This window comes from Melozone crissalis, unplaced genomic scaffold, assembly GCF_028551555.1.
Source record: "Melozone crissalis strain CALT ecotype California unplaced genomic scaffold, PUWL_Pcris_2 ptg000036l_1, whole genome shotgun sequence".
In the NCBI taxonomy this organism is placed as follows: domain Eukaryota; kingdom Metazoa; phylum Chordata; class Aves; order Passeriformes; family Passerellidae; genus Melozone; species Melozone crissalis.
In genome coordinates, this window is record NW_026535814.1 from 20,605,430 (window position 1) to 20,676,413 (window position 70,984).

Sequence of the window (70,984 nt, forward strand, 5' to 3'; positions counted from 1 at the left end):
CTGAACCCCAGGAGGCTGCAACAACCAGGGAGCCAAGCTGTGCTCTAAGGAGAGCATTTCTCTCAGCCCTGTGCTCCCTCACAGCGGTGATCTCCATTTTAATGTCCCTTGATGTGAACGGCAAACTGCACTCTGCTGCTTCTCAGGCACACCTCAGCTGTGTGGGCGAGCTGGATATGTCCAACAATGGAGTGAGATGGGCTGTGCTCATTGCTTTGGCTTGATTTGGCTTGTTTGGGGTGGGCTGTGGTTGGACCGGCATGGTTTGCGTTGGTTTGGCTTGTTCTGGGTAGTTTCGGATTGTTTAGGGCTCCGTCCCCTCAGCCGCAGCCCCCGCCTAACCGCCCTGCACCACACAGGGGAGCCCGGCGCCCATTGGCCAGCGCCGCCTTCCACCCACGCTCCTCTAATCGTGATTGGGCAGGTCTCCAGTCAATCTTTCACCTTCCGACGTTCCGATTGGCTGCGCTGGGGAGGCGGGGCGCGCCTGTCCCCCTCGGGGGTCGGCGCGGTGCGGGTCCGGGCGCTCGGTGCGCTATTCCCGGCGGCGTTCCCGGTAACATTCCCGGTGGCACCCCTTGCCGCCATGGAGCTCGCCTGCCAGGCGCTGAAAACCACCCACCAGGCGAGGGAAGCGGTGAGAACGGACGGGGTGCGCGGTTGCGCGTCGCTGTTGCCTTGTCAACGGGGAGCGGGCGCTCTGCGCATGCGCGGGGGGGGGGGGGGGTTGGTGTTGTCATGGCGGCGGGGATGGGGTTGGGCCCGAGGGGCCGTGGTTGGTGTGGATCCCTCACAGCCCCTCTCTACATGGTTTTGGAGCAATAGGCACGGCCAAAGGAGACAGTCCATACCCCTCCTCCATTCGTTATTTTTTTTCAAAAAGAAACGAGGAAAAAAGAAGTCACGGCTGTATTGCCCCATCCCCAGGTCGGGTTGGACGGGGCTTGGAGCAAGCTGGGATAACGGAATGTGCCCCTGGCCATGGCAGGGTTTGGAATTGGATGGTCTTCAGATCCCTTCCAATCCAAACCATCTTGTAATTCAATGATTCTATGCTTCTTGCTCTAGAAAGCCAAGAAACAGCAAGATAGCAAGATTTTTGCTGGATTTCATAACCTGTTCTTTTGCTTCCATCTGCTGGTTAAATTACACCAGAGGGAGAGAGACTGCTAAAAACCTTTCCCATACAGCTGTTGGATGCTGTGCATGCATACACCAGTCCCTCTTATTACTTAAGAATGAGAAGTACAGGATTTTTCACAAAAGAGGTGTTTTGGGAGGAGTCCTGAGACTGAGCTTTAGATGTTACATCAACTTCTTGTAGAATCATAGAATGTTCTGGGCTGGAAGGTACCCACAAGGATCATCACGTTCTTCCTCTTGGCCTTGCACAGCACAGCCCAAAACTCACACCATGTTCTTGAGAGCATTGTCAAAACACTCCTGGAGCTCTGGCAGCCTTGCACTACTCCTTGCCTGTTGAGTGCCTGACCACCCTCTGGGGGAAAAACCTTTTCTTGATATCCAGCCTAAAACTCCCCTGACCCAGTTCTGTGAAATTCCCTTGGATCATGTCACCAGTCACCAGAGAGAAGAGATTGGTGCCTGCCCCTCAATATCCTCTCTTCAGGCAATGTTATTAGGATAGATATGTTTACCTAGGGATGGGATCCTCTAGCATGGTCTCCTTCTGAGCCCTGAAGTGAATTCAGATCTGAACCACTGCAAATGGAGCCTGAAGGTGTTGGTATTGAAACAGCATCAACACGCAGGCGGAGAGGAGAAAAGGGGACCTGATTTTTAACTTCACCAGTGGGGATTTGCATGGGCTTCGTCCCAAAGATGGTGCTGGATACTAAATGCAGAAACATTTGTGGGATTGAGAACTGGAGCTCAAGAGCTCTGTTAGCTGTGCCACAGGATTTGGTTTGATTTGCTCTTGCTAAACTGGCTTCTCCATAGCCTTTTGAAGGTAACAGTCAATATTTTGGGTACAGAGATGAGGGAGTAGTTTGTGTTTCTCAGAAGAGCAGAAGTTTGGAGCCTCTTTTTTTAATTAGTGACATGAAGAGCCACCTGAAGCTGCCAAGTGGATTTTTTCCTTCTTGTTCCCAGTCATAAGTTCCATGGTGAGCTCGGTGTATGTCTTTAATTATGAAAGACCATTGTAATCCTTGAAAAACTTTGGCAACTCTATTGTTTGCAGCAGCCTCGTGTTATTTGGAGGAGAGAGGAGGGCAAAGCGCCCTTTCTTTGTCCTGGGAAATTGTATGCAATGGCAGCCAAGTTATACATTGTTTAAAACTCACCAGTTCCATTTTCTGCTTGTGTTTCTCAGAAAGTGCGGTCAGCAAGCCAGACAAGAACTGAACATTCAGCATTCTGAAAAGCCTGTCAAGGGTGCAGATATCCAAAGGGCTACGGGGAATGCAAAGCTGTGGGAATACAGGGTGGTGGAGGAAGGGAGGAGGAAAACTAGGGGAGCCCATCAGGCCATGGTGCTTGATTTTGAGGAACTCTGTACTTGTCAGCATCATGGGATCCCAAAGACAAAGCGGGAAGGGTGCATTACAGTTAGTGCTTTCCCTGTGTGATTGCACAGCCACCTGGCTGCCTCTTGTCTGAGTTCCTAATCAGAGATCTTTCTGAACACATCCTGACTGCCCCAGTTGTTTGCCCTTAGAGTGCATGCACTAAAGCAGAGCAGTTCTTATTCCCAGGCTTCCCAGATGATAACTTACTCTTGTAGCTCTTTGTTTTTCATCCCAACAAACATGCAAAATTCATGCAGAATATATAGGGTCAAATGATAATGAAATGTTAGAGTTAAATTAATCTTTTAGTAGGCCCATTAGTTTCAGGAAATTGCACAAGAGACTTGGTTCATTCATTTACTTGAATGTAAATGCATTTTAGTGAAAGGTGTGGAAATTACTAAACAAACAATTGCACCTAAGATGCACAACTCTATTAGAGTTTAATTCAAAATGACTCAAAAAAAGGAATGTATGCCACTCTTTTGTTAAGCTAGAAATAAAGAAAATAACACTATAATTCTTGAAGCTAATTAGTTAAGTGCTCAACTATTTAGTTTTTAAAACAAGATCACATTTAAGTGCCTTAAGGTTTTATTAATTTCATGGACACCAAAACCCTCTATAGTAATTGAAAATTTAATTACATATGTTTTTCTTTTCTTTTAAGAATGGAAGCTTATTAAACTTTAAACATTTAAACATCTATTGAAATACCAGTGGCTATAAGCAACATGCAATTCTAAATACTAATTAAACAGGAAGGCTAGATCACTATAAAGCTAAACTGAATTTTAAGTAACTTTGCACTCGTAAGTACTCCTGTTTTTTCATGCTGTGTAAGATTTGCCATTTCCTCCCTAAGCACAGTAGAAGCCTTGGGCAGTGTTAGTGTCTGCCTGGATTGTGGCAGGGAGGTTTTTTTGGACATAAGTGCAGTGGGTCAGTCCTAGAGGACAAACTGGGGCTCAGGACAGCAGACCAGGGCGGGCACAGAGCTCTTTTAAGGGGACAGATAAAGCTTCTGGTGGCACTGACACAGAGGCTCATCTGCCTTTTGGAAAGGGTGCATGCTAAAATAATGGTGAAATAATAATGTGCTAAAATAATGGTGAAATGCAGGAAAGGGATTGGTGGGACTGGTCAGGCAATAATCCATATGCCACTGGTTCACCAGATTAGTGACTTGGCAGCAGGTGCATGTTGAAAGATCCTTGGTTTTTCTTTGGTTTATAGAGCTCTCACAGAACTGAGTTACAAGAGATACCTCGGTTCTGTTTTTCAGTCCAACCTAATAAAAGTCATTGTCAGTTGATTAACTGATTAACAGCTTAGTTAATTTTCTTTGGACACATCTGATTCTCAAAATCAGCCATTGCTGTTTGCACTCTTCTTAAAAAAGGTTAAAGACAGAATTAACCTCTCAGTCTAAACTATCTTCTCATTTTTAGATGGGGCTCTTTTAGGATGTAAAGGTTCATTTTTCCTTCTGTTTGGTCAGCACAGCCAGAGGAACATTGCTGTGTCAAGGTTGAAGTAGGTGGCTCACACATAGACACAATGCTATCCTACCCCCAAAGCAAGCCTGTACTTAAATTATTTGAGATGCTGCCAATCACTATGTATACTAGAATTTAAAGTGCTTTTTAAAGAAGTAACAAAAGGGGATGAACAGCAGCAGATGACATGCCAGAACACAAATTCTTTTCAAGGGAAGTTCCAACCATGGATCATGCACCCTGTCAGTCCATCAGGCAGAGATAATTCCTCTCTTGTCAGAATATCCACGTTTATTCCACGAAACACTTGATGTGTTTGTCTTCTGTGGTGGCCAGGCTGTTTGCATACTGTATTTTAAATATTCAGAGGTAGCTGTGACCTTGCCCTTTGATACATTAGGAAACACAACAGTTAATCTTTTGCAGCATAAACCTTCAGGAGCAGTTGCATTTTAAAGGCTATACAGGTGGGATTCTCAGCAAGTGATGACTCCAGCTTCCTTCTTGCATCTCCAGATGTGTTTCAGAATTTCAGGTCATCCAGGAGAAATGGTAAAAAGGCAACAATTCAAAATGTTTTCCAAGCACCAATATCAAAAGATTTAGAAGGAAAAGACTCTTTCATCTCAGTGTGTGTGTGTTCTCTGTTTGCTCATGGCAATTCTCAGAATTGCTTCATTTCTTGTTGCAGCACCTCCCAGGAACCATTCTGCTTCATTCAAGAGTTACCAATCTACAAAACATTTACACAGCACTCCTTTCTCCCCAGAATGATTCAGAAAAATTATCTTTGTACCACCACTGAAGTGGTATTGTAACTTCTTTTGGAAACACGTTCTCAAGAGGATATCAAAGGTAGAAAGGGGTTATGTTTTTTTCCCTTTTCCCCAGCCAGTTTTAGCCTTCATTCTAGAAAACCAGAATGAACATTTTACAAATCTTATTTGCAATGTGTGAAATGCCAGTTCACTCTGACTGCAGGAAACGTTAAGAGCAAACCCCAGCTCTTCCTTAGTCGTGACACTAGATGGCCCCACGACTGAAGCAAACGTCCCAGGAAATATCTGCTGGACTGCAATACTTTTTCCCAGTTCTATCGAGTACATTTTACAGGCTGTCAGATTTTATTTTAAAATAAAACAGTAGCTGATGATGCTATCTCAAGTGTTGAAATTAGCAGTGGAATGCCATGTGATACCCAGTGCTGTGTGCAGAGCAGAGGGAGGTCTAACCTTGCAAAGGAGTGGCGTATAAAGAGGTAAATTGGTTTTGCACCACCCAAAAAACACCTTTGTTTTTTGTAATAAGTGATTCTCTCCTATCAGAAGTCTGCTATGGTTGCTCTCTCTTCCAAGAGACCAGAAAGAATAAAGTAATGGTCGTTATGTATAAATATTTCTTTTGGGGGGGTTCTCTTGGGGGATTTAAAAACAACAGCCTTGGTCAGTAGTAGTTCGTTGGCATCTTTGTGTGCCAAGCACGGGCAGAGAGCAGCCCAAGCCCTTGATGCAGGTGGTGGGGCTCTGTCTGCAGTATGAAGAGGACAGAAATCTGCGTTTGTCACCCGCAGGCAGTGGGTGACACTTGGGCTGGGCCTTTGCTTGTGATGGATGAGGATGCTGCTCATTTGGGATAGAAGAGAGGGAAACGGGGGCTGGAAGCAGGAGCCTGTGTAGCTTTACTGTGCAGTGTGATCAGGGATGTGTGTGTGCTGTGCAATCAACAGAAATCATTGTTCTTTCCCCGTCCATTAAGTGCCACTCCTTCCTGTTCACACTGGGTCCTCACAAGTAATCACCAAATCAGAGGAAGGACACAATACCTCAAGTTGGAGGGGACACATGAGAATCATCGAGTCCAACTCCCAATGCCTCCCAACCTAAAAGAGAAGGGAAGTCATTAATTTACCTAAATGTGGGTTTGGCCATACCTACTTCCCCTGTGGTCACAGTTTCAAGTCCCAGTGAAGCAGACCAAAGGCAATGTGCTGATTTCTAGAGCTTTCATTGTAGCACCTTCTGTTATGACCGAAGAATCTCAGAAGTTCTCTACAGACACTGAGCGTATGTGGCATGTTTCATCAGAGTAAGGCTTAATTCCATCATCCTCCATGATTCTGTTTCCACTGTGCTTTTTCCTCTCCCTGAAATTGCATCTGATACTCTCTCCGCTGAAGCTTCACTGGGTGAAGAAAAGGATGTTTTATGCTGCCTTATTTTTGTTGCTGAACCATTTGTGAATGACTTTGGGTTCTCCAGTCTGTGCCAAGACATCCATGGGACTGACTCTGTATTGAATTTCTTCATGTTGAGTCCTGATTTTGGTCAGTCCTGTGTGAAAATCGTGCAAGTTTCATGTTATCCCAATATACTAATTTTTCAAGTGACTGTGTTTCATTTGTTGTGTTTATACATCAAGGGCTATGAAATGAGAGGTGTCAGCAAGTGTTACAGCTGGTCCTTGTAGTAGAGTCATGCAGATCCCAGACCTGTTCACCAGCCCCCTTTTCCAGGCACTCAGAGAACAGGTTTCAGGTTGCAAGGGAAGGACACAGCCAGGATGGAGCACAAGGATTCCTTGCACAGTCCCTGAAGCATTCAGGTCTGCAAGAGTCCTGCCCTGAAATTCACAGCAGTCCGAACATGTTGTGAGCCATAGCCATAGTAAGGGAAGTAAGTTACTTGTTCAACCCTAAAATAATTTTCTCTTCTCTAGGAAAAGGTTTCTACCCATCCAGTAGCCCTGATAATGTGTAAGAAAAATTAGATTGAAAACCACTTTCCTTGTGTTTATTAACAGTGAGTTGTTTTACAGTTCTTACATGCTGTTGTGTTAATTTGTTTGTTTCCAGAGGCTACATTTAGATGTTGTTAACAGCAATAAAGAGAATATTACATTTGATCTAGAGTTCTGTCTTAATTCACAGGAGGAGATGCGAACAGAAGCTCGTCGGAAAAATCTCCTCATTCTAATTTTGCATTATTTAATGGAGAAAGGGTATGTTTTTTAAATAATAGTGTTCTACCCTTGTGGGATTGTGTGTGTCTGACCTGCTGTACTGCATCTCTCTGTCCTCTGTTGGCTGAATGGACAGTGGGTCTTGGGGTTAATGTGAGGAAGTGGCAAACTACTATGAGGTGTCCTCACAGGTTACTTTGCTAAATTGTTTCAATTTCTAAAACAAAAGATCTCTATATAATTTAAAATACTTTAGATCCACCAACAGAGCTTATTAAAATTAGAGTTTATACTTCTATAAAAGTAGGACTGTGGACAGGTTAAAGATACCATATGCTTACTAGTGCCATTGTTTGCTGCTTCTTTCAGAAATCAGAGTAAGATGATGACTCTCAGCTTTTTGATCCTTGTTTGTTTTGTTTTTAAATTGCCAGATATGTTGATGCTGCAAATGCTTTGGAACAAGAGACAAAATTAGGTTTACGTGGCTTTGAAGTTTGTGACAACATTGACCTTGAGACAATTTTGATGGAATATGAAAGCTACTATTTTGTAAAATTTCAAAAGTATCCTAAAATTACCAAAAAGGTCCTGGACACTGGTATGTGGCTCTGTTCCAAAAAGAAAGCTTTTGTTTCCAAAGTCTAAAATGTTTATTTCCCTGCTATGCTCACAGCCCTGACATGTATGTCAGCATTTAATGTTCATTTAATGTAATGTTCAATTTAATGTGCAGTTACACATCTGAAGTTCTAGCACACAAGACACCAGAATTAAAAGAGGTGGCTTTGAGCCCTTCTGTTTTTTCTTCTTTCTTTATATAGAGGAACTAGAAGACGGCATTTTTCTGTCTTTTGAAGGCTGCTTTGGTATTGGAAAATGTCAGCTAAGCACAAAGCATAATGGCAGAGATATATTTATTCACTTTCTTCTCATGGTTAGAGAATAGTGGATGAATGATACAGAATGAGGCAAATCAGAATATGAGCATTCTCTTATGACCCTGAATGGTTTTGCACTTGAGCACAAAATGTAACTTGGAGAAGCCATAATAACAACTGTATGAGAGTAAGTGATGAAGAGCTTGAAGGATCTAAGTTTGGATTAGACATTAGGAAAAATTTCCTCATGAAAAGGGTTGTCAAGCCCTGGCACGGGCTGCTCAAGGAAGTGATGGAGCAATATCCCTGAAGGATTCAAAACACGAGTAGATGTGGCACTTGGGGACATGGATCAATTGTGGCCACTTCAGGGATTGGGGAGTGATTGGACTGGGTGGTCTTAGAGGTGTTTTCCAAATTAAAGGGTTTAGTAATTGGAATTTTCCTGAAATTTGCTTGAAAAAGGCAAGTACATCTAGAAGCCTATTAATTGCTGTTAATACAAAGAGGAAGAACAGCCCTGCAGGATATAACAAAAAGGATTTGTTATGAGGCAAGAGTGAAAAAATATTATAAAGCATTTTTTCACATCATAGTCAGAGCAGTAGGCAAGACTGAATCCATGATCTAAGTAAAAAAGAATTCCCAAAAAGCCACTCTTGGACACTTAAAAGCTCTCATTATGCATTTTTTGGTCAGTAAAGCTTCTCAGGCATGGAGTAGTCTGCCATGACTAAGCTCAGATTTGTGACCATGCTGGCAGAGAGGCATCATCCTTTTTCCCTAAAGCACAAGCAGCCTCTTCTCCTGCACTACACGTAGTTTTCACCATGCTTTAATTGTGCCTGTTGCCAGACTTGGATATCTAAATAAAACCCTTGGTGTGGTGCTCCTTCCAGCTGAATTCTTTGCACCACTCTTGGCAAGTCCTACAGTAACAGGTTGGTCATTTCCATGCTCATTTCCAATGAGTTGGAAATGTTGTAGATACACCCACAAGATTACAGGTTGCTCCATGGGCTCTGCTGCCCCTAAACTCACCATATTCCCAAGCTCCTTCAGGGAAATAACTGTTTGGGAAGGATTATTTTATTGTGTGAGAATCATGAGTGCAAGAGCATTGTACTTACAGGAGAGGTGTTTTGGAGCAACCAGGGGCATGCTGGTAGCATCATACAAATCCTTGGCTTTATGAGTTCACATCTGGGCTTTGCAAGTTGGACATTTTGTGAAAAAAAGCTCTCCTTTGACAGAAGTTGTTTAAAATGATAATAATGCAAAAGATAACGTAGCTTGCTAACCACTATTGCAATGTGATATTTGTTCTGTCTTGTTATGTTGAACTTGATTCCGCTTCAGAGGAGTAAGGCAAATTCATATTTCCCAATTCAGCAATGAAAAAGTTATTAGCATTAAATAAGCATTCTGTGTGCTATATTAAATTATTGTACTTAATCTAATTTCTGGTGATGTCCATTTTACTGTGAACATGATACTGGTTTTAAAATGTGAGCAGAGAAACCAGACTGAATGAGCTAAAATGTAAAAAGCTTGAAGCAAAAGCACTCTCACCAACACCAGTTTGTTTTCAGTAAGTTTTTGCAAGCTTGCAGTGCTTATATGCTCTTCTTGTTTATGCATTATTATTTCCAAGGTCATTATTGTGTGTTTAAAAATATTTTTAAAGGGGAAAAAAGGTTCAAATTGCCCTTTTTAGATCCTTAATTATTTTCCATTTTAATATTAATTTTGCCTCAGCAGAAAATAAACAACAGCTGAGAAGTGGAGGAAGAGCAAGAAGGTGAGATATATGTGTGGGGTGTTTTTCTGGGCAGAAAATTTTCGCAGTAAAAGCAAATCTGCACTGTGGTTAAGATAATGCTGTGATACCAGAGGAGCACCAAAGCCTAGAGCCATGCTCCTGACTGTGTGGTGCATTTTTTCTGTATATGCTGGAGGAAATTAGAGACTTGTTTCCCAAATGGAGAGGCAGACAATTTACAGAGCTTCTGCAGTGTGGGTAAAGTGGGGGGGGAGGGTGTTTGAAAGAAGTAACCATTGAACTCTGCTGTGATTGAGATTACCCCTTAACTTCAGTGGAAGCAAAGTTAGCCTAAAGCTGCTTTATTTGGAAGCTTTGGGTCTTTTGGTATTTTGAAGAAAAAAAAAGTCATGGAAGTCTTGTTTTTTTTTTTCTTTATTCTAGGACAGCAGCTTCTTCTCAGAATGTACCAAGGGTCAAACAGCAGACAGTGCAACGATCAATATCAAAAACTTCAGCTGGGAGTACAGCAGAACCTAAATCCTCCACCAAGGAGAGCCCCAGACAGGTTTAAACATGCTCTATCTTGGCAGCAGTACAGTTGAAATTAATGAGATTTTGTCTGGGAAGTCTGTAGGCAACAAGAGGATGGGAGTTGTGCAATTAATAATTGTGCAACTAATGGGTTTTACTGATTTTGTCATTTAAGGATTATAGGTGCAAGACCTTGAGAGAATTTCTGGCCATGAGTTTGGAGGCAGTCACAGGCAAAAAATGGAGGAAAAGGAGCAATCAGAAATATACTGAAATATACTGAATATACTGAAAGCAATCAGAGGTTTTTTCCTATTAATACCAATATAGTCATTCTTGAGTGCCAGAAAACAGAACAAACAAATAAGGGATGAAGTGGTATCAGTTGTAAGCATCTTCACAGTGCACAAGTTGCTTGAGACTGGGGGAGTAATTTGGGTCTGTAATGTTTAGGTTTGAGAGTCTCATTTTGGTGAGATTACTGTGAAATCGACTTTATTATCATCCCTGTACAGAGGGTGGGCAGGAACAGCAGGTTGGTGGGCAAGCACTGTGTCTATTGCAGCCTTTTTTTAAGGGCCTGGCTGTATTTCTGCATCCAGAGGAACTCTTCTCTGACCTATTGCTACCCCTAAAAATACCCCAAAACTTTGGCTTTTGGATTTTACAGCAGTAACTGCTGTGAAGTTACTAAAATAGCTCCTAAAATAGCTCCCCATTTCTGAGGTGACATGCTGTGCCTTTTACTTGGCCTGTCATTTCCACTGTGCATAAGAACTACTTCTTATGTAAAATGCAGTTTTCTGTTCAGTACATGGAATAACTTCACTGCTGAGCTCCAGAGCCATGGCTTTCACTGCTGTCACCAGTTAGGTGAAGTCCAATTAAATCTACAGTGATGTTTAAATGATCATCATTCATCTGGGCCTGTGTGAAGAGAGGGAATTATACCTATCACGTAATACCTTCAATCCATTTACTTGGCAACACATCTGTTTTAAAAGTCATTTTTCTTTAGAATAGTGATGGTGCAGATACTCTGGATCAATCTGATTTTGGCTTAAGCATCTCAGGAATCAGCAAAACTGGAGGAGACAGCTCTCACCCAAGAAAGGTTGGTGGAAACCTGGTAGGTGGTTTCTCAGAGAAATATGTATGTGGGAAAAAAAAAAGCACAGAGGTTTTAAAAAATATCAAATGGTAGGGTTTTTTCTCCATTTTTATATAAAACTGTTTCTGTATAGTCAGCTGAAGAGTCCATTTTATAATTTTGTATAAAAAATTGTAATTCTTTGCACAGGAGGCACTTTTTGCATTAAATACTATTTCAAACATACTCAGAGAGGAATATTTTTTTTTTTTAAAGCCCAGTGGTAAATAACTAAGACTGAAGATAAATTTTGAATTCCTGAATGAGGTAATGAAAGGCTCTGCAGTTAAATTATTGAATTGACTGAGTTGTGTGTTCTATCCCCATTGACACCACAGTTTCTGGGGTAAATTTTTCCCATAACTAGGACTGTATGGAAACACACTGCTGTAATTGCAAGCAAAATTTGGTCCAGTGTATTTTTAAGAGTAGTGCTACCACCATGGTAAAGCCTACAGCAACATTTTTCTCCCTTAGGGCCAAATAATTGACTACCGCAAGATGATTCAGGATGCTGTCAGAGTGCCACCAGATGGAATTCCCTTGAACAGCCTTAATTGTGATCCAGATCCATCAGTAAGTGTTTCTGTTTGTATTTCCATCCAATCAATATGAACTTGAGTTTTGCACAACCAGCAGCAAAACAAAATACTGCAATAATGTTGGTTTTGTTCCCAAGTGCTAACAAGGGCCTTGGATTTCTGAGAGGTGTATTTCCTCCTTGAAGTGAGAGTCATACTTGAAAGTGGTTGTTTATTCTGAATATGAAAGGCAACAAATGAAAAGGAGGCCTTAATATGAAAAAAAAATTGCAGACACTTGCAGAACTTCTGGGGGTGAAATCCTGGTTCCTTTCAGCTCAGTATGTCTCTAGCATTCGCTTCAGCTGAGACAACAATAGAATTTTGATGGTTGAGATAAATTTTCTGTAAACACTCCACACACAAGCCAGAATTTTTCAGATAGTGCGTCCAGCTTTCATGATGCTTGTCTGCCTGGCAACTTGCTACACTGGAAGAAACTATCCAGAAAGAGAATGTGGCAAAACTGTGATCTACAGTTACATTTTTCACTCCTCTTAGTCTATGTAGGTCGTATTTAGGACTTTAAGTGCAATAAGAAAGCTGCTCATTTTAATGTTGATTAGGGTTAGATTCTGTCAGAGGAAAATGACACTGCAAATATGGTTTTCTTTAAAATTTGTATTATTACACATATTTCTGCAACCTTAAAAGTTGATATTACTACAACTAAAAAATTATATAATAGTTTGTCTAAAAATACTTGCAGTCTGACAATATGTTTTTCTCTTTTAGGAACGATTATTGAAACCTCTTAGTGCTTTTACTGGCATGACTGGTGAGATGAGAGAACTTGCAGTGGTTGTGAGCAAAGTAAGAGCAGATCTCCGTGTCAGTTGTAGAGAGATGTTGGTTATCTTTGTCATGTGGGAATGCTGTTTGCTTCTTTTTACTGTCACTGATAGTGCAAGTTATTTTTCCCTCCACATAGCTCCCCAGCAAGTCATCTCTTTACATGTAATGATGTTTCTTTCTGATGCACAGTGGAAGGAAATAGTTAAGTCCATTCATTTCTAATGGGGGACAGGTAATTTAATCATGCTGTGTGGACTGTCATGGATTTCCTTTTTGCTACACAAAAAAGTGCAATACTTCCCTGGAAAGAGATATTTAAATATATTAGCTAAAACTAACTATTATCTAATGTTTTATCTAGCTGTGATCAGATGGTGGGAGAAACCTTGATTCCACCCTTTGGGTGCAGTTCCATTCCAGGCACAGGGCTGTAGTCCTTGTGGGCAGTGTGCCAGTATCACAGCAATATCTCAATTCTGAATGTATCTACTAGATAGCATCTACCAAAATTACTATTAGACCCTGGTATTCCTGCATGGTTTAGAATCAGAGAATCATTTAGGTTGGAAAAGCCATCTAAGGTCATCAGGTCAGCACTGCCAAGGCCATCACTGACCCGTGTCCCCAAGTGCCACATCAACATGGCTTTTAAACTGCAGGGATGAGGATTCCACCACTGCCCTAGGCAGCCAAGGCTTGATAAACCTTTCCATGAAGGAATTGCTCCTGATGTCCACCCTGAGCCTCCCCATGCCCAGCCTGAGGCCGTTCCCTCTGCTCCTGTCCCTGTTCCCTGGAGCACAGCCCGAACCCCCCGGCTGTCCCCTCCTGTCAGGAGCTGTGCAGAGCCACAGGGGCCCCCCTGAGCCTCCTTTGCTCCAGGCTCAGCCCCTTCCCAGCTCCCTCAGCCTCTCCTGGGGCTCCAGCCCCTTCCCAGCTCCGTTCCCTGCCCTGGACACGCTCCAGCCCCTCGGTGTCTCTCTTGTGCTGAGGGCCCAGAGCTGTCCCCAGCACTGGAGCTGCCTCAGCAGTGCCGGCACAGGGACAGGCCCTGCCCTGGGGCTGTGTCACAGCCTGGCTGGGACAGCCCAGGGCCCATTGGGTTAGTACTTGCCCTGAGCCTTGCTTTGTGCATCCTGTGCACAAAGGATTTGCACTCCCTGTGCATTCTCAGTGGTGCAGTGGAGAGATGCTGTTACTGTGAGCTCTGCAAGCAGTACCCTCATCCCAGCACTGCCAGAGCAGCATCAATAATGCACCATGTCCCAGACTAGGGGATTCCTCCAGGATGGGCAGCTTGACCCCTGGAGGGAAGCACAGCCTTGTCAGCAGCATTCATTTCACTCCTGGGTTGAGGTGTAGCCTGACAAACAAGCCCTGGTCCACTGGGGATGTGTGGCTACAGGAAACACAAATGCTTAGCATCCACCACTTTTGGATGAGTCACTCATCAGAAAGGATTCTCAGCACCACAGTGTTTGGTAGTGTTGTGAGTTTCTGGATATAAATATCATGAGTGGTAACATCTTGGGCAAACCTGATTAAAATCATCTTTCTAGAAATCATGGAAGGCTTTTGCTGACTGATTTTTAAATCTGTGTATGGCCCAAATTCTTGGTCCACAAGTTTTGTATTTGACATTTAGTAGAACTTAATAAATGTCTTAGGAAATTTCCAACCTTAAAGTAAGAAAATTTTCACTTGTTTCAATTCCTGTCTGGTCTTTTATTTATGGTAGACCTTTAAAATAATGTTGTTCTTGCTGCTAGATTAACAGAAAAAGCAATAAAAAATTGCTTTCCATTTGCTATAGTGTGTTTTTTGAATTGTGCTCCATTATGGTATGTTTCTAGTTGCTATGGTGATCAACACTGTATAAATCAATACAAATAAATAGCATGTTATATCTATTTCATAACACAATCTAATTTAATTTGGAAACAGTTATGTAAGTCTCTACTTAATGGCAGAAATCTGATTCATCTTAATTCACTGTTAATAGACAGGGAAAGTGTAACCTATTCTATATAAATAATTTTTCCTAATTGTTTTAACTTTTCCCCTTGGATGCAACCACATAATTTCAGTCTATGTGGACTATTTTTATTGGAGAGCAGAATTTATCCTGAATATTTGTACTGAGGATGTGATATTTTTTGCAATTAGCCCCTGGAACACCAAGCCACAAAATATTATAAAGGCAAATGGAAAGATTCATAGAAGATTTGGGAAGTTGAATGAATTAAATGAAATTAATTTAGTGAGTGTTTCAGGGCATAGACTAATTACCATCTATCTTTTGATAGATTCTTAGGGGGGAAATTTCTTCCTGTTGCAGAGTTTTTCACAGCTTTTCTTGCAGCATATAAAATCTTGCATAGAGGGCAGTACATAGAATTTTTTCACTGTTACTTACAACACAAGAAATAACATAAATAATAGGTAATAACATTATAATAAGTAATAACGTAAGTAATAGGTGCAGCCATAAAGTTACTAAGCATCAAGTTTAAAAAAAAATAAAATATTTTCACATTGCACATGAGTGAGCTGTGGAACTTGTTACTATAAAATGAACATGTTTAAAATAGGGAAGAAAAATTCACTGAAGAGTGAGTCTCAGAAGGTGTTTCAGCTCAAAGATTCAGATGTAATTTGAATTACTGAAGTTCATTGGTGGTGTAAACTTGAACCAATGTGTCACTATGATTACTTTTGCTTCTTTTTTTAGACATCCAATACTTGCAGCAGTAGAGACAAAATATTAGGGCTGGTGAACCTTCTTATCCCAATTGCTCTTGATATGTTGGTTGGTTCCTAAATCAAACTAACAGAAAACAGATCTGAGAAAGATCTGCTCAGCATCTACATTTGCTAGGAATACATTAGGGAAACTGGGGCCTGGAGGGGAGTGATTGCTGTGTGTGCTTCCCTCCTGGGAGGTGCCTGGTACCTAGGGTTAAATAACACAGCCTGTATCACTTAACAGCACCACTATTTTATCCCTGAGTCGATCCTTTTACTTTGCCAGAGTCATTATCCGACTGTAGAAGGAGTTTTGCTAACAAGATGTGATGTGTGTTGCAGGACATTTATCTCCATAAGCCAAACGTGAAGTGGGATGATATTATAGGGCTGGATGCAGCTAAAAGGCTGGTCAAGGAAGCAGTTGTTTACCCCATAAAGGTAAGGTGCTAAATAGCTTTGACAAAACCAGCGTTGGGCTTGTTTCCTTGCAGTTACAGTGGTGTTTCAGAGTTCTCGGTATTGCTGTGCCTTTGGCAGGCCATTTGTGTTAGGGCTGTTTCATGCCAGAACTATTCCTGTTCCATCTGAAATGGCACCTGCATTCTTCTACAGGAAAATTACCTTTCAATATTAATACTGTATGAGTTAGGTCCAATTCTTTGGCACCTTTGGCATTGTAAGAAGAGCTGGGTTTGACCTATATTAATTCCATGAAAAATTATTTACCGAAGAGAATGTCACATCAATTGCACTTGAAAAAAAAACAACATTGAAAGCAGATTTCAAATAATAAACACAGCATTTTTCTCAGTACTCAGATCATACATGTCACATTGTTTTGGCATGGTTTTATGCCCCTCTTCAAACTTCTTATGTTTCTTGAATGTGCTAGGAGCAGTGAAGGTGAGGACTACAATCCCTTGCAGTTTGTTTTAGGTGATACATTTTTAATCCCTAAATTACTTTCCTTCAGTATCCAGAGCTGTTTACTGGCATTCTGTCCCCTTGGAAAGGATTGTTGCTCTATGGACCACCAGGTATGGAGAGCTTTTTACCACATCTCTGTGTTTGTCACTGCTTCTTATTTTGTCCTGTGGATAAATCATCAATGTTAATTAGATCAGATTGTTAAAAAATGGCATGTTCTGTACATAAATTAAAAGGAGAGAATGTTGGATGCTTATGTACATCTCTGACACTCAAACCTGCCCTTTCTTGTGAGTCTTGGCTATTTTTATAGTGGAATCTTCCAGAGACAGTACTTACACTAAGAATTCAGGGGAATGAAAACTCAGATCTCTGTTTTACTCAGCTTGGACCATTTTAATCAAGATTGGCATGATCCTATGATATGTCAATAAATCTGCCATGGGTTTACCTCCTTAGTAAAAAATGTCCTTCCTTTCTTCATTTCTGGGAATGAGGTGGAAGCTTTGCCTTCTTCTAGCTGGGTGTTTTACTTGTTAGTGCGGCTTCCCTGCTCCCATTGCCCCCCTTTGACACCAGGATGTGGCTGCAAGGGGGCAGAGGGCACAAGAACCACCCGAGTCAGGTTGCAAAGCCTCCCTCTGCAATGAAATCCATTTGTTCTGTGAATGTTTAGGTGTTCCTGCCACAGAAGGCATCTGACCATTTCAGCATGCACTACCTCAGGTTTGGAGAATCTGCATTTGCAGTTCTGTATTACCTGAGTCTCTCCAAACAATCCTGAAAGGGCCACAAAATATTCTGAGGGCTGGAGCCCCTCTGCTCTGGAGCCAGCCTGGCACAGCTGGGGCTGCTCAGCTGCACCAGAGAAGCTCCAGGGACACCTCAGAGCCCCTGCCAGGGCCTGCAGGGGCTCCAGGAGAGCTGCACAGCCCCTGGGGACAAGGCAGGCAGGGACAGCACCCAGGCAATGGCTCCCACTGCCAGAGGGCAGGCACAGATTTTGGCACATTGGGAATTAGGAATTGCTGGCTGGGAGGGTGGGCAGGCCCTGGCCCAGGGTGCCCAGAGCAGCTGTGGCTGCCCCTGGATCCCTGGCAGTGCCCCAGGCCAGGCTGGATGGGGCTTGGAGCAGCCTGGGACAGTGGGAGGTGTCTCTGGTCATTGCAAGGTGTTTCAATCCAAACCATCCCATGAGATTTTTACTGGTTTTACCTGACTGGTAGTAGGATGAGGGGAATTTATTCAAACATTCACATTTTATTCCTTTGCAGAATGATTTTCTCAAACACTGTTGTTTGTAGGTACTGGAAAAACTTTGCTTGCTAAGGCTGTTGCCACAGAATGCAATACAACCTTTTTCAACATATCAGCATCCACCATTGTCAGCAAATGGAGGGGCGATTCAGAAAAACTTGTCCGGGTAAGAATTCCTCTCTCATGCATTATACTTTAGCAAACATCACATTCCCCTTTGAAGAACTTGGGTTCAACACAGAAAGGGAGACAAGTGTTCCTCTGGTACTCATAATCTTTCCTGAATTTAGACAAAACATGACTTTGATTATATCTAGTTCTGAAAGCAGGAATAACATCACTTCTGTAGACATCTCGTAATGGATTCTTGCTGTGGGACTTCAGTTCTGTAATGTAAGATGGAGCAGATGTTCTGCAGGCAGCAAAGATCTTTGACTGCCTGATCAGGAGTCAGACCATCAGAGTTCCAAACTAGTGTATGCTTAGTGACCTCTTCAGAGCACTTCACATCCATTTTGCAGGGGTTGCCTCCTAGGCACCCTGCAAAATGTAATTTAGATCCCCAAATTCCTTATTGTTCATTGTGGCATGAAATGGGCAAAGAGCTCCCTTGTCACAAACATCTTCCAGTCAAGTGCAGATGTAATGTTGTTTCAAGGGAGGTAGTTTGCTGGCAAGTGGGTAAATGCATTTTTGTGTATAAACTAGCATGGCTCAGCTGTGGTACAAAAGGTTCAGGGGTTCATGTGCAGCATCTTTGCCCATCTGAATCTCTCCATAACATCCACTAGCTCAGTGGAAATCCACAAGCCCTTAACATGCCTTACCCTCATCTCTTGAGCTGCACTTCAGGTAAATGCAGAGTTCTTGGAAAAAAATAACCGCAGCAAACTATTCTCTGGAAACTGTATTGTTTGTCTCTCTTGAAATGTAGGCAATGGCTGCAGCACACTTACTCGTCCTGCCTCCTTTGTCCTTTAAAATTGCATATTTTTCTCCTGACATTCCCTTTCTCTCTTACTGATTCTCTTGACATCTGTCTCAGTAGCTTCCTGGAATTTTCTTTTCTGGCAGGAGTGTGTGGGGACAATCTGGTTTCTGCCACCATGATACAGAAGGCTTTTGTGAACATGCTGCAGCACATGCATTTATATTGAATTTGTGGCTTTTTACCCTTAATTAAAGTTACAGCAGAATCAAAAAATGAAGTAAGGTTGTCGATCAGGAGAGCTCTAAGAAAAGTATTGTGTGAATTTATATCCTAAATTCACATGTGCCTGATGAAGGGGATGTATATATGGGGTTTGTGGTCATTTGGAGGCACATCCTCTCATCCTGTTTTGCTTAGTTCTACATGGTAGTTCTGTATTTTATATATTATTTATTTTATGTATTTTATATATTATATTTCTAGTAAAATTGTATACTGGTCATGGTCTACTTCTTACTCTGGGCAAGTGGCTTAAACCCTGTGTTTCATGCTCAAAGTGATGAAAATAAAAGTATCTTTTAAAATTTGATTTTTTCAAGTGTTCAGATTTGAAAGTGCCGGACTAATATACTGTTACTGATACTTATCTAAAAACTCAAAAACCACTTTACTCAAGAAGAACTGACAGTGTTTTCTTACTCCTAACACAGGCCTCTCCATGTTTACGGAAAGTTAGATGAAGCTTCATTCTCCAAAGAGCAGATCCACATTTTTTGTTTCAGCTTTCAGTCCATTTTTTAAATTGTGATTATTCAAGGAATTTATGTTTGTTTTGATCATGAAAAAAAATGAGTGCTTGATTTTTATCAAAAGAATCAGTGCATTTTCTTTCATTATGCTTCAGCTGACCTGCATTTTTTTTCCTCAAATCCTTATTAAAAAAAAAAAAAAATGTACAAATGGAGCAACAACAAAAGGCACATGTTTAATCTCAGTAACAATTTAGGAGTTCCCAGAATCCTCTGATGGATCATTTTCTTCTATCCCATTATTCTCAGGGTACTCTGATAGGATTTAGACAGAAAGATTTACACATAAAGACAGGATTACAAGGCTGTGTTCTTTATATCTCCTTTGCAAACCTCTCAGATTTTGAGAGGATTCAGGGACCCTCAGCCTGGCCGGAGCTTTTTTCCAGCAGATATCCCCTGGGATGTGGGTGCTGTTAATTTGTCTTCCATGCCAGTTCACTTTAGTGCCTTCTTGTGTCAATTTCTCTTTCACATTTACTCTTCTCTCTGGCAGGTATTGTTTGAGCTCGCCCGGTACCACGCTCCTTCCACAATTTTCCTGGATGAGCTGGAGTCAGTTATGAGTCAGAGAGGCACTGTTCCTGGGTAACTGGTGGGACCACTTTGGGATTAAAGAGAGAGGTGCAGTGCTTGTGTCAGTCACAGCAGAGAAGCAAGAGAGCTTCTGTGAGAATTAGCAAGGGGCTACAAGGACTGCAAGAAGGAGAGAGGTGCAGGGCTTTATAAGCAGGTGTGCAGTACTTCAAAGGGATTTGAAATGGAAATAAAGGGCAGTTGTGAGGGAAACAACCCGTGAATTGTTAGAGGTAAGTAAGAAGCTGCTTATTTTGTGACACTTAGAACATAGGCATAGCAGACTAATAGGGAGTGTACACAGTGGAATGGCATTTCCATTAGTGACAGATTTTGGTGGCATTGTCAGGACTCCCCATTGCGGGACTGGGAGTATGTTGTTACTTGAATCCAAGGTTCAAGACAATTTTTAGTTAAAAACACATTAAAAAAAGGTTAGGGATGGGAAAGAAGCCAGAGAAATATAAAAATATTGTTACAACCATTAGGAACCTATTACAGGGGATTTTATTATCATTTATGTGCAGTGAATTACATGATCACTTTTTATGTATCATATTGTATGTCTATATTGTATGCTTACTATTTGTAAATAGAGTATGTCCTATTGTGATGGGACAAAGATGCTACTTCTAGTCATTCTCACTTAGATGCAAATGTTTAGCCAAATTTGTCCTTCATATGTACATTTAAAAGCTCTCATTAACATCACTGGGTTATATATTCTAATAAGGACTTTTATCCTCGATGCTGTACTTATTTTTACATGTACTTATTAAATACTGACTTGGCATTGATGTTTGAATGCCTTTGCAGAAATAAGTCATTAAACCTGAACTGCAGCCCTTACCATCTAAGATCCTGATGTTTTCCCTGGGCTTGATCCAGGAGTTTCCAAGAGCTTCACATCTGGAACCGAGAGTTCCAGCTGGTTTTCTGCAAAACAGATTACCTGTATTGGGGCCAGAGTTCTTAGCACTTTGCTTAAGTTCTCCTTTTTGGAAGAAGGATCCTTTCTGTGTGGTCTCTGCCACTTTCTAAATTCATATCAGTGTAGTGTATTTTTCTGTTTTCTTTTGATAGAACATTTTGCAAAATGTTGAATTCAGTAGTAGTTTTATTTTCTTGTGGCCACTTCAGATTCAGTCACAGCAAAATGCTACCCTGAAGAGATAGGTGTACCAGTTATTTAATGGCAACTATCACATTGTAAGAATTCCCTGCTGTAGATCAATCAATCAGTCAATCACTCAATTGAAGCCCTAGCTATTTTGCAGTAAATGTTGGTCTTGCATGGAGATTAACATGAAGAAAAAAACAAATAAATATTTTCTTTGGATTCAGTAATAGTGAATTCTCCTCACTTTAATGCACTGAAAAGAGTCCATTTAAGTAATCATTAGAAAGCTTGATTTTAATGCTTAGATGTTAGCTAATGGAGCTTAATCATGCTTTGAACTGGGGCAAAACTGTGACAAGGGCTCAGTTGCTGTGAATGACACTGTATAAATAAAGATGATTAATGCACTGAGCAAATACCATTTCTCTGAATCTTGGTAGTGGTGAACATGAAGGAAGTCGGCGGATGAAAACAGAATTACTGGTGCAGATGGATGGCTTGGCCCGATCTGATGATCTTGTATTTGTTTTAGCAGCTTCCAATCTGCCATGGTAAGAGATCCAGAGAGTACATTTTGAATACATTTTCATGAGCTTCTAAGCACAGATAAAGATTTTATTTAGACTTCTGCAGAAAAAGCCTTGATATTTGGTTAAAGCATTTAAAGATTAATTTTGAGCTTTTACTTTTAAACTCTTCAATTCTTGCTATTTGTGTCACATGAGAATAATCCATAATAAAGTCAACATATGCTGGTCGTACCAGCTGCTAATATTTAAAATGGAGTGTTTGACTTTATAGGCAAGTTATTTACTATGTTTAAGCTAAGAAGGGTTTTCAGCCTGGAACTGTAAGGTGCTTAAAACATCTGGTGCTTAGAAGGATACTCCATAAATAGGAATGTTGGATTTTATTAGTATCAAATGTGACTTTGAAAAGTTGAGGGACAAAATTCTCCAGTTTATTCAACAGAATTTAGTATAGAAGAAAAAACAGTTTAAGATTGGAACTGTGGAATTTCATCGAGCTGGGCAGGATGTGTATTGGGAACAAGACAAGTTGGAGAGGATAAGGAAGGGAGGTAACATTTGTAGTGCAAGAACTGTGGGTGCTCAGGAGAGGAGCTGCTGATCCTCACAGCACTGAAATCTTTGTGGATACCCTTGTCCCTAAGGGCCCATGGAGCTAAGTGGGTCTGTTCCTCTCTCACATGGAGAGCAGTGGGTCTGTTCCCCTCTGACATGGAGAGCAGTGGGTCTGTTCCCCTCTGACATGGAGAACAGTGGGTCTGTGCCCCTCTGACATGGAGAGCAGTGGGTCTGTGCCCCTCTGACATGGAGAGCAGTGGGTCTGTGCCCCTCTGACATGGAGAGCAGTGGGTCTGTTCCTCTCTCACGTGGAGAGCAGTGGGTCTGTGCCCCTCTCACGTGGAGAGCAGTGGGTCTGTGCCCCTCTCACGTGGAGAGCAGTGGGTCTGTTTCCTTCTCACATGGGTCAGAACAGGAGAAGATACCAGTCCTGTTTCCAAAGAACTTCAAGCCATGGTCTGGGAGTCGTTTGTTGGACCCCAGTGGGGGGTGTTCATGGAATGACCTCATGTGAGCAGCAGTTCAGCAGCATTTCAAGTGGCAAAACTAGAAATTTGGCTTAGAGGCGCTTTGTTTAGTGATATGACACCTGCCCAGCTCTGCAGTGTGACAGACACAGAGCAGGGCACCTAAAACCAGCTGGGAGCCAGAGAGGGCTCTGCACCCACAAAGCCACAGGCTTCATTTATGGATTGATTTTCAACATCAGTGATTTCTGGCTGAATCTTACAAAGTTGCTATGGGGACAAATGTTGGAAAAGCTTCTGTTTGGGACTGGAGAACTCAGGGTTGTGATCAGCAGACTGTTGGGAGTGTCTTGAATGTCACTGGGTGTGTAACCACAGCTGCTTCCTTTTAAGTCCTTATAAAAAAGTCTAAGTCTTAGAGCATGTATTATTTGAACGTACAAATGCACATTTTGGTTGTGCATATCAGCAAATGTTCTCTCACAAAGTCTTTGGTAATATTCTATTCCTCTTGTCAGCTGATCCCCTTTTTGTCAGGCCTGGCTGAAAAGGTCCAGGGAACAGGCAGGTAGAATTAAACAACAGAAGTGGAGTTTTTGCCTGAGAATTGAGGCTCAAAGGTAATATTTTCAATCAGTCCCATGTGGCAGGTAAGCCTAGCTTGTCTTGTCCAGGGTTTCCAGGCTCTTTAAATAAAAGAATGGCTGTGTGAACACCTAAAATTTGCATAGAAGTTAGCTGTACTAAGTTAGGCTGGTCCCTACTCTGGCCCAGAAGTGTGAGTACAGAGCCACAATGGGCTTTTTTTTATAGCCATAATAGCAAAGTCTGTATGTTGGTTTCAGGGATTTATGTCTTGGAGAAACTCATGAATTTAAATCAGTGCAAAATCCTCCCCATTTTGTTACAATATCTGTATAAAAGGAACTGAGCTGAATGAGGTTTAATTGTGTTCCAGTTGTGTAAGAAAATGCTGAAAAAAATAACTGCTCTCTGTGTGGAGAGTTAAGTTTGAAAGAGAATTAATACAGTATTGATACATTTATCTCTCTGTCAGTAATACATATAAATGTTTACATTATTGCAGAATGGTTGTCCTTTCAGAAGAAGCTCTGAGCAGTGCATTGCACCTGTGGTCTCTTAAATTATCCTGTGAGATAATTATACATGCAGAGTGATTTTTGCATGTGTTTTGTTATCCTATATCTGCCTTATACAATCAATAAGCTTTCTGGGAAGTTGTGTAAAATACACAGAATTCAGTTTTAAGTATTTTATGTATTTGATTTTTTATTATTTTATAATACTCAAGTTCTAATTTCTGCAAAATTGCTTCCTTGAAACATCCAAAATGAGAGGCTTTTTTAAAGGTTGAGACAAAACAAAAAGGTTTCTGTTTTGAGGGACCTGCCCTGAAAGAAAGCAGTCAAGTCTGGAACAAGAGTGGCAGCTGGGGTTTCACTTTTGAAAGTTTTATACCTGAAACTACAGAAATTCCTTTTGGAATTTCTCTCTTGTTTAGTAGAAATGTTCCTACCACAGAAAAAATGCTTTAAGAAGGGGCTGGGTGAATGCTTAGAAAGGTGTTTGAGGAGGATGGAAAGCCTGGTGAAAGCCTGAGCTGTCACCTCACTGGGGTTCTCCAGCCTTGAGGAATTTGGGATTATCTGCCTCCAGAGAGGTCAGCAGGTTTTAAACCTCTTTTAGGATCCTAACTATATATTTACAGATTATTTTTATGACCATTAGGTCACATTTAGCTACTACTGTCGGACCTAGACTTCATTTCCAAAGGAATATTTCACAACAAAATTTCAAAAGGCCTACTGCTACCTAAGCTGTGGCTTCACAGCACTGCCCTGTGCTCTTGCAAACATTTGTTGTTAAGCTGGATTTCAAGAGATTTGTTTAACATAGATATTTATTGATCAGGGAAAAAAATTAGTACCAAGCTGCTTTTAGAAGAATGAAAAGAAGCCTAAACAAAGCTCTTTACACTGTCCTAAGCTGCACTGCAGCTATTGATCTTCCTCTTCACTCTGTGCTTGCTGCCCAGCCCTGCTTTCTGCTGCTCATCTGCAAGGTGTTTCTGTTAACAAATTACTTGTTGAAATGGTTGAATGTAATTAAATAAAATAAAGGGCTTGTTTGTGAAGGAATAAAGAGATCCTTAATCTTGTAGTGAATGTTTCCTAGTGTATCAGCACATTTAATTCCGTTTTTATTGCAGTGCTGTTTTCTTCTCACCCTTACCCTCAGGATGGGTGAAGTTGTGGTGCACACTGATAGATTCTTACCTTCCAACCCAAACCATTTTGTGAATCTGTGATGCCTCCTAATGTTAATTGCAAAAAGTCATCCATCTTATGAATCTGTAGAGCTTTGTTTATCTTTTCGTGAGCATCTCTCAGTACTTGCATTGGCTGTTGTTTCAGAGCATATTTAGGTTGGCTCAGTGCTTTGTATTCTGCTCTGGTTAATGTCACTTAACCTTGCATCTGATCACTGACAAAACAATTCGGCAACAACCTAAACACTCGAGATAACAAAAACATTGTTTCTTTATTTCCCTCTGCAGCCAACAGGTCAGTGTAACCTTCTGGATAAACAGAATCACCGAATCGCAGAATCACAGAATGAGTGGTTTGAGTTGGCAGACACTTTAGAGCACATCTAGTTCTGCTCTCCTGCCACTTGCACCTTCCACTGACCAGGTTGTTCAAGCACCCTGGTTTTGAACACTCTGGGGACGGCACAGCCACAGAGCAGCTGTGGCACAGCTCCTCTGGGCAGAGCAGAGACTTCTGTTGAAGATTTACTTAGAGAACATGGCTAAGGGTGCTCATGAGTCTGTGTTCTTAGGGGGCCTGAAGCAGAAGGAGTGATGGAAAATGTCATTTGGGGGATTTGCAGACTATTTGCAGAGGCTGGCTGTGTTGTCCTTCACCTGCAAAGGCTTTTTAGAGTACCTGTGTGGGCACCTCTAAAACCCTGAGAACTTCTGCCCTCTTTACACAGATGATGTTAATGTGAGTATTAATATGCATAAATAACAGCAAAGGGTTTTCAGCCAGAGTAATTATTTCCAGCCAAGCAGGGCAATTTTAAGAAGTTGAGCTGAAAAATACATTTGCAATATGAAAGGAGACTAACATGGTTCTTTGTCAGTGCTGGGTGGGACCCTCTGCGAGAGGCATTGCACTGAACAGCACCTGAAGCAGCATAAAAAATAATAATATCAATATAGCAATAATAATATTGTCAATATAGCAACAGCTGTTGATTAACAAATTCTGGTATTTATTTCTGAGGCCTTGATTACAAGCCTAAGGGTGGATCTGAGTGAATTCCTGTTGTCCTCTGGGCTCCTGGTTTTCTGATTTTTGTGTTCATTGTTTGGATCAGTGTATGAGGAACAAGGTCTCCCACACCATGACACTGTGCGGGGGAGAGGGACACTTCTGTTCCTGCAGAGCTGACAGCCAAGCGTGCTAAGATTGGGCAGCCACCTGTGTAGGGATTTGGGAGCCCATTTTTGGGTTTTTAATTGTGTGTGATGCCATAGAAACACTTGGTATTAAAAAAAATGACAAGTCACCAAAGGTGACAGAAATCAGCTCTGGTGTTGGGCTACAAATCCATCTTGAGCTGGCTTTGAACACCCTGTGAACTAAAAGGGAGTTTCCTTTTAGAAGGAAAGAAGAAACTCCATTTGTTGCTTTAAAGTTGACTTTGCTGGAAAAAATATTTCATCTAGGGAATTGGACATAGGGACAGATTTATTTAAGTGTATCTGCAGTCCCAGGTTGCAGGTAGAACCCTCCAGCAGCTAGTTCCTTGTGCCAGCACAGGTGGAAATGATGCTTAGAGCTTCTGTTCTTCTGTCTGTACAAGTAACTTTGAAGTGGGTTTCCCCTGGACGAGATTTTCTTGCCAGGTATGAGGACTAAATAATATTTTAAACTGGAATAACAAGTCTGTGACTGAACGGGGCCAGTAGAGAAAGACTGGTACAGGATGTTTTTCTTATCTTTTTTTTTTTTTGACAAAACATCATAACAAGTGTTGACACTGACAGAATCTGAGTTTTTGGCTCACTGACACATTTATCCAGCGTGTTCACCCTGCACATGATATTTTTCATAAGGATAATGTCCTTTGTGGCTGCTTATTTATAATTATGAAAATATAAATAAAAACAAAATGTAAACAAAATATAAATAATAGAAACAATTATTTATAATTTGTATTGCAGGAGGAGTCTCAGTTTGGTGTCCTGTTCTGCCGTGATACACGGCCTCACATCCAAGACCTTCAGTCTGGATTTTATACCTACTGAGCATCCCTTACTAAGTAGCAATTAATTAGTCCTGAGAGTGCCCCAGACAGACAATTTGTAGTGACTCCTTAATAGCAGAGGGGGAAAGGGAGATGTTGTTGCTGATGAGACATGCTGCAGATGAGTACCAGGGCAAAGGATGGAAACTGCAACTTCTGATTGTTATTGTTAGCATTGCTATCACAAGTAGCGTATCACTGAACAGGAATACTCTGGATAATTAACCCTTTTTTTTCTTTTGGCACAGCTAGGCGAGGGTGTTGCTGTCAAAGCCACGTCTCCACGCTGCGACGCTGCCTGTTGTCCTGTGCTTGCAGGGAGCTGGACTCTGCCATGCTGCGGCGGCTGGAGAAGAGGATCCTGGTGGACCTGCCGAGCGAGGAGGCGCGGCGGGTGATGATCCAGCACTGGCTGCCCCCTCTGAGCAACAGCGGCGGCGTCAAGCTCCGGACAGAGCTGGACTACAGCCTGCTGAGCCGGGTGGGCAGGGCTGCAGCTGCTCCAGGGCTGGGACAGCACCTCAGCGTGCAGACACTGCCACACAGGGAGCTGGGCACCTCCTCAGCTCACCTGGGAACCAGCGAGAGCGGCACTGGTGGGACCTGGGGCTGGGCACGGCACACACACACACACACAGACACATACAGAGAGACACACACAGAGACACACACAGATACACACACACAGAGACACACACACAGATACACACAGACACACAGAGACACACACAGAGACACACACAGATACACACATACAGAGAGACACACACAGAGACACACACAGATACACACACACAGAGACACACACACAGATACACACACACACACAGAGACACACACAGAGACACACACAGATACACACATACAGAGAGACACACACAGAGACACACACAGATACACACACACAGAGACACACACACAGATACACACAGACACACAGAGACACACACAGAGACACACACAGATACACACATACAGAGAGACACACACAGAGACACACACAGATACACACACACAGAGACACACACACAGATACACACAGACACACAGAGACACACACAGAGACACACACAGATACACACATACAGAGACACACATACAGACACACACAGATACATACAGAGAGACACACACAGAGACACACACAGATACACACATACAGAGACACACACACAGACACACACAGATACACACACACAGAGACACACACACAGATACACACAGACACACAGAGACACACACAGAGACACACACAGATACACACATACAGAGAGACACACACAGAGACACACACAGATACACACATACAGAGACACACACATACAGACACACACAGATACATACAGAGAGACACACACAGAGACACACACAGATACACACATACAGAGACACACATACAGACACACACAGATACATACAGAGAGACACACACAGAGACACACACAGATACACACATACAGAGAGACACACACACAGACACACACAGATACACATATACAGAGACACACACATACAGACACACACAGATACATACAGAGAGACACACACAGAGACACACACAGATACACACATACAGAGAGACACACACACAGACACACACAGATACACATATACAGAGACACACACACACAGACACACATAGACATACAGAGACACACACAAGCAGAGAGACACAGACACACACAGCTGCACACACACACACAGAGACATGCACAGAGACACACACAGAGACACACACACACACAGACACACACAGACACACGTGGAAATCGCCGTCATCACACAGCTCTGCCTGCAACACGGTGTGTGCTGGCCATCTCTGCTGGGCCAGCTTTTCAGCCTTAAATACAGGGAGACATCCAGCAAGAGCAGATTTTATCATTGCTCTCACCAAGCTGGGAGCACTTCCAATTCATCAGGGTAATGAACAGTTAATTGTGAAGGGAGGGTTTGTCACAGCTCCACTGCTGTTGCAGAAAAGAGCATTTGGCAGCGAAGAGATTCACTAGGTACCCCAGCTTCCTTTGTGTAGCCCTTTGTCACATCCCGGATTCTTTGGAAACAGAATCCTAGAATGGTTTGGGCTGTAAGGGACTTCAGAGATAATCTTATTCCAACTTCCAGCAGTAAGCAGGAGCACCTTCAATTAGCTCAGGTTGCTCAAGGTCCCAGCCCTTAAATGTTTTAGTTTACCCAGCTGAGATTCTTACATCTCTTTACAGAGACAATACTGCTCAGTTCTGGGCTCATAAGGGAATACATTTATTTTATTAACTGCAAAGCTGAGGATGGACTCAGAAAGGTGGGTTTTATTTCCCTTACAGAAAACTGGCATTTAGTAAGAAAATACCCAGTATTTTTCTTGGTCCTATGAGATGTTGCAGGCATGCGAAGGATAACAAGCTACTGAATTTGAGGGGACAGTACAAAAAAAATATTTGTGTGTGTTTCTGTGTGTATATAGATGTGTATTTCAGACAGCAATAGACTTCACAAATATTTATATAAATACATACACAATATATATGCCTGCAAATTCCATTTATGTCTGATTCATTAACTGTAATGTATCATTCTCATCCCCTCACAGGAAACAAATGGATACTCTGGCTCAGACATAAAACTCGTGTGTAAGGAGGCAGCCATGAGACCAGTGAGGAAAATTTTCGATGCTCTGGAAAATCATCAGCCAGGTACCTCAGCTCTGAGCAGAGAATCTGGCCTGGGAAATGCTGATTTCCTGCTGTAACTCTTGGAACAAACATTCTAACTCCAGCAGGTGGAGCTCTGATATCTGCCTGGGAAAGTTAAAATCTACTGTTCCAAACCCTGTTAAATTTCTAAAAATCAGGGCTTCTTTTAAAGCTGTCACTATCTGTGCTCTCAGCATAAATGCAATTTTTAATTTATCTCACTACATTTAGTCTGTTGTTTTCCTACATTAAGTGTTGGACTAGGCATGGATATTAAAAAGTGTCTTTTGGTAATAGTAACAGGATTTATTCAATTCTCTTGTCTTTAGGTAACAGTAACTTGCCCACGATCCAGCTGGACACAATCACAACCGCGGATTTCCTGGATGTGATCACCCACACCAAGCCATCAGCAAAGAATCTGAGCCAGAAGTACACAGACTGGCAGAGGGAATTTGAGTCTGTCTGACAGGAGAAATCAAAAACCTCCAAGCCATTTGCCATCCAAAGTGGCCTCCAAAGGGTCAAATGTTGATGGGGAAGGAAGTGCTCTTGTTTCAAGGAACAAAATGCAGTGACAAGTGTCAGAGGGAAATCTTTACTTTCAAAATGCAGGGGTGGGTGAAGGGGTGGTGGTTAGTCTTTATTCAAAAAAGTTCTTGGAGTTAGTGTGATGGCACAATCCTATGCAACAAAGCCTGCAGCCTTAATTTTATGTATAAAGACTTAAAAGATTGATTGATTGATTGATTCTCATTCTTTATTCATGACAGATTTTGGGTAGAACTGGAGCAAAGTTTAAAAGCAGATAGACAATTAGTGTAATTCTCCATTTCTGACACTCTGTAGAACATCAGTCAGTGTAGCTTTCCCAGCAGAGACCTGCACCCTTCTTAATGAAACAAAAAATAGGAGTTTTCAGTGAAATTAGCAGGGCATGTAAATTTGGCTAGTTTGTCACTATTTTCAGCTGAGTTCAAAGCCTTGAAGCATGTTATTGTACAATTGGTTTGGGGTATTGCCAAAGTGAAAAAGGCAAGGAATTAGAGAAAAACTGCAGAAAATCAGCAAATTTAGGATAATTAACTAAATTGGTGGCTACCCAATGCTGGTTTGCAGCCAGCCATAAAGCAGAATCGCAGAACCCCAGCATGGGTCAGGCTGGAAGGGACCAGAGGGGATCACAGCTGGTGCCACATCCCTGCTCCAGCAGGGCCATCCCAGAGCACAGGGCACAGCATTGTGTCCAGAGGGCTCTGGAATATCCCTGCTGAGGGAGACTCCACCCCTGTCTGGTCTCTGTTTTTGTTCCTCCTGTGCAGGGGAATTGCTGGGCTCAGTCCCTGCCCGTGGCTCTGGTGCCATTGCTGGGCCTGGAGCAGATCCTGGGCCCTGCTCTGTCCCTCCCTGCACACAGGGACAGCCAGGGACAGCCAGGGACAGCCAGGGACAGCCAGGGCTGAGGGCCTTCCCACAGCCCTGCACAGCCCCAGCTCCCTCAGCCTGGCCTCCTTGGAGGGATGCTGCAGTCCCTTCCCAGGTGTGCCAGCCTGCCCTGCCCGTGGGTGCTGCAGGGAGCTGTGCAGGCTGTGCCAAATGTCCCCCAGCTGAACTGTCCTGCTCACACACATGGCCAGGTGCAGCCAGCACTGCTATGTGTCCTGCACTCTTCCCATCAGAAATTCCAACATTTTTTCATTTTTTGTCATTTTTTCAGGGTCCAGGTCCCATCACTGCCCTCTCTCACCCCCTTCCTTGCTCACCAATACACTTCCCCTCCATGCAGTTCTCAATTTTTCTTGGGCTGTGTGTGTCTGCATTCCAAGCACCACGGTTGTGCAAACTTTCCAGCACATTCCAGGACCTCTGAGGCACTGACAGTCCCTTTTATTCCTGCATCAGTCACACATTATTGGAAGTCTCCAAGGGAAATACCTTCACAGGATTTTGCTGGTACATCTCCCACCTCCTGCACCTGAGTGTGACCCCAGGCCACAGACCTCCCTCACATCCATCCTTCCAAGCAGAAACCAACAGGTTCAGAATGGCTGGCACAAAACCCAGACGTGTGAATTTATGCAAAACTGAAGCTGGCAGTACGAGGGCCCACAGACACTATCTAAAGATGGCTTTGTTCCTCAGAGGTCTCTTGTCCCAGGCAGAAAGTGTCACGATGAGAGGAAACAACCTCAAGTTGCACCAGGGGAGGTTCAGGTTGGATATTTGGAATTATTTCTTCCTGGGAAAGATTGTCCAAGCCTGGCACAGCTGCCCAGGGCAGTGGTGCAGTCCCCATCCCTGGAGGGATTTAAAAGCTGTGTGGATGTGGCACCTGGGGACGTGGGTCACTGCTGGCCTTGGCTGTGCTGGGGAATGGTTGGACTCGATGATCTTAGATAACTTTTCCAGCCTAAATGATTCTGAGATTCTGTGATTTATTCTTGAGTTTCTACTGCAAAATCTCCTCCATCCACCCATTCTGTTCCTGGCATAGTCTAAATCTGAACGTAGTAACCACCCACCAAGGGAGGCTGCAGAGAGACACTGTCACATGTGAGGAATTCATTCATCACCATGGTTTTGTTTAACAAGAACGAGCATGGCTCATTAACACAAAACTGTATTTTCAATAAGGTTAATACTCCAGTAATGCATAATTACAATCTAATAATTTAACACACAGGAGCACTGTAAAACAACTGTAAAGGACTTTGATTATTACAGTTTGCAAATGGACCAGAAAAGCCATTTACCATCATTACAAAGTTGGTTCATATTGGGGGATGTAGTACGTAGGAAAAGCATTGCACGCTACAGAATTAAATTTCATTTTACAGCTCTGCTAACCAACTGTAAAAAGTGGAATCTGTCCCCATGGCTTGTGAAGGATTTTTTCCATAACATTAAAAAGAAACAAAAAAATCCCCAACAAAAGTGAAATTTTGCAACTGTAGCATTAATAGGACCCTGCTGAAGACTAATTTTAAAAAGTCACAGTCTCTAAGGCATTTAATACCAGAGTTTTGTTTCTGTATCATTCTTTTTAATAACAGGATCTAATTAAAACATCTGTAAAATGCTGACAGTTTTTAATTTTATGTAAAATTTGAAAAGCAAATAACAGGATCTCTAATGAAAGACAGCCACAGTAGTTATTATTAAGCAATGGTGATATTTTCATTTAAGAGTCACTTCTACATGAGCATAATCTCTACCTTTAAGTCAGAGCAGAGCCATCAGTGAAATCACTACAGGCCACTGAGCTCTAAGGCTCTGTCTGAGCTTTATTTACTCGAGTGTTTTCAGTGCATGTTTTCAGTTTAGCTTATTCTGCAGAAGGTGACACTTTCCTGATGGCACTTTTCATCAGGTATTCTTTGAAAAGTGGAAATAAGGAAACACTGCCCTGTGTGTGTGCCTGTGCTGGGCCCACATGGATCCCCTGCCCCTCACAGCCCAGGGTGGTTTCTGGTGGATGCCACGCATGCACTGATCTTGGGACTTAATTTTTGAAGCAAGTATGAAGGAAATGGTGTGAAACAGATGTTTCTTCAAGCTACCTGTTCCCTTTCTCACAACATCTGCTTCAGGATATGTTCCACTGCCTCTGGGAAATTCTCACAGGTCAAGTAGGGAGCCGGGTTAATTTTGTTTTCATCTGCTGGACGGTATTTACCTGTAACAGATTAACACGAAGTTAGTTTACCAAACTCCCTTTTTTCCCCCCTTCCTAAAATCTCTAACCTAAATTTCATGTCTTTCATTTTGAACCCAATACTCCCTGTTCTATCACTACAGTTCCTGATGAAGAGCACCTCTCTGAAGACTCTTCTCAAGAAAAGCAGGATAACTTCCCTTCATTTTCAACATATCAAACTGTGTGGCATGAGCAGCTGCCACCTCAAAGAGATCTTTCCCAGTCCATGGGTCCATCAACAACACAAACAATACCTGTCAATCCCTCCAGGTTCCACTTCCATACAAAGCAAAATTACATTTGTAATTGTTAAGGAATGTCACCAGAGCTCCTGCACAATCAGAGGTTACATTGCTGTGACTGATTTTGGCAAGCCAAGGTGTGACAGTAACAGCTCCCTCTGTTCTGTGATTACTGCTCTGGATTTTTGAGTCAGAGCAAAAATTCACACCTACAAGAGCAGCTGTCCCCATCCATGACTTTGGTCACCCTGCCATCAGCTGGGGTCTGTGCTGTCCTCCAGCCCTGCTGTCACAATGTTCTGCTTGACAGGCCCCACCCCAGCAGGGATGGGGAAGGTGGGGGCTGGCCCCAGAGCTCAGAGCCCCTTCACTTCTGGGCACACAGTGACACCACTGAAGGCACCACTGTCTCCTGAAATCCATTGAGTACTTACCCGTCCTTACCAAAATCCCACGCATGCCTGCCTGCTGGGCACCACCAACATCATCCCTGCAGTCCTGGGACACAACAGGAGGGCAGGGGTTAGTGGGCACAGACACTTCCATAACCTTCTCTGCTTTGCACATCACTTAAAAGCAGTGACACAGAGTCAGATCTTTCAGCTACCCATTGGTCACACTGTCACAGGAGTGGTTTTGTGTGTGTTCTCTGCCTGATCAAATAGTGACTGAAGTAAGAGAGAAAACCCCATGGATTACACACTAAATCCTGTGAACTTTCATGGAATTGTTTAAGTTGGAAAGGTCCTCTAAGACCATTGAGGCCAACCCTTCCCCCAGCACTGTGCAGGCCACCAGTGACCCATGGCCCACACATGCACATAGCTTTTAAACCCCTCCAGGGATGGGGACTCCACCAATGCTCTAGGCAGCCTGTGCCAGTGCTCAAAGTCTTATTTCATGAAGATTTTTCTCTAATATCTCATCTAAACTTCCCCATGCCCAGCCTGAGGCCACTCCCTCTGCTCCTGTCCCTGTTCCCTGGGAGCACAGCCCGACCCCCCCGGCTGTCCCCTCCTGTCAGGAGCTGTGCAGAGCCACAAGGGCCCCCCTGAGCCTCCTTTGCTCCAGGCTCAGCCCCTTCCCAGCTCCCTCAGCTGCTCCTGGGTCCTTCCCCAGCTCTGTTTTCTCTCTAGAAAAGACAGTTCCATGCTCTGGAGCCCCTCTCTGAGGCTGTGCCCACGTACATCTCCGATCATGACGGCCTCCTCGGGGGCACAGCCCGTGCCCCGCAGAGCCTCCAGGAAGAAAGTCTTCTCTGGCTTCCCCACCACAGTGGCTTTGGTGTCTGTTGCATACTCCAGCCCTGTCACAAAAGGTCCAGGTCCCAGACACAGGCCATCCTTCTTCTTGAAATACCTGGCTTTGTGGATCGCTATGAGAGGAGCCCCATCCAAAATCAACCTAAAGAATGAATGAATGAAGAAGAGAGCACAAAAATTATATTAAAGGAAGTATATTTACAACTGAAGGCCTCAAGAGGCTTTCACACAATCCCAGAATGGTTTGGGTTGGAAGGGACTTTAAAGTTGACCTCATTCCACCCCCTGCCATGGGCAGGGACACCTTCCACTGTCCCGGGCTGCTCCAAGCCCCATCCAGCCTGGCCTGGGGCACTGCCAGGGATCCAGGGGCAGCCACAGCTGCTCTGGGCACCCTGGGCCAGGACCTGCCCACCCTCACAGGGAACAATTTCTTACAAATACAGGATGAATAATTTGATCTTTATATTTTAGCACTGAAGGATTTACAGTAAGAAGTTACATTTAAAAAACTTCAAAGCCATTTGAGGCATCCACGTCCCTCTGAATTTCCCTGTTAACCCTGGGAGTTTGAGCAGGCTCAATTCCACACAACCTGCAGCTCATCTTTGGCTCTCCCATTTCTGTTATGTGCCCAGCAGATTTTCCTTACAGCAGACACTGCATCCCCCTGTCCTCCAGCAAAGGGAAGCTGTGTAGGTGCTGCACTACAGGAATGCTCCTGGTGCACCAAGCACAGCAATTATTGCAGTCCTCCCCTCCCAAGTTTCAGTGCAACAAGCACTGAACTGCCTTCTGCACTGCCAAACATCTTCCCTTTGATTTTACACTTTCTCCAGGTAATGCAGGTCATTCCAATCTTTATCACACCAGCGTAAAACATTAGCTGTTACTCTCAGGGCAGAAATGAGGATTCATTTTCCCCTCAACCCCTGATTTGCAAAACAAAACAAAACAAAAAACAAAACAAAAGAAAACAAAAGCCTTTAGGAAAACAAAGTCTTGCTTTGCCCCTGTTGTAGGAGGCTGGCTGAGGTGAGATGGATTCTCCTTGGAGGATGTCTGCAGAGCAGTCTGGAAGCTCTGAGCAGGGCGTAAATGATATTTCATTTCACTTAATTATCACAAAACACTCCTATTGAATCAATGCATTCCAAAGCAAGCTGAAAAAGAAGAGAGCTAGGTTGTGTTTCTGTGAGCAGCCAGACATGGTTCATGATGGGAGGATGCCTCTAGGACACAGAAAAATTTAATTTGACAGCATCACCACAACCACTATGTTCAGCAGTTTGCAAGAGAGATCTCACCTGAGAGAATTCTTTCAAACATGGCATCAAAATCCCGCTTATAAAGGAAGAGAAATTTAGTCTCAGTCATTTCAAGTGGTGCCTGGAGAACGGCCAGACTCTGTGTATCTCGTTTTGGGACTCATGTTGGGTTAGATTTACCTAAGTTAATGTTGGGTGTCAATGGAATAGTTGTCTACCACATAATTAGTCAGCCTGGGCTCCTCACAGCTGGTGCAGAGGAAAAGGCACTCCTAGGGCACAGTTCAACTGTCCTATTTTAAGCACTATTAGGTAAAAAAATGCCCTGAAGTGCCTCTCTTATCCCTCCAGAGCCCAGATCACCAGCACAGACACAGGAACCTGCGCTTAGATATCTGCATTTAATCAGATTCACCTCTGAGTTCTGCAATCCCGATGCAATTCCATTTTCAACGCAAATCCCAAGTGACTTAATTATTGAGCAGTAAAGGGGAAGGAATAGGGCAAGGCTCGACAAGAAGAGAATGTGCCAGTGCCCAGTGTTTCCATCAGATCTAACAGAACTGACACCAGCAAAAGTTTATCCCCCACAGAGAATGGGGGGAAACACCCAGAACAAGTCAGTGAGGTGTTACAGGCCAGACAGAACCCATCCTGGCTTTTTTAAAGTGTCTTATTCCTCAGCCCGAAGCAAACAATGGATATTATTCAACAATTAATATATTTAGGACAGAAATACAAATCAATTGATGTAAGCACTGCGATAGTGAACAGGTTAAGCTCATGCAGTTGTGAAATTAAGAGTCCACTAATGACCCAAAGTAAAATTCCAAAATCAATGCCTTTGGCAAGGCTCACTAACCAGGCAGACAGGGTCAGTTTGGGTCAACATCTGTTGATGGAACACAGAACTGGCAGCAGATGAGGACAGCATTGTCCTCTCACTCCAAGAAACCTCCCTAAGACACTGGTGGGCAGTAACTGATACTCCCTCTTCTAATTTTATGGTTTAAAGACAGGTTAAGGTGTTTGGTGTGAGGGTTTTCACTGGATTTCAAGGTGCAGAACCTAGTAGCCCCCATCCAGTGAGCAAAGATGGGGAAGGGCTCATTCCACACATCACCGGGGCTGTGCTCACCTACAGGCTCACATCCAGAGTCTGAAAGCTGAACAGGCTTTTCAAGTTAAAATATAGTGTGGAGTCAAGCCAGAACCAGTGAGAAGAACACATGGTTCTGCACTCATGGATGTTCACAGATGGAGTGTGGCTCTGACTTACCCCTCAGCCTAGAGGCAAAAAGAGCATTAAAAATAAAACACTCAAGACCAGCTCCACAGCCCACCTGGCCCAACAGGTTGTGCTGGTCGCCCCTGAACAGAAGATCCTTCAGAAGATATTGCTGGATATCCTGCATTAGGCAGGTAAGGAATAATCTGCCCTAAACACTGGATTCCTTGATTCCTTCCCTACAGCACACAGGCTCTGCAGGCTGGGCTTTGAACACAGAATCTGCCTCTCCTCTTGGAGAAGAGGAAACAGCCTCACGCTGTGTCAGGGCAGGCACAGGTTGGACATGAGGAGGAATTTCCCCACAGGAAGGCTGGCCAGGTATTGGAAGGAGATGCCCTGGAGGTGCCCAAGGAAGACCTGGATGTGGCAGTCAATGCTCTGGGTTGGTGACACAGTGGGGATTGGTCACAGATTGGACTCAATGGGATGGGGGTCTTTTCCAGCCCAATTAATTCTGAGAATGCTTTCCCACATCCCTAGTTTTGTGTATTTCCCCTTGATGAATTGCTAACTTTTCCCCTCAGTGACAGCTGTGACTGCACTTCTGCATTATTTAGCCTGAAAGCTGTAAAAATGAGGTCTGGACTGCCTCAAGTTCCTGGTGGAGAACCCAAATCCCACAAAGTTAGTGGCTCCCTCACAAGCTGCATAGTGTGTGATATTCCTACCACTCTTTTATTCCTAGAAAGAGAGCCCAGCAGAAGACAGCCCCCCCTCCAGCCCCTGCCAGGGGCTGCCTTACCGAAAGGCTTTGTTCATCATCTCGTAGTGGAAGTGCTCAGGAGCCAGTCCCACCACCACAGCATTGGGGTTATCCGTGCCAATCCCTAGGAAAGACAGGATTTCATTCACACTTAGCAGCCCACAGTCGGCAAAGTGCATTTAATCACTTTAAGGCAAAACCAAGCATTTTCTGACACAGTTGTAGCACAGAGACTGCTTTTATGTCTTTTACAGATGAAGAAAGCATCTGTGGAAAAGGTGCTGGTCTATCCAGACTGTTCCATCCTCTAGGATCTGGACAGTCTTAACAGCAGCTCTGGGATGATTCTGCTACTGCTCCCACTGAAATGCAGCAGGACAAAAAAATCCCTCTTTTAAATGAATGACGGCTTGCCATATGAGAACCCCTCTCCACATATATTTATGTGCTTTGTAAGACAGTAAAGCAGGAATTCAAGTGAATCCCATCCAGTTTTTCTACTCCCTTTAGCCACAGGAAATTCCACTGACTGTTGTTCCATGCACCAGTCTGATTCTGACAATAAAGACAGTACTGCAACATGGCCCAAAAGTTGTTACCCTAAATAAATTTGGGCTTTTCTGGAAGGTTTTTTTTCAAGGTGGTTTAGTGCCCTCCACTGCAGTCCCACCCCTGGACAGAACCAGCAGTGGAAGCAGAGAAGCACCAGCAGCAGGGTTTCACTAGTGGCATGCTATCAGCTGAGGATTTTGTTCCACCTTCAGACACACCCTCTGCACCTTTAGCAGGACCACCAGAGCTCCTGGCTGGCTCAGGTCTCCTGCTGCATGTCCCTCAGGTGGCTCAGCCAGCAGAAAATCCCCTCAGAGGTGCCACAGTGGGTTTGTGACATCGCCCAGAAGCATCTGAGCCCTTAAACCAGGAAAGGATTCCTTCATCTGCCTGTGCCCGACTTTAACAGAGAGATTAGCCAAGAACGGCTCAATAGCAGCCATTAACTGGAATTTAAAGCACTCTCCACTGTACTTACATGTTCCAAAGGCAGCACTGGGGATATGTGAGCCAAAGCCCTTGCAGAAAAAACAAATCAAACAACCCACTCCAGACCCCAGCAGTACAGATGAGTCACCAACGTGCCCCCAAGTTACCTGTGTCTGTGCTATCTTTTACAAAATTAGCATCAGCTCACGAAAAACTGATGGAAAGATCCCAAAACCATGGAGACTGAGCTGATTTAAATGCTGTCAGTGAAAGAGCTGCTGCCTCTGCTGTTTCTTACCCAGGAAAGCCTTCCTGGAGCACAAATATTGCTGAATATTGCTGGGGGCACATTTCTCTGAATATGCTGTTAGGTAGAACAGATTACCAGGTTTCACTGCTCTCACAGAGGTTTTTCTCCTGAACATTGACAGCCCTGAATTTTTTGACCAGACTATGGCACCAAAATTTAACAGAAAACTCCTAGATCCTGGCAAGATTACAGCCTACTTAAATTACACAGCCAAAATATTTCAGTTTGTAAGGCAAGGGCAAGGCAACCCATCCAAACTTCTGCTTGCCTTGACTTTAAATAAGAAATTTTGAGTGTACAGTATACAGTTTTCAACTCTAAGTATGTTAAAAATGTGGGTATCTTTGCTACTCTTGATATCCAAGTGAGAACACATCATTTTCTGCTCCCTTGATTGCTGAGGGAGGGAAATGGGAGCATCTGACAGCAAAGCAGATTTTAACCAAGTCTTTAGGCATGACAATTTAGAGGACTCAGGCTGATGAACCTTCTGTCACCAGTGAAGGTATCCAAGTACATGGGGTGAAACCTAAATGTTCAATATAAGATCAGCAATAATAGCCTGGAGATTTTGCACTTAATAATAATCTATGAACAGAGAAAAAGCCTGTTGTGTGTGCCTACACACTGTTTTTTCAGCTCTTTATGAGTAACACCTCTGCTGGAAGTCAGGTATTGCACAAATTGACACATCTTTGCTACAAAAAAAATCAGCACTGGTAGGTCCAATAAAGCACCAAAAACTTGGTGATAACTACTACTTCATATTTTACACTGGAAATGAATGGAAAGCACCGAGTTTTACCTGAATTCCTGACTATCTGAAGGCCTTGGCTGCCATTCCCACTGCTCCTCAAGAAGATACAACTTCAGGCTGTTTTGATGTTTGATTTAAAATGAAGAATGGACCTTTATGACCCTGCAGCATTCCACATTTCAGGCTCCACCACGGCTGGTGGTCTGTAGACGATCGAGAGCACAATGCCTCGTTAATTGCTGTTCGTTAATTAGCTGCTTCCTGAGCACCTCACCTGTGAAATCAGGCAGGGCCTTGTCATCCACCAGGAGCAGGGGCCGCACCTGCTGCTGCTCCAGGAGGTTCCTGGCTGCTGTCAGGGAGGTGAAGATCTCGTGCTCGGCGATGTCGAAGCCCAGGCGCGTCAGCCGCTCCAGCAGGTCCCCCTTGCTCTCCTTGGTGGTGTTGGTCACAAACCGCACGGTCAGCGGGGCACTGCGCAGCCTGGGGGGGACACGGGGGCAGACTGGACACAGGCTCCTGCTGTTCCCACACCTCTGCTTCTCTCTGGGGCTAAAAACAGCCCCAAAGGCTGCAGATGTGTCAGTACCCAGGAAATTCTTCTTCTGGAACCCCTGCCCAGGGGGCTCAGACACCTTGGCACAGAGTCCAAGACACCTGTGCCTTTGATCTTAACCCATGACAAAAAATACCAACCTTTATATGAGGATTTACAAGCCATGAAACTTTAAGTAGAATGATAGTGAATTCATCACAGGGTGAAAAATAGATTTTTGGGGTTTTTAGAATGGGGGCTCGGGGTCTCAGAATGGAGGAATTTGGGTGTGCCTTCTCCTTTTCCTTCTTCTTGGCCTCCATCTTCAGGGCGATGTTGGCACTTTTGGATTGGTTTAGAGTAGAAGCTCACTGTCTAACATAGGTGATAGGTATTGGGAAGTTATTGCAAATAGTGCACACATAGTTTATATTATAAAAAGATAACACTGCCCCAAGGACGAGCAGTGTGCCACAACCCGACCTGCCAGACAGACCTCAGCAGGTCGGAGGAAGAATTTTATAGATAAGAAACAATAAACGACCTTGAGAATGAGAAGAGCTCTGACTCCTTCTTCGACTGCTGGGCTGGGAAAAGAGACTTTCTAACGCATCTTGGGGTCACTGTGACCAGCAGAGATTCCGAGACAGATGCAAAGAGCACACGTGTGACTAGTGCCACACAAAAACTTGTGTGATGTGGAACAGACAGCAAGAATTACACCCCACAGACCAAGACAAGTCATCCTCCCCTCCTCTCCCTCCTCTACCACAAAAATTCCTGAGGAAAAATGTGACTGCAGCTCCCTCTTCACAGCAGCAGCCAGCACATCCATGATAACTTATCTGAAAAGCCTTTTTATTCAAACCACACAATAAATATGACAGTCCCGTTTCTTGATCAAAATTAGCAAACAAAATAAACTTGATGCTGAATTAATATATGAACTCCACTGCTGGGTGAATTTCCCAGCAGCTGTGGCTCGTTCAGGAGGCTCCAGGAGCCTGTGTTACCTTGGTGGTGGTTTTATGTCAGCTTCTGCAGCCATTTCCCCCTTTCCTGAGGAACGCCAGTATCACATAAAACCACATTATTGCCCTGTGCTGACAGTAAATGCTACCAAACAATCAAATAATTTTAAGTGACAGTTTCAACAGCATTCCCTTTAATTATTCCCCCACCATCACTTTCTCTGTTGCTATAGGAACAAACACAGGCATCAGGACTGTGTGGAGAACATCAGAATAAAGTTGGAGACTTGCTTTCACCTGCCACTTCCTTCTATCTCTTGTTTTACACTGACCATTCACATGTATGAGCTGATGAAAGAGTCCCCTGGTTGATCATAAAATAAAAAATATTATGATTTTTCCCTCTGGACCTCAATAGGCCACTGTGAATGTAGTAACCCTAAAATAGGCACCTCTCCATTTGTTCCCTAAGCAAGCTGCATGCCATTCCTTCCAGCTTCTCTTTGGGAAGGAGAGGGATGTGGACTGGCAGAAAAGAGAGTGGTATAATAATTTTTTCCAAACCTCTGAGCCAAAAGACCTGGCTGTTTTCTCTGCCACCTGCCCTCCATACCTGTGACAGCACACATATATTATATGGAATTTCAGGAACATTTACTCTTATTTCTCCCTGCAGCAGGAAACAGTGTAGTGAGTGAAAGGGCAATGAAGGAGTACCCAGTGTTTCAGCAGTTTTTACTTCCTTGCAGTTTTACATCTTAAGGACATAATAACTTGCACACCATTACCTGTGGGAAATGCAGCTTTTTCATCCCTCTGTGAACTTTTCCTCTGAGCTACAGTCCAGCTCTACAAAACCCTTAGCAGCCCATTCAGTTCCAGTAGAGAGTCCAGCTCTCCTCCTATAGCCTGATTAATCCTTACCCCAGAATCCTAAAGCGTCCCCCTTCATTCACCACAATATCACTTATCACTCTGGGATTTTTCCTCATCCATTGCAAGATGTCTTCTCCAGAAAAACATCACAAATATTCCTGGGATTGTGTGTCCTATTTCACCACTGACCTGGCTGGAATAAATCACTTTGCTGTGCCTCAGTGTCTTTAGGCACCCTTTAACCAAAAGAGAAAGAGTTAATTTGACTGCCCTGTTTATTAATGTGTTAAAATTCCTACAAAAGTAAAAAGAAATGAGGTTACCTACCTAGCAGAAAGAAACTTTAAAAACAGTAATAACCAAGAAAAGCCTTGTCTGAATGAAATTAAAACGCTGCAGAGGTTGCCTTGCTCCCTAGACCAAGCTTTTCTGTTATCCCACTTTATCTCAGCACAGATCTAAAAGATTTGACAATCAGAGCCCTGAGGAACAGCTCAGCTGAACTGATTTTGGGGTAATTCACCAGAACTCAACTTCAGCTGTGGCTGTCTCACCTGTGAATCAGTGGAGACACCCTGAATATTGGGGGTTTTATGTCTAGAAAAGGCTCAGAAAACACAGGAAGAGCCACTGAGGAAAGCAGCAGGGGCTCAGGTGACACCAGTATCTCTGTGCAGCCTTTGCCGAGCTCTCCTGGCACAAACACAGCGCGAAGGATTCGGCCGCATGCTCACCCCACTCACCCACCCCTTTGTGCAAACAGCATTGACACAACCTCCCAGAGCAAACCCAGAAGAGAGGGGAAACTTGCCTTTTGAGGGCCTCCTGGGCGCCGGGCACAGCTGTGTCCTCGATGTGGAGGGTGCCATTGAGATCCACCAGCACGGCCTTCAGCGCACGCCGTGCCGCCATCGCGCCCGGGGACAGGCCAAGGCACCTGGGACTGCTGGGGAGTTAAACAAAACCCACATAACTGATATGGAGTGGGGTGTTTTTCCTCACAAAGACTCTGTGGAAATCGGGTGCTGTTTGTTCTTTAAGTGCATCAAAATAAAATAAAGTTGTCTGAAGGACTCAAGGGTTCTGGGGAGAGAGAGGGCCATTAGGCCTGGGATTGCTGGCGCAAGGCCTCAGCACGTCCTGCCGACACCAACAGTGAAAATAAAGACACAGTGCTCTAAAGCTGCGTCTCTAAAGCTGCATTTTGGCTGTAAAGCTCAAAATGCTCAGCCAAAGTGGAAATTGTTGATTTTGTTTTTTGTAAGAGTGATGCAGCCCACACCGCAGCCACTCTGAGGCAGCTCAGTCAGGATTTTTTCAGATTTTTAGCCAGGAAGCTCTCAGGGCTCAGGCAAATCCAGAACCACAAAGGGTCACTCCACACTCTTGCAAAAGGGGCAGTTTTTCTGGTTCCACGTATTCAGCCCAAAATAAAAGCCAGGATTTGAAGGGTAAAGGCACCAGGTGAACAGAGAGGTGATGTTTGAGTCCCTTGGTTAAAGATCTGTCTCCAGAAACAAACATTTCCCACTCATTTGGGCTGCGAGCGCTGCATTTTACTCTATGAACAAGTCTGAGGAGCTGTTTCTCAGAAAACATCCTAGACAGCAAGATTTTCTCCTCTTCATTACACAAGAAAAGGCCAAGAGAGTTGGGATTACAGAAGAAAAGCTTTGGGGTAATCTGAATTTGGCTTCTCAGTACCTAAGGGACAATTTCCAAGTGATGGAAGGACAGCACCCAGGCAATGGCTCCCACTGCCAGAGGGCAGGGACAGATTTTGGCAGATTGGGAATTAGGAATTGCTGGCTGGGAGGGTGGGCAGGCCCTGGCCCAGGGTGCCCAGAGCAGCTGTGGCTGCCCCTGGATCCCTGGCAGTGCCCCAGGCCAGGCTGGATGGGGCTTGGAGCAGCCTGGGATAGTGGAAGGTGTCCCTGCCATGGCAGGGGGCGGGATGGGATAAGCTTTGAGGTCCCTTTCTACCAAACCATTCTGGGATCTGCCAACCCTATGAGTGACCAGAATTTTGTGCTCAGCTAGTTTGGTTACATAGAGCATGTAGCATGTCTGTACTTTTAAAAAAGCACACAAAGTAGTCAACACTATGACTGGAACCTGTCCTAATAGATTTCTGTCAGTTTTATCTTTGCAGACATTTTTATAAATGGTCATGTGGGCCTGGGGTCGCAGGTACGTGGCGTGCACACACACACACACAACAGGAAACTTTGATGTTCCACTACCGTTATTCCTGCTGGTTCTCTGCAATAAGAAAATAAATAAAAATGCTTCTCTTACTGTTAAAGCCAAAGTTAAATGCTAAAGACACACAGCTTAAAACAGAATTCCTTAAGAAGCTTCATCAATTTCAATGGAAATTGCTGCTATCATTATTATTATCATCACTATTATTACTACTGTTACTGTTTTTATTTTACTGTTACTATTTTATTTTTACTCTACATTTCCATCGGTTCTGCTGTTCACAGTCCATTTATTTGGGAAATATGGAAGTTATCAGCAGAGTCATTTTCAGCACACCCTGATTTTAAGGAAAAAGCTCATGGACTGCCAAGAAGTCCTAAAAAGCCTCCAGAACCTCAGTTTTCCTAATCACATCCCAGGGAAAACTCACCTTGTCAGGACAAAGGGACACCCCAGCCCCGGTCTCTGGGACAAGGACACGAGGAACACAAGACACCACCTAAGGGAAAGAGGGATATATTCTATAGAGATATATGTGATATATTCTATAGAGATATATGTGGTTATATATGCCCCTGGGTGGAAGGATGGGGATGCCAGAGGTGCGCACTCCAGTCTCCCAAAACCCCCGTCTCTCGGGGATGGTACCGCCCCTTCCCGCTAGCTCACAACAGACACACAGGCTGGCCCATTCCCTACCGGGGGAGTCCCGACCGCGGCGGGCTCCCCTTTCCCTGACGCCGATGGTTCCGCCCGCCCGTTCGCGGCCGAAGGCGGCGGACGTGCCCATGCGAAGGAAAGGGGGGAGCAGCCAGCGCGGCTCCCCCGGCACTGACCTGTTCCCGCCGCCGCCGCCGCCGCGCTCTGCTCGCCGCCCGCGGGGTCCTGGCGGAGCCGCGCCCGCCCAGCCCCGCGCCGGGCCCGCCCGCCGCCAGCGCGGCAAATAACAAACAGATTGTAACGATTATTGCCATAAATAAATACCGACCTCAGCCCGCAGCGAGCCTGCCGCCGGTCAGCGTCCGGCAGCCGCGACAGGCAGCGCGGGGGGCAGCCCGCAGGGCCCTGAGGGCGCACCGTGACATGGGCATGGTTAAAAATTATATAAATTACACCCGTTCTATGCATTGTATCCCTATTGTTATACCTGTTACAGCCTCTTTATCCTATGTATGTAATATGTAATCATACCTCATGTGGCTATGATCATAAATCATGTAAATTATATCCCTTATATCCTATATGGACATGTTTGTATCCGTAGCCATGCACTATGGATATCCATAAACTATTTTTTTAATCTCTATATGTTTTTTGCTCTCTATATTATGGATATATTATGCCCTGTATGGATATCATACATAATAATGTATTCATATATCGATATTGTTATATTTATACATATATATACACACGTTATAAAAATGTTATCATATCCATACATGGATATATTATACCCATAATATCTCCACGGTAACTAGTATATATATTTTTATATATATATATATATATATATATATATATATATATATATATATATATATATAAATACATACACACATATATATATATTGGATACTTGGAAGAAATTATTCCCATTATATATCTACAATGTAATGTTTTAAATTAAATCCATAATATGTCCATAGTGATAATGTAATATATATTATTATATCATAATCCACTTATATCTATAATGAATATGTTTTTATACCTATATTTATAATTCCACATTTATATCAGTTTATATATTTTGTAACATGAATTTTAACCTACAAACGCATTAATTTTATATATAGTTTTACCAACTATTACTAGGATGCATAGACACGTAATAACTTTATGTTGCATGTTCCTTGTTTTTTGCAGTTTCAGCTGCAGCACTGTTCCAGAGCTGCTGGAAGCCACGCGAGGGGACAGCAGCAGTGTGGTTATCCCCTGGCTGTCCCTGCACTCCCTGCTCATTCCCTGCACACCTGATCCTCAGATGCTGCCCCACTTTGAATCCTGACTTTTCACCTGTCAGGTGAAGCTCGTCCCAGTTTTGCCTCCAGCGTGGGATTTCCGCTGCTCCTTCTCCCTGCCTGTGTGCCTGCAGCGCCTCTGGAAGCACAGCAAGGAGGAGAACATCACTTTTCACCCGTGTTATTTTAAAGCTGCTGCTGCAGTCTTTAGTGCTGGCCTTTATTTCAGTAAGAATAAATTAAGTCTGGATGCAGAAATGGGGTTACGCCGCTTTTCTTTCCAAAAAAATTTCACAGGAATACAAAACGTTCCACACACACATTGCCCCGTTTCCACCAAAGACAGACCTGTGAGAACAGCTCAGCCTCGAGGCTGTACCCTCGTCACCTCTGACTGACACAAAGATCATCACAGAGAAATGTGATGATTCTTCTAACAGATCCACAGGTTTTAACATACAGGGATCCTGAAGATCCTGTTCTGCCTCAGGACAGCATTGCCACGTCTCATTGGGTTTGCTACATAAATCAAGATACAGCTCCACAGCAGAGATGGTATTGCCACATGCCACAGGGATGAGGAAAAAGTTACACATTTCTTAAATGAGCAGTAACTGGTATTTGGAACAGAATGGAGCAGAGTTTTGAGATATCCCCACTGTATACAGAGAGAGAGAGAGAGAGAGAGAGAGAGAGTTGGGAAAGAGAGTGCTTAACTTGGAAATTCAGGATTTATTTACAAAAATCACAAGAAAAAAGGAAACAACATAAACCTCTCCTCCTGGATGTACTTTACTCTGCAAAAACCTGTGATTGAAGATCACATTAAATGCATTTACATGTTTTACAGATTCTTCTTCATACACAACAGCATATGCTTTAGTCATCAAGACATTGGGAGAAAAGATGATTGGCTAAGCTGCTTTAAAATAATGAAAACTGCTAGGTTTCCCTTGGCCTCCCCTCTTTAATTTAAAGTCAAGCACTTTAGCAGAAGCACAGATGAAGGATTCTAACTTCTCTATAAAGATACATGAGAATCACCTTTTCAGACCTAACTCAGCAGTCTTAATTGAGACAAGACCAGTAGGAAAGCAGTTAGGAGCATTCTCTTCCACAGAACTGCAAAGTCACACACACAGGTGCACTTTCAAAGCTGTTAATTTAACAAATCATGATGATGATGATGATGATGATGGAGGGCAGGGGAAGGAGCAGTAACAGAAGAGGCTGCAGATTCAGGGTTTTCCCAAAGAAATACGTTTGCAAAGCACAGGGTATTCACCTCCCATGGTATTCCCCTCCCATGTTTCCCAGGAAGCTCAGAATACAAACGGTTCCCCACTTTGACCACAGTGATCACCACGCAGAGTTTAATACATATTTTAAAAAGTATAATAACAATTCTTGACAGAAAAGTAACAAATACTAATCACTAATATCCCCAAAGTTAACACAGAGTTACTCAGCTTTAGGTACAGCTTTTTTTTTTTCTTAATTTTTAATTTTTTTTTCTTTGAATTTTGCACTGCAATTGCACCCATTTTCTACTGACTTTACCATCAGTATGAAATACTGATTTGAAGACAAAAATCCCCAATCAAAGCAGAAAAATCCAGCTTTCAATGCTAACCTGAATCAGGACTTTACCCAGCTGATTTTATCTCCCTCCATATCACAGCTGGACTTGAAACCTTTATAACAAGTATTCTTTATGGCATGCTTTCATGTTCTCTTAAACAGTTCCATGGTAGTAATTGAAATGGAAACAAACACATTGTTGTTTTTCTCAATTTAAAAACAAATTGGAGAGCGTACTGAAGGAAATTCATCCCTGAGTAACAAAGCATTTAAAAGCTGCATCCCATTGCCAGTCACTGCAACATCCTATGACATTTACTCTAATAATTAATCAACACTATGAACAGGCAGCAACAGAACTGGTCACAGTCCAATGTGTTTGCAGCATTGTTGCATTGATCCCGTGATCCTGCTTAATGAAACTGCAAGGGAACATTAGGAAATGGGATAAATAGAAATAGTGTCTTTTATTATTTTAAGTTGAATGTCAGATTGACAGCTAAACCGTGCTGGATCCCAGGGAACTCAGAGCAGTGGTGGTCAGCAACTGGCTTCTTTGGATGTCCAAAGGGTTTCCACGGGGTGTCTTCAGCCAAACAGCAGGAGGAGAATGATTGTGATGGAGTTCAGGGCTATTAGTGGCACTAAAGAGGGAGAAAAACGGGAAATTAATAGTGAAAATTTTGCTTTCCACATCACAAAATGACAGAGCTTCACATAACGTTGAGAGAAGGAGCAGAACCAGTCAAAATTTTAGAAATACATTTCATTTTCCTATGTAAAGTAGGAGCCAGTGGAAGGAGTCGGGCTCAAGGACATTAGTAGAAAGCAACAGCAGAAGTATTTTTTCCACAGCATGTTTTAACTTTAACCCAGAGCCTTTAGTTCTGTTTTAACTTCAACACAAGTAACTCTTTCTCCAAATGTAAGTAAACAATCTAAAATTCAGCTTATGTCCTTGGCTTTGCTGTGCTTTAGAATAAATGTTTTGGGTTTTACTCAGTGATAGGCAAGACAGGTTAAGATTTGTTACTCCCTCTCTACCATCATCTACAAAATGAATTTTTGGTGTCCTTCGTAATAAAGAACTATCAGTAACTTGCAAATTGAGTCTATTTTTCTCCCCATCTTCTGAGGCATGTAAGCCTGGCTTGCCTTTCAGAAACCCCAGAATTACATTTCCCTCACAGGTACTTGCCATAAAGTTGGATTTAGACAAAGTGATTGACACTAATTGCACACTTTGGTTGATCACCAAACTTCCTCCCAGCTGCCAAACCCCAAGGAGAGGCAAAAGCTCAGCCGGAGAAACACAAGCCAGAGCCAGGGAGTGTTTTTCCATTTTTACCAGAATTAGGGCACTTTAGGTGAGGCCCGCACCCTCTCACAGAGAGTCCAGGCCCGGATGAAGTATAGATTAGTGCAGAAACAAGACATTACAGATTGTAATAATAATCATCATAATCATAATGATAATAGTAAATATTGTGCCCTTACCTCTCATAACGGTTCGTATTGATCGAATGAGGTTTGTCAGCTGTGCTTTAATTCCTGGTTCCTCTCCAAATCCTCCAATCCCTTGATCGCTTCCCCAGCCAACTGGGTCACATAAAAACAGACACACACTTTAGGAAAAAAACCCCAAAACCACACAACAAATGCTACAATTTTAGCAAGCAATCTATCCTGAGTGTAGTTTATACTAACACAGATAGACAGCCCAATTAGCCTCATTTCACAAGCATATTTTTATACAGTAAGCTGAAACTGTTAAACCTCACATTAAGCGATGGTAAATCCATATTTCTGTAAAGAAAACCCTCACCTTTTTAATACACCACTGTTCCCTGCATGCCCAGACTAACAGGTGAGTTCATCTGGGCTTAAAAAATAAAACAGCTGTCAAAATAAACCCTAAATCTGTTCACAGTGATGCTTCAGCACTGAAAATGGGGCCAAACGAGAGAACGGCCAGCACAAATTCCAAAATCAGACTGATGATTTTTGCAACTGCTGTAAAAAAAAAAAAAGCTAGAACTTTTGAGGAAAAAAATTGGGAATTTTTCTGAGTGTAGCAGAAGTCCTGAAGTTTTACGATGCCCAGACACAGCATGATGGGACCAGGGATGTGTCCAGGGATTTTTAAAACCTGCTGGCTGCAGCCCTTACCATTTTGGGAAGGAGCAGAGCAAGGAGCAGCTCTCAGTACACCAAGCTCCACTGCCCAAGCTGTGCATTTCTTTCCCCAAAGGCCACTTTTAAGTGATTTTTGTTCTCCCTTTCACGCCTCCCTGGCACCAAATTGAGGGTGGTGGGCGAGTCCTCTTCCTGACCAGCCTTGTCAGCTGCTGCTTTCCACTGGGATGAGCCTGGAACTGTATTCCCAAGTCCCACGAGGCTGACAGGTGGCTTCACCCATCCCTCTAGTCCCCACATCTCCCTTTTTTAACTCCAGCTGCTCGTCAGGAGAGCCAAAGAAAAGGCCAAACCCAAACTTTCCCTTGAAACAAATCCAGCAGGGGAAAGGGATGCCCTGCTGCACTCCTGCCAACAATCCTGGCTCATCCTGACGTGGAGAAGTCAGGGTTCTCCACACGAATGAACTCGGAAACCGTGGATCCTTGGCCAGTTTTTTTTTTTCCACGGCTCTGCAGATCCTTGTCGGTGGATTTTCTCTCTTTTGCAGGGCTTTGGCTTCTTTTGAAGGGCAAGGATGCCCAGCCCTGGGAATCCCACGGACAGAGAGTCGCCATCTCATCAAGAACCAGGCACGGCAAGAAAAAGAAAACCTTTGTACGACACCAACCACTCCGAGGCGCGGCACGAAGGGGCCCGAAACAGTTAAAAATGAACAGGAAAAAAGGACAATTATAGGGGAAAAAAAAAAAAAAAAAGAGAGACAAAGGTACGACGAAAGCGGCTGGGAATTCATCCCCAAAGCCCAAACCCACCCCGATTCCCAAAGCCCTCCCCCGTGCGCTGCTGCTCCCACCGGCAGGGAGCGGCGGCGGGGCCGCGGCCACCGCGTCCACCTCCCCAGGCCGGGCGGCCCTCCCGGCTCACCGTGGCGGAGGAAGCGCTCCTCGTGCAGCACGGCCACGGCATTGACGATGAGGAGCGAGGCCTGCAGCAGCGAGTAGAGCGTGAACGCCATGGCCCGGCGGGGCGGCCCCGGGAGCGGCACCAGCAGCAGAAGCGGGAGCGGCGCCCGAGAGAGACGTGGCGGGGCTGGGGGCGGGGCCTCGCTCACGGCCGGGAGGGGCGGAGCCTGAGGGCGGGGCCTCACTCAAAGGCTGGGGCGGGGCGTGGCCTCTCCGCCGCTGCCGCGCGTTTGGGGCGCAGGGAGGGGGCGTGGCTTTATGGGGCGGGACAAATATGGGGCGCGGCTGGATGAGCCCTGCCCAATGGGGCGTGGTGTGGTTTGTGGAGGCGTGGCCTCCCGGCCGCGCCGTGCCCGCCCTACGGGGCGTGGTCTGGAGGGGGCGTGGCCTCAGTTTGCCGGTAGCCGCGTTCGAGTCCGGGCTCGCCCGCGAATCCCTCGGGACCCCGAACCCCTCGGAGCCCCTCGGGTCCGGCCGAACCCGCGGACCTCGCAGAGCCCCGTGGATCCCTCGGCGCCCCGAGGATTCCTTGGAGCCTCCTGAGTCCGCTGGATCTATGGATCCCTCTGGTCAATGGATCACCTGGATGCCTGTGGATCCCTCGAGTCCGTGGATCTCTCGGAACCCCGTGAGTCCCATGGAGCCCCTTGGGTCCATTGGATCCGTGGATCCCTCGCGCCAATGGATCCTTTGGAGCCCCGTGGAGCCCTCGAGTCCGTGGACCCCTCAGAACCCTGCGGGTCCCTCGGAGCTCCTTGGGTCTGTCGGGACCGTGGATCCCTCGGGTTCATGGATGCCTCGGAGCCCTGTGGTTCCATCAGAACCCCTTGGGTCCGTTGGATCCGTGAATGCCTTCAGTCCATGGATCCCTTGGAACCCCGTGGATCCCTCGGGTCCATTGGTCGTTCAGAGACCTCTGGATCCCTTGGGTCCATTGATCTGTCAGAGCCTCTTGGGTTCATTGGGTCCATGGATCCCTCGTGTCCATGGAGCCCGTGGAGCCCTGTGGATCCCTCGTGGCCATGGGTCCCTTGCCTCCACATGGGTTCCTCGGAGCTCCTTGGGTCCATCGGATCCGTGGATGCCCCGGGTCCATGGATCCCTCGGAGCCCCGTGGTTTTCTCAGGTCGGCGGGTCCTTCGGAGCGCCGTGGATCTCCCAGGTCCGTGGATCTCTCGGAGCCCCATGGACCTCACAGCGCAGGCTGTGACGTGGGAAGCTCCGCTCGCCGTGCAGCAAGTGCCCTTTGGATTGGAGCGGGAGTAAGGCTCATCCTCCTCCTCCTCTGTCGGTGACGTGGTAATGTGGTGTCTGCTGGCAGCAGGGAGACACTGCCCAGCGTGGGGCAGCCCTGTGGCCATCCCTCATCAGCAACCCAACACAAGTAGAAATTAATAAAAAAACATAAACACTGCACATGAAAAAATACTTGAGTTTATACTTATATTTATCCTTATGGACAGCAGGGTTTTTCTGTGTGTTTTCTCAGCACGTTGGTTTTCCTCCTGTCCTGACTGAGGTTTCTTGCAGGAAGTCAGCCCAGATCCCAGATGCTATTTATCCAGCACATAATCCAAAGCACACTCCAAAAGAAAACAATTACCTTTTATAGCGGATTGATCACTGCTTCTCCAGTCAAATTACAAAATAACCACAACTGGAGCTCAGGGATACTGTATCCCCTGTTATAACTGCTGTAGTTACACGCTTATCCCTGTACTGTAGGTACACAGTTATCCCAGTGTAGTTATTGATGCACAAATAGACATTTTTTCCCCTTTGCCTCTTTCAGTCCCATTGGCTGAAGGGGGTGATTTGCATAACCCAGCTGATTTTATTTCCCCGTAATCTCACAGTACACAAGCCCCTTAACTCGGGTGGTTGGTGCTTTTATGACTCAATCAGGGCGCAGTGATTTGCACGATGCCTTTGTGGTGGTGGTTATTGGAGCCCTCTGCTGCAATGGAGGCAACAGCTTTGTGCTCAGTGTGGTGGGGTGCAGAGACCCTATCTCGATTCTCTGCCCTGCCACAGACTTCTGACACAGCCTGGACAAATTATTCACCAGCTGTCAATATTGCATCCCCATGCTGTGTGAGAAGATCAGCAGCAAGTGATGACCTGATACTTCAATTAATCAATTGTCATGAGTATGTAATCAATAGATGCTCAGACACCACGTGAATCAGCTGAGAAGAAACCCACACCTCAGCTTCTTCTTGTGTTCGTCTTTCCTTCCCAAAACACCCACTCTGGTACAGTCAGTGTCACAATATTGTGCATCTTAATAGTCACTACTATTAAATAACATCACGTTTTAATACTGGAATAAAGCACCCCGCCACCAGAACCACAATTTACAATTTACTCCCAAAATTACTGCTATTGTACAATTGAGATAGAGAATCAAGGATGTTCATCAGAGTTCTGTCATCTGGTCAAAAGTATCATTTCAGCCTCAAAAAGGAATATAGTCTCAATTCAGGGTAATGACTAGAACATCTCTTGCAGTTGCAGTGAGCTCAATATTTTTGAAGCCTGTACTGAAGTGTTTACTTACATGAAAACTCATTGTTTTTCCCAGATGCTTTGGTTCTGAAAACTCTCTTGTGTATGATTAACTTCATGAGCCAGCGGTTAGAGGGAACACTTGAGTGTAGTGGCACATGTGAGCACACACTTGCAGGCTCAGGAACTCCAACACAGCTCCTCTATTTCTCATCTAGGTTTTAAAATTTGCTATAACTGCAAAACTCCTAAAACCCACCATTTTAACATTTTGAAATGGAGCCATTTCTAATTGCCCGGTTCCCACTCCCCCTTTCCGCCCCAAATTTGCAGGGCTTTATAATTCAAATAACCTTTTTCTATCTGTAAATAACAAAACAAAAAATAAAAATTCTTTTCTTGAATGATTATTTCAAACTCCATACAGGCAGGGAAAGTCAATATTGGCCTGAAAAATTTAATCCCAAAGGTCACTACAAATTTTTAAGAAGTTCTGAGTGGTGACGTGTGATGGTCTCACAAACAGGGCTGTCTTTTGTCCTCAGACATAACTTAGGGTATTCTGGCAGTGATTCTATAATTAAATACAGATGAATATGGGGCTCACTAACATAGGTATCTTATAATCACCATGATCAAGTAGCATTTCCTGGGCTACCTCCTTACGGTACACAAGCTATAAATAAATAAATGCTAACCTCAGTGAAGAGCTAATGCTTAGAGTTATGGCCCTGAAAAAAAAACCCCGAGGTTTTTGCAATAAGTACACAAGTTATGGCTTAGTATTTTTACCCATAATTAAGATGTATTTCAAAAGAGCAGCTGCCATCAAGCTGACATAAACTTGACATGATTTTCCCCTTAATGAAATCCATCATGGCAACTTAGCAACCACAGGAGTCTTATCTCTGAATCATGTTACGTGGTTGAAGGGAAAACCAGATAAATTTGCTTGCATTAGAAGGAAAGGGGCTTTTTTTTTTGTTTCATTAAGGTGTCGTGTTTCAGTACAGTAAATTCCCCTGGTGTCATCTGCAGGGTCCATTCAATCACCATAAAGGAGAGTTTTAAACCACCTTACAGATGTCAAAGGATTAAACTTCAGGCTGGTGAAGTATTGTGAAGGCACTGGTGTTTTTCACTCTCAGTTTCTCATTCAATATCTTCAGGCAGAGCACATCTGCCCCGGTCTCACTGTCCCCTACACTTAACGAGAACCCAGCTTGTTGCATGGGAGATTTTGGGGTTAACTGAGTTTTTAATCCTGATGAGAAAATACCAGGACAAAGGAAAACCTGTTATGATTTCAGGTCATATACCCTTCGCCTCACTTGCCACCATCTTCTGACTTTATTTTCTGAACTGGCTTTAACCATTTCCTCCTTTGGGCACTGTGCACACCCAGATACACACACATCAGTGAGAAAATTTTGGGGGCCCAGAAAAGTCTGGAAATTGGGCCCAGTGATCCCAAGAACTGAAAAAATGCATTTTGTTGGTGGCTGGTTTTTTACCGACTCCTACCATGATTAACTTCATTAACTGAAATACTTTGCGTAGGTGAAAAAAATTAGGTTCTGTGTCTCAGCCAGGTACTATAAATAAATCCAATAGCTAAATTTCACAGTTAGACTAAAGCCTTTGTCATCCCTCACTCATCACACCTATAGCACTGTCGAAGGGCTGTAAAGTTAATGGTGCATCCGACTGATGCAACACGTCCCTGGTAAGCACAAATTGAGTGACTGGTTTAATATCCAGATGGGTTTTTTTTTTAAAACCACCAAAGCTGGGATTGCAGTAAGATTTTGTACATGTGGGAGAATGTGTGTGTGGTGCTCACCTGTCAGCAGCTGTGCACAGAAAAGATCCTTTCTTTATCCGTGACTCATGGGTCACCTCTGCCCTTGCTTGTTTGAGAACAGCTATCCCTCCAAAAACACAGCCTGACAGCCTTCCTGGGATTTGAGAGGACATTAATAGGGCTTCATGCACAAAAGGACTGCCTGGGGATTGAGGAACAAGATGGAAAACCATACACAACTCTGGATTTACACCTAAATTTATCGATGCTGTTTCCCTAAGTTACCTGACTCCGTAACCATAACAGCCTTTAAGTGTCATTTGTTGCCTGGTTCTCTCTCTCTCACAGACACAGAAACAGACACACACACACACACACACACACATGCTGTTCCTTATCTTGCCACCACCAAGAGTACAGAATGGCCATAAAATCAGGGAATGGTTTGAGCTGGAGGGGAGCTTAAAGATCATCTCTGTGGCACGACATCGTTTCATTATTATTGGCACTGTTTGTCTTGCTTTTGCACTGGAATACACCAGTCCAGATCCAAATCCTGTCATGCTCGGTGCCATGCAGATATTTTTCAGAGGCAGGCATAGGGATTTTCCAATCCATGTCTGAGATGGAAGGCAGTGGATATCTAAAGCAGGCCAACGTGGGGAGCGGGGCAGCAAGGAAACAAATGGATTTTTTTCAGGGAATTACAAGTCTCTGCTTAGCCCTGCCTCACTGCTGACAGACGGGCAGGATTTTCAGGCATGGAGGCAGCAGAGAGTCTTAGGGAGGGATTTAGAGGATGGGGAAACAGCTCCATGAATTTTGAAAGGTGGGGGATTTAGTCTCTGTGCAGTGAGCAGCATGAAGAAAAGGCAGGGGGATTAAAGAAAGCGAAGAGCAGGGTGTCTGAGGCTGCTGCTGCAGCAGAGGACAGGCAGGAGCAGCTCACTACATAGAAAGAGGGAGGGAGACCCAGGGGCCACAAACTCCTGCAGGCACGGAGTTGGTGTTTGCCACCAGGGGCCTGCACGGGTTTGTTTTCCTGTTGGACCAGGGATAAAGGTGCCACTGGAAACATTCTGAGTGGCACTACAGCCAACATCAAAGGACCAGGGATGGCTGCAGCTTTGGAATTGGGCCTGGCTTCCACCTCAGCTAACATAAAAGTCACTCAATGAGCCCTTCTGGGGACAAGCACGAGGAGCCACAGTGGTGGCTGAAGTCTGATCCCATTTGTGGCACAGATTTTCCCTCAGGGTTATGAAATGTGGATTTGGTGAGGCAGCCCCACCTGCCTGTGCCTGTCCCAAGTCCCTCTTTTGAGAGGTGTCATGTAGAGGAGGTGACACGAGGATTACGGTGTCCTAGTGTGTCCCAGTGGGGCCAGGCCTTCCACCAGCAGCTTCCCCAGGGGACGGTGGCCCCATCCAAGCCTGGAGAAGGAGGAATCTCACAGGCTGCAGCCCAGGGGCTCCCAAAGGCAGCTAGCAAAGGGCATGAAGCTGGAACAGGCTGGCCAGATCCAGGGATCACACTGATCCCCCTTGGAGCCAGATCCCAGCCCAGCCTGATCCCTGGAGCCACCCCCTGAGCGAGGAGGACAGCCAGGCGAGCTGGTGTCACACCAGACGTCATCAGTGCCCCAAAAGCACTCAGCTTAGAGATGAATAGATGGTCTCTCTCTCCAGGCTGTAAAAGTGGGTGGGTGAAAAACCAAATCACAGCCCTGAGGCTCTGGAGGCTGCATCCTGTCCAATAATGCCAGCGTTAGCAGGCTGGAGTCATGCAGATAATAGGAAGCCATGTGTACACAAGGTTAGGTCTCAGCATAAGGCCTGGGATTCTGAGTGAGTCAGAGGCACTGGGAAATCTTTGTAAAAATAACCAGAATTCCCCCTCCTGTGTTATTTCCCCATGACTCACCCCGCAGAAAAGAGGCAATATGAAAAAGACGTAAATTTCTGCAGTAAATTTTTAACACAACAGCGTCACAGAGAAAAGGTACGTGTGTCTGTGAATTTTCTCCACTTCCATGAAAAAACTCAATTTTCCTGCATTTTCTAATACTTTTGTGGTATGAGTTCACAGTCCAGCACTTTGGTGGAGAAAATGGAGTGCAGCATGTCAGTCCATCCTCTCAGCTAGCACACATCCCCTGAGTCCTTTATCCCCTTTTCTCTCCAGAAGGAAGCTGCAAATGGAAGAAGCTGCGGGCTGTCATTGTTCTGGTGCTGAATTGGGGGATGCTGTCAAAGGAGGAGCATCAAAAATGGGAATTGTCTCTTCAGAGATGGCAGACTGTGGCTGGGCACGCATTTTGCTTGTAAGAAGTGTAATTTATGCACATTGGGCCAGTCAAATCCACTGTTGAAATCCTGTCAGAGCTGCAGTTTGCCACTGTAACTTTTTCCACCACCACAGATGTTCTGAGGTCTTTGGAGGAGTAATTCGATGTGCAACGCCTGGCACAACAGAAATGGAGGAAATACAAATAACTGGGTGTCCGATCAGCATGAGGAGCTGTTGGTATCTTGAAGCCAAGTCAGTTAGTAACAGAATGTAATTGATGGCAGCACAGAACTGATAGCTGGGGCAGAGCTGATTTAATTAATCATGGAGGTGACATATTCCTTTTTTCCTTAATCTCCTGCCCTTTATAAAACCACATCCTATGACCTCGTCACCCTGCTTCATTTGGCTAGATGCATTCAAACTAAAACCGAACAAATTTTTTTGCTCAAAGAGACTCCTCAAAACATATGATTTACCCTCTCTTTATAGAAATAGATGCCACTAGGAAATTGCCTCTTTTAGTGAGTTCAGGTGATTGAAAACAATGAGAATTTTGGCATTAGTGAGGAATCAGAGGTTTGGGTGTCTTGATTCTCCTCTATAAAATTTAAATGCATATCCATAAAATTACACCTATATATGTATAAATCTATATATCTATACATGGAGGTATGCAGATACAGATATAGGTATGGATATAGATAAAGGTATAGATATAGATACAGATATAGATATAGACATATATATACACACACATAGGTATAGATATATAGACATACATATATATACACACATAGGTATAGATATAGATACAGATATATAGAGATATATTTATATATACACACACATAGGAATAGATATAGATACAGATACAGATATATAGACATATATATTTACACACATAGGTATAGATATAGGTACAGATATATAAACATATATATATATACACATAGGTATAGATATAGATACAGATACAGATGATATAGACATAGATATAGATATAGATATAGATATAGATATAGATATAGATATAGATATACATATAGATACAGATATATACATATATATACACACACATAGATATAGATATAGACATATATATATACACACATAGATACAGATATAAATACAGATATATAGATATATATCTGTATATAGATATTTATAGATATTTATAGATATTTATAGATCTTTATAGATATTTATAGATATTTATGGATATATATATATATATAAATCTGGAGGTGGGGAGAATTTGGACCTGATATAAAGCAAACCCAATGTCATTGCCCCGAATTGCTATTACCAAGCACCCACCCTGGTGATTCTCCAGCCACTGCTTTCCCATCCAGCTCCAGGCTGAGGAAGGAGCCTGGGAAGACCCCAGAAAGCCCCGCTAGGGCTTGGCAGGCTGATGATGACTCTTGGCTGGAGCAGGAATTCATCCCTGCACACATTCCCATGGCAAGCCTGGTTTCCCTCTCCTGCCCTGACACTCACCTCCGGAGAATGCTTACTGCCATGCTGATGGCAACCAGCAGCAGGAGGCCTCCACTGAGAGACACCATGACAATGGCATAGGTGGAGGGTGGTGAGCCTTGAAGAGAAATCACAGGTGAGTTTTGCCAACAAACAGCTTTAGGGAACGCAGCCTTCTGTGAAATCACAGGTTGCTGCAGGCTAAAAATACTGACAGTCCTCCTGCTCAAACCATGAGGGGAAGGGGGTGACCAGATCTGTATTAGAGGGGTGTTTCTGGAGCCAGTTTTTCTTCAAAAATCTCACAGCTCCGTTAAATAACTTGTGTGTAATTACTTGTGTGTCTTTGTCTACCAAAGGGCAAAGCAAAACTGCTTTTCAGGACTGAGACTGAAATGCAGCCCTGTGGATTTCTGGGTGGGAAAGTCTGCCCTGCACTGTTAGACCAAAAGGCATTTCATGTATTATCCACCCATTTATATTAAAGCAGGATCCTGAACCTTACTGCCTGTCTAGCCAGCACTTTCCATCAACTTCCACCCTTTTCAATCTGTTTCCGTCCTTTTTTTACTCTTCTATATAATTCCAAACTTAAAGAAATGAACAGTGGCTTACATCCCTGCCTCCAAGGCTCCCACTCTTTTCTGCTGCAGCTCCTCCCTTCAGCTCCACCATTCTTCCCACCCTAAACTCCAACAGAATATCATGTCTAACATGTGTGTCTGATTCATCCACTCCTCCTGAGCCCACTCAACACCCTGGATCCATAACCTGACAGACTTGGTAACAGGGTTGCCACACTGCAAAACTGATTTTAAATGCGGATGGAAACAAACAGGAGAGTAAAACACCTTCTTCCTGGACAACCACAGAGTTGTACAAGTCTTCGTCACCACCATGGGCCATCCTGAAAAATTAGGCAAAGAGACAATCAGATCCCAGCCTAATGTTCAAAACCAGCACATTTAGTTCAGATCCCTTTATTACACCTGAGTATTTCACTGTCTCTAATGTGAATTATCTTTAACTGGAGATTAAAGCAAGGGGATAGATCCAAAATACAGAAGTTAATCCAACTCAAAAAGCCTGAATGCTTCTGTTAAGGCTTCCACTGTCTTGAGTTTGACTTCATTTTTCTCCATGGCTTCTAATCTTTACAGAATCACAGAATCCCAGAATGGTTTGTGTTGGAAGGGACCTTAAAGCCCATCCAGTGCCACCCCCTGCCATGGCAGGGACACCTTCCATTGTCCCAGGCTGCTCCAAGCCCCATCCAGCCTGGCCTTGGACATTGCCAGGGGTGGAATTTTGGCATGGACAAACAACCCAACAACACGTTCTGACATATCTAGCTGATACTTTTATCTAATCCTGGCCAATTTTCCCCAGGACACAAACTGGAGCTCTAGAAGCTGTAGCTAAGTGATCTGCCCAGGCTTTGCCTCTTGTCCATCAGTGCATGTGAATAAAATGAAATGTAAGCCCAGAATCTGCTCCAGGTGTTGTGTGAAATTTCCCCTGGAGAAATTCTCCCTCTCCCCAGGGAGAGCTGTGCTGAGTGTTACTGAGAATGGAAAATCAACTTGCTTCCTAGAGAGTCCTCCAACCCCCCAAGAAACCAAATCTTTTTGTCCCATCTGTAATATGTCCTAAGGAAAACCTCAGTGCCACCCTTGTGCTTAAAAAGAAGTCAAGCAAATACACCATGGAAATTAAAATATAAAGCAGAATTAGATCAGAAATTTGTGGATTACCTTGTGACTGCTGAAGATCCTTGTGTCACCATCACACTGCTCAAACCTCGCCTGAAAGTAAAACTGGTCCGAAGGGTTTCAGACTAATTGCTCACTTCATTTGCCTCTGTTGATTGCTTCCTTCTCTCCGTGGCTTTTATAGGGCAGGGTAATCTCTTCCGTGTTTAGACAATCAATAAAGTGTGGAGGTGGATCAAACAGAGGCTTTACTCACCATCCTTTGGATAAGCAATTATTTCCACAGCCTTTCTGGTGGAGCAGGAGGCTCCACCCTGGGGCCTGACAGAGGGGCACGGGACCCCTCTGATGTGCATGAACCCCTCCAGCAAAGCCTTCCCTGTGGCTGTCCTGGATGGCTCGAGGCCCGGCCCCGGGGGCTCAGAGGCCTTGGCACATAGCCCAAGACATCTGTGACTTTGATTTTGACCCATGGAAAAAGAAATTACCAACCTTTATATGAAGAATTACAAGTCAAGAGAGTTTGAGTAGAATGATAGTGAATTTATCAAGGGGTGAAAAATAGATTTTTGGGGTTTTTAGAATGGGGGTTCAGGCGGCAAGTTGGAGGAATCTGGGCATGTCCAGCCTTTCTTCTCCTTCTTCTTCTTCTTCTTCTTAGCCTCCATCTTCTGCTGTGATGCTGGCCCTTTTGGATTGGTTTAAGGTAGAAACTCACTGTCTAACACAGGTGATAGGTATTGGGAAGTTATGGTAAATATTATACACGTAGTTTTTAGTATAAAAAGATAACACCACATCTGTGGCGGGCAGAGTGCCTCAACCCGGCCTGCCAGACAGACCTCGGTGGGTTGGAGAAAGAATTTTATTGATAAACAATAAACAACCTTGAGAAGGAGAGGAGAGGAGAGGAGAGGAGAGGAGAGGAGAGAAGAGAAGAGAAGAGAAGAGAAGAGAAGAGAAGAGAAGAGAAGAGAAAAGAGAAGAGAGCTCTGACTCCTTTGACCACCGGACTGAGAAAAGAGACTTTTCCCAGAGTGACATCTCGGGCTCACTCTGACCATGCCTCAGTTAGGGAGGCAGACCTGCCCAGCTCTGGGCCTCGCTGTGCCCTGCAGGAGCCCCGTTCCCTGTGCCAGGCTGGGGCTGAGCTGGCAGCTGCCCCGGGTTATCTCCGCAAAGGCCGCGGCTGCCTCTGCTCTGTGGGCACAGAAGGAGTGGTGCTCCAGGGCGGAGACCCTTCCTTCGTTAATGCAGGCACAAAGAAAACATTAATGAAATCCGTATTGGCAGGTATTTCAAAACAATAGAGATAGACTGGTTTTTCTGCTGTGCCTAGATAAACAGGTGCACAGCAAGCCCAGCTCCTCTCACGTCACGGTAACAAACAGGACCCAAGCACCTCTCCGAGTCCCCTGGAGATTGTTTGGAAGGGTTTCAGGCATCCACAGTCTGGAGAATTCTAAAGAATTCACCATCAACTAAAAGTCTATTTGACCACAACTGTGTATTTTCCTCTGTGGCTCAAGAAAACAGCAAATTAACAACATTAAATGGATTTTACAGAGAGGTGAACAGCAAAGAACAGGCTTGCAGACATATGCAGATATTTTTTCTGTTTAAGCCACAAACCCACTCGGTATTTTGTGTCATCCAGAGAGGAGGACGCTTGGTCTGTATGAGCCTTCTCTCCCTCCTGCAGGGAATCACCAGATTTGTGTTTGGCTTTGAGCCTGAACAAGCCACAAAAGAGCTCCTGAGCAGGGAGGACTTTGTATTCAGGCAGGTGCCAGCACTTTCCTTCTTTATCAAGCAAAGGGAAAGATCAAATCAGAGCTGAGATTGCTTTGTGGAACCCATTTGTGATTTTTGAGTCTGATCCAAAGGTCACTGAAGTTAATGGGAATCTCTGCTGATTTCTCTGGTATCCAGACCAGTGTTTCTAAAGAAAAAGCTGCTCAATACACAGCAGACCTCACTCTTGAAAGCCTCTGACCATCTGCATGGTGGATCCACATGTCTTGTGCATGCCCAGTGTGAAGATGTGGTGGGAGCAACTGGGACGTGTTCTTCTCTTGGGAATGGAAATTCACTTTTATTGAACTTTCAGAGACAATAAGGGGAAAAAAAAGCAATGGATGCTATCAATATTCCTGAAGGCGAATAGTCTTATTTTTTAAAAAAAATTAATATGTGAATAAATATCCTTTTTTTCTTTTTTATCCTGGTGTCACCTCACCCCAAGCTCAGCTTTGTGGCGAAGCTCGAGATCACAGCGTGGGGAGCTGTGGTGGAGGAGGAACACCTTATCTCACGTGGCTTGGGTGCAGTTCCAGCCCTGAGAATGGCCAGCACAGATAACAGCAGCCCCAGGGAGAGCAGGAGAGGCAGCCAAGCGTGCTCAAGGCCACAGAGGCACACACCACAGGTCGCCAGGATAAGAGCTGGGTGCAAGGACAGAGCTCCTCTGCACCACTGCAGGTCCTTAACCTGCTCTGGGATTTAATAGTAATGCTTGGCTACCACTCTGGAGATCAAAAACTTCACGTATGAGGGTGTGCATCAAGGATAATATTACCGTAATGAAAAAAAAAAAAAGCCCTCTCAAAATTGTACTGAATAATCCAAGGCAGCTGGGTAATATGGTGTCAAAATACATTTAGAATTATAGAATCATATGAGTTGGAAGGGATCTTAAAGCCCATCTTGTTCCAGCCCCCTGCCATGCTCATCTGGGCATAAACTCCATGGACAAACCTCCTGGAGGAAAGGAAAGCTACAGGAGGTGAAAGGAAAACAGAGATATGTCCTACAGGAGCTCTCCCAAGAGCTTTCCTGAGCAGAGTGATTCTGCTTTAAAAGCCAGCAGGGTGAAAGTTTTATCACAGAGGCTCAGAGAAAACACTTCACTTTGTTTTTGTTAATTCCTCAGTGATACACTCTGAAAAACACAGGTTTTCTGAAGAGGAGCTATTTTTTGTACGATTTTTTGGTATACATTTTTTGTAAATTTTTTTGGTATAAATTGCAAAATTTATACCAAACCTTTGGCACAGCTGCCTCAAGGTTTTACATCACATAAAAATTATGGAATAGGAAAAATAACCCCGAGGAAATCTGAACTCTAAAAGGCACTGGGATTTACTTAATCAGTATTACAAAAGAAAAGGTGTAGCAATTTTTTTTTTTTTTGCTATTAATAAGCAAGGCCTTATCCTGCTTGCCATACCCAGCTCAGACAAAAGTTCTTGATCTTTACTCTAACACCTTGAAGAAACCTATTCTGTCAGAGATGCCTTTTTTAACAACCATCAAGGTATTTATTCCGAGGTATTTATTCGTCAATGTGATCAATCTCAAAAGCAGTAAATGGTCAGATGTGCTGTCTGCTTCAGAAAACTTGTTAATGACTCACAAGGCCAGGCTGGACATGGCTGGGAGCAGCATAAACCAGTAGAAAATGTCTTTGCTTATGGCAGGGGGTGGAACTGGATGAGCTTTAAGATCCCTTCCAACCCAAACCAGTCCAGAATTGTGCAGATTGCGCCTTCCATTTTACAGCGAGGTCAGCAAAAGGCAGAAGGGATCTTTGACAGAGATGGCTTGAAGGCACATGAAATTTTGGCCCTGAGAGACGTCCTGTTCCCATTTCCTGAAATAAGGGAAAGCACATATCTCCATGCTTTTGCTTGGTGCACTTCTTCACCAACAAAACCAGCTGTGCTAAAGTGTCTTAGAAGCCAACAATGCCAGCCCTGGGTCCTGGAGAAGCACCAGCACACCTGGAGCACAGAGCCCACCTGGGAGGCGTTGTGGGCAGCTCATGGGCACACAGCTGTGGGGTAAAAATCAATACTCTCACTCCACTTGGAAATTCTACCCACGGCTCAGTGTGCAGTGGGTTTTGCCATGCTCAGGGGATTTTGGTGCCCAGAAGGCCAAAACTGTGGGGCTGCTGTTCCCCTCTGCCTCTGCTGTGACAGCGGCTGTGGAGGCGATGTTTGGTCTCTTACGCAGGTTTCCTCAAGGTGTTGACAAGCTGCACGTCACACTTTAGAAACGCTGAGTGTTTGCTTTCCACACCAACACGTCATTCATGTTGTGCGAAGGGCAGCAGCAGGGCTGCTCTGTGTGTCAGCAAATTAAACTGTGGCTGGGACAGTCCCCACGGGGCCCTGGGGAGCTGCAGCCACACCAGGGCACTGCCACCTTCCAACTCAGGCTAGCCACATCCAAAGGGCCACCAAAATTTTATGTGACCCCCCCAGCCACGCAGGGATGGGCTCCAACACAGCCCTTCCAAGGCACTGCAGAGAGGCAGCTGAGTGCAGGTCAGTTTGCGCAGACACAGGGTGTGTGTGCTGCAGATAAAACCATACCAGCTCCTGGGAAAATCTTCCAGCGTCCTTTTTGTTTTAAACTTTTATTTGTGGTGGAACGGCTCAGTTGGTGAAACACAACAGTGTTTAATGGGATCCTTCTCACTTTAATGTGTACAAGCTTTGCCACAAGAGGAAAGCAAACAAAAAGCGGCTGGTGATTAGGAGCTTTCATGGATATTTATCAAAGTTATTTGTTTAGGTGGAGGCCTTCCTTTATTTGTTTTCTAGAATCACGTTCTTGACCTTTATCAGTGTGAGGAATTATTTTTTAATTCAAAACACCTCATTCATGCTTAGTTCTGAGATACATGTTCCATCACAGCCTTTGCCTTTGTGGTCTGTGAATCAGCTACCAACCAGGCAAATGGTGCTTCCATTTCCTGATGGGCATGAACAACCGAGTGGAAATTGGACATTTCCAGTCTGAGTGCTCAGTCTGAAGTGCATTTGTAGCCTGTTAATTCGTGTGAGCCGTGCATTTAATGCACAGCTGCACAACTGCACCAGCACACACAGCTGGGCTCTGGAAAGGCCCTGGGGAACACGACAGCCTGAGCTGGGAGCAGAAAGCAAATAAATCTGCTTTGGGTGCTTTGTGTCTGCTCCAGGGCCTGGTTCTCAAATGGTGAGGGACAGCCAGGGCCGCTCTGCACGCCTGACCACATCCAGGAGCTCTGGCACTCAGAAGCCATTAGGGAGGCAATCTCTTATTGAGCAGCGGGGTTGCTTTATGTCTGGGCAAAACTTTTGATCTATAGTGGTGAGAGATTTTACCACCACCCTGCAGCTGGGTTCATTCATCACAGAAAGCAGCACAGTGTCACTCTGTGCAATAATCTGTAGAGCATCCTGTACCCTGAGTATTCCCAAGTGCAGCTAGTTCTGCATCTCATAAAGGATGCAGGATGCAGGACCTGATTGGGAAAAGAAACATGAGGACTACAGAGCTATGGGGCTGCTCATGTTGGAGAGATGACTACAACTTAATCTGGAAAAAAGACAGGCAAAAAGGCTTGATAGATGCCTATGAAATCATGTCAGACATGGGGAAAGTGGATAGGGGTGGCCTGTAGTCAACAATTTGTCTCATCCAGTACAAGAAGCCCAGGGCATAAAATGAGGCTAAATTTGGCAGCTCCAATGATCAGAAGCTGGTTTTCTCTTTTTCCCCCACAAGCTGTATTTAAGCAGTGGAATTTACTGCCACAGGATGCTGTAATCTGCTAAAAGTGTGCCTGGGTCTTAAAAAATCACTGGTTGTGTTCATGGAAGAAAAAAAAAAATCCATTGAGGGTTACTAAAAGCAAGACATCATGTCTAGGTCAGAAAACCCATATGCAGTAAATCATTAGTAGCTAAAACAATATTCTGGGAACATATCTCTAATTGCTGGTGTGCTTTCACAAAGTATCTGATTTCCTCCGTTCCTGGGAACAGGCTACTGAGACAGGTGAAAATTTGAGCTGCCCTGGCCCAGCTTTTCTGGTGGTTTTGCTGTTTTTGTTTGTTTTGGCTTTTTTTTTTTCCCCACGCCACAAAAGCCATAATTCCGTTGGTTCCGTGCGTCCTGTCAGCTCACCTAACTCCAGAGCAAACTGTGCAGGGCAGGGCAGGAAAGCAGGCTGTGCCCTTCCTGCCCTGCCTGCCAGCCCTGCCAGCTGCACCAAGGAACTGCGAAGCCAGGTGAGCTAATCTCACAGGAATTTGCTGGGAATATTGAGAATTAATCTCACAGGAATTTGCTGGGAATATTGAGAGAGATTTAATCTCACAGGAATTTGCTGGGAATACTGAGGGAGCAGCTCTGCTGGGCATGGCTGAAAACACTTTTGGGTGCTGGTGGTGCTGTCCTGGCGTGGGAGATGCTTTGTGTTTGGGGCCAATCCTTTCAGCAGGGAGGTGGATTCGCTCAGGAAAGCCCTGACAACCAGGGTGGTGCAGGTCACCAAGGAAAGACCTGGAGGAATACGGGTGCAGTCTTCAAAATCAACTGACTGCCTTTATTTCTGTGGATCCACGAGGCACATCCTGAAATTGTACTAAATCTGCTTCTTCTGAGCGTTTTCAAAATAACCGGAGGCAGAAATTTCCACCATGAAACTCTTCAGCATATTTTTTGTGAATTAAAATACTTCTAAAAAGGGGATAGATTTCCCAGTTGTTTTCTTCAGTGGACTAAGCATGGCATTAAATTACAGGGAAGCTCAACTATTATCTCATACTTTTCTTTTTTTTTTTTTTTTATTATAGACTTTTTATCCACATGAATGATAAAGAAACTACAACAGAGTTAAATACCTTTTTTGATAACAGTGATTATATTCTTAATTACACTCAATATTAAATTGTAAAATATTTCCAGAGGAGTACAATCGTAATTCATACAGCAGGCAAAATACCAGAGGGGGGGGAAGGGACGAGGGAGAGGGGTGTGAGAATCTCCAGACTGCTTTTAAAAAGCACTGTGTATGGCTAACGCTGCTCCATCCGTCCGCCCGTCTGCCCACCCGTCCATCCAAACGTGGTTCTGGCCCATCTGGTGAGACGTTCATTCCCTTCCATAAAACAATCACTATTCCAAAGCAAAAGGTGAGCTGGCAGGTGTTGTCAGTGCCTGTGGCCTTGAAAGGACCAGCAGTTCCTTTCACAGCTTATCTGCACGATTCAAAAGCATTTTTTTTTTTTCTCTATCAAGCTCAACAGTCCTTCTAAAAACACAAAGACTTAAACTTTGGTACCACCAAAAAAAAAAAAAAAAAGAAAAATATCAAGGACAGGCATTTTTTTTTTGTTGTTTTGTGTTTACTAATAAATGGCTGCTACATTCTATTTGACATGGTTGTCCATGATACTATGAGGTCACTTGTCCTTAGGTTCAGAGGAACCTGATTTTTTTTTATTTAGATCCCCAAACACTTCCATTTCACAGTCTATATACAAGTCAGGTTTCTGACTGGGTTATAACTTATAAGGTAACAGCTGCAAAAGCTCCTGTGCTTCTGGGAGTAGAAAAAAAAAAAAAAGAGAGGGAGAAAAAGAGAGAGAGAGAAAGTATTGTCAACATTAAGCCAAAGTTTGAGACAGTGACAGAATTATGACATTTATTTACAACCCTTGGGAAAGGGACACACACATAGGTCACCTGCTCTAGCAGCATCCCCTGAGACTTTGACACTTTGATCATGGTTATCGGGTTACTCTGTACTTACTCCTACTAACTTTATTTTTAAGAATCTGCTTCTTCTACAGCCCAGGCAAACCTCCATCATCTTTCCTATCAAGCCCTTCTTAGATACTCTCTCGAATACCTCTATTTTGTGCATTTCTGAGATCTCTGTGTATGAGCAGCTATTCTTTTTCTAATTCACCCTACTTCCCCTCGGGGATTTTTTTAGTGAATCCACAAGCCAGACTTTGTGGCATAACCCAGCGAGTACCTGTGGGTCCACGTGGAAATATTGTCAATAAAGACGCAGTGCAAACTTAAACTGACTGCAGTGCGATTAAACGCAGCTGTGGGGAGGAGCAGAGGGGCTCAGGGCAGGAACTGAGGGGTTGCTCTGCCAAACAGAGAGTTGGAAACCCCTGGGAGCGCTGCGAGGGCAGGGATGTGCAAACACGAGGGCAGGGATGTGCAAACACGTTTCCTCCTGAGGTGACTTCTCCTTCTTGGCACATCAAGGACACAAAACTGCTTCTGAAGAGCAGAGCCGTGGTTCTCTGCCTGGCTGGCTCAGCTTAGCACGTAAGCAACAGCAAATCTTCCAAAAGCACCGGGGCTGCGTGGAGACATCCCCGATGTCCGCGGGGCTGCGGGCAGAAGCAGCGTGAGGAGCGCATCCCTCCTTGCCACCCTTGCCAAAGGGAATGGATGCTCGCTGCCGGGATGCCAGCACTGCCCCTGCAGGGGCTGGGAGCTGCTGGAAGCCCGGTGATGGGAGCAAGCTGCTCCTCTCCTCCGATGCTGCCATCCTCAGGCAGGTTTTTATTGGGCATCCAGCGCTGCAGATGCGGCACTGGGGCAGGACCTGCTGCTCCTGACCTGCTTGTTTTATTTGGGGTGTAAATGACGCTGAGTTTGTCTTAAATCAGCGCTCAGATTGCTGTGGGCTCGATTGGAAAACGCTGGCAGTCAGTAGGGATGTGTGCACAAAGCCAGAAGAGGCCAGCTCGGGGCTCAGAATAATCTCCTTATCTCAGGGGCAGAGCTCCGGGCCACAGATCGTGGCTCTCTGGTTACTCTGTGCTTACTCCTACTGCTTTTGTTTTTAGGAATCTGCTTCTTCTACATCCCAGGCAAACCTCCATCATCTCTCCTATCAAGCCCTTCTTAGACACCCTCTTGAACACCTCTATTTTGTGAATTTCTGAGATCTCTGTGTATGAGCAGCTCTTCTTTTTCTAATCCCCTTACTTCTCCTTGGGGATTTTTTTTTTTTAGTGAATCCACAAGCCAGATTTTGTGGCGTAACCCAGCAGCAGGGCTACCAGCTTTTGGCATCTGTCTCCAATCCCTAATCTTCTTGTTTTCCCAGGGAAAACACCAAGAGAATGTCATTTAAATGTTAAAACTTCAGCATCCAAAACTGGAATCTCTCAAGTCTCTGATGGTGAAGGTGTTTCTACTAAATGAACCCTTCTAATAGACAGTCCTGAAAAATGTAGTGTTTGGTTTGGGAAGGCCCTGCACCTTGGAATAATTACCTTCTGTAGGACACTGAGCTTCAGAACCACAGCCAGGGGGTTCTGTGAGACTCCCAAAATATGCTGATGCACTGCTTTTTCCTGGAGCTAAAGGAGTTCCATTAAGGGCAGAAAAACTCCTCCCTACATGGAGTGTGAACATTTCTTTTTGCACTCTGAATGCCAAGGTATTTCCCTCCTTCCACTGAAGGTACATTGACCTTGATGACACTTTTCAGTGTCAGGAGAAGCACAAGCTCAGGCAGTTAGAGGCATGGAATGGTTTGGGTTGAAAAGAACCTTAAACATCCCCTCATCCTGCCCCTGCCATAGGCAGGAACACCTTCCACCATCTCTGGGTGCTCAAGCCCCATCCAGCCTGGCCCTGGACACTGCCAGGGATCCAGGGGCAGCCACAGCTGCTCTGGGCACCCTGGGCCAGGGCCTGCCCATCCTTCCAGGGAAGGATTCCTTCCTAATATTTAATTTAAAGCTTCTTTAAGATTTAATTTAAAGCAACTCCCAATTTGAAGCCCTTGCCCTGTCACTGCAGGACCCATGGGTCAGCTCCCAGCACTGCATCCCACTCCAGAGAAGCCTTGTAATTTGTGCCACATGTGATTTATCAGCTTTAGACTGTAGCCCAGAGAGGGCTTTGGGACCAGAACCAGGCACATCAAACAACAGAATGATCCTCTTAATTCCTGCAATGGCTGCAGGGGAACACAGGCA

The 70,984-nt window shown here is 44.3% G+C and overlaps 3 protein-coding genes across 5 annotated transcripts; 1 reads left to right on the plus strand and 2 right to left on the minus strand.

Moving 5' to 3' along the window:
* Nucleotides 1-503: 503 nt before the first annotated feature.
* KATNAL2 (katanin catalytic subunit A1 like 2) lies at nucleotides 504-30,245 on the plus strand. Of its 3 annotated transcripts, none has more exons than XM_054283303.1 (16): nucleotides 504-637; nucleotides 6,960-7,030; nucleotides 7,426-7,592; nucleotides 9,631-9,673; nucleotides 10,079-10,202; nucleotides 11,187-11,282; nucleotides 11,796-11,894; nucleotides 12,635-12,712; nucleotides 15,782-15,880; nucleotides 16,416-16,479; nucleotides 17,674-17,792; nucleotides 19,863-19,954; nucleotides 21,503-21,613; nucleotides 27,274-27,436; nucleotides 29,546-29,648; nucleotides 29,978-30,245. In XM_054283303.1, the coding sequence occupies exons 1-16, from the start codon at nucleotides 587-589 to the stop codon at nucleotides 30,115-30,117; spliced, it is 1,620 nt and encodes a 539-aa protein (XP_054139278.1). In that variant the 5' UTR covers nucleotides 504-586; the 3' UTR covers nucleotides 30,118-30,245. The 3 variants fall into 3 exon arrangements, with proteins under 3 accessions (XP_054139278.1, XP_054139280.1, XP_054139281.1); XM_054283305.1 differs by having other exon boundaries at nucleotides 9,634-9,673; XM_054283306.1 differs by lacking the exon at nucleotides 21,503-21,613.
* Nucleotides 30,246-32,252: 2,007 nt separating this feature from the next.
* On the minus strand, nucleotides 32,253-43,453 carry HDHD2 (haloacid dehalogenase like hydrolase domain containing 2). The gene is made up of 6 exons (XM_054283472.1): nucleotides 43,353-43,453; nucleotides 40,434-40,642; nucleotides 38,151-38,235; nucleotides 34,775-34,991; nucleotides 34,022-34,085; nucleotides 32,253-33,324 (listed from the first exon to the last, which is right to left on the minus strand). Exons 1-6 carry the CDS (start codon nucleotides 43,451-43,453, stop codon nucleotides 33,221-33,223), a joined length of 780 nt encoding a protein of 259 aa, XP_054139447.1. The 3' UTR covers nucleotides 32,253-33,220.
* Nucleotides 43,454-48,439: 4,986 nt separating this feature from the next.
* On the minus strand, nucleotides 48,440-51,461 carry IER3IP1 (immediate early response 3 interacting protein 1). Its single transcript, XM_054283471.1, has 3 exons — nucleotides 51,355-51,461; nucleotides 49,789-49,890; nucleotides 48,440-48,935 (listed from the first exon to the last, which is right to left on the minus strand). The coding sequence occupies exons 1-3, from the start codon at nucleotides 51,443-51,445 to the stop codon at nucleotides 48,880-48,882; spliced, it is 249 nt and encodes an 82-aa protein (XP_054139446.1). The 5' UTR covers nucleotides 51,446-51,461; the 3' UTR covers nucleotides 48,440-48,879.
* Nucleotides 51,462-70,984: the final 19,523 nt, after the last annotated feature.

Coding starts and splice junctions, on each gene's coding strand:
- KATNAL2 (XM_054283303.1), top strand. CDS start 587: ATGGAGCTCGCCTGCCAGGCGCTGAAAACCACCCACCAGGCGAGGGAA. Junction 9,674..10,078: donor AGTGGAGGAAGAGCAAGAAG/GTGAGATATATG, acceptor TCTTTATTCTAG/GACAGCAGCTTCTTCTCAGA. Junction 27,437..29,545: donor ACTACAGCCTGCTGAGCCGG/GTGGGCAGGGCT, acceptor ATCCCCTCACAG/GAAACAAATGGATACTCTGG.
- HDHD2 (XM_054283472.1), bottom strand. CDS start 43,453: ATGGCGGCACGGCGTGCGCTGAAGGCCGTGCTGGTGGATCTCAATGGC. Junction 34,992..38,150: donor ATGATGAACAAAGCCTTTCG/GTAAGGCAGCCC, acceptor TTCATTCTTTAG/GTTGATTTTGGATGGGGCTC. Junction 33,325..34,021: donor TGGGATTTTGGTAAGGACGG/GTAAGTACTCAA, acceptor AATCTGTTACAG/GTAAATACCGTCCAGCAGAT.
- IER3IP1 (XM_054283471.1), bottom strand. CDS start 51,445: ATGGCGTTCACGCTCTACTCGCTGCTGCAGGCCTCGCTCCTCATCGTC. Junction 49,891..51,354: donor GGAGCGCTTCCTCCGCCACG/GTGAGCCGGGAG, acceptor TATGTGACCCAG/TTGGCTGGGGAAGCGATCAA. Junction 48,936..49,788: donor AATACGAACCGTTATGAGAG/GTAAGGGCACAA, acceptor CTCCCTCTTTAG/TGCCACTAATAGCCCTGAAC.